Source organism: Theobroma cacao, chromosome 5 (assembly GCF_053813885.1).
Source record: "Theobroma cacao isolate CCN51 chromosome 5, ASM5381388v1, whole genome shotgun sequence".
Classification (NCBI taxonomy): domain Eukaryota; kingdom Viridiplantae; phylum Streptophyta; class Magnoliopsida; order Malvales; family Malvaceae; genus Theobroma; species Theobroma cacao.
In genome coordinates, this window is record NC_142643.1 from 26,333,849 (window position 1) to 26,405,937 (window position 72,089).

Here is a 72,089-nt window from a genome sequence, read left to right on the forward strand (position 1 = left end):
AATAAATTTATACATACTGTAATACAGTAAGCCAAAATATTTAATTTAATTTACAATAGCAAGAGGGCCCCCGAATAAACAAAAGTAAAGAGGACTGTGAACCTACAGTTTGGAAAATGCAAATTCAACGGTAGTCCTCAATGAGATCAGCTATCTATAGTCTATACTGAACCTGAAATGGATGGAAATGAGGGTGGTGAGATTATAAAATCTCAATGAGTAAACAGACATCATCATAAACATGTAGAGTTGAGTACATGGAGACAATAAAGTAAATCATCGTAACTGGGTCACAGCATTAGAACACATTTCATTCAATATACGTAAAGAGGCTTATGAATCTCATAAAAACTAGGCTTGTACCATAAATCCATTCTCGGAGACACCTTGGCCAAGGCATCCTACCGAGATCGCCAAGGCTGTTAAAAATTCACATACACGTAAAACATATTTTTAGTTTGAGAAAAATACAGCCATTCCTTGGCGTTGGCTGAGTTCCCCCTCACGTGGTGGTTTGGCGTGAATTGAACCCTCAGCTTTACCCTAGTAAATACCCTACGCACCTCTCCTTTCGAGGTAAGAATATAATGGGGTTTACTGTGCCCCTCTAAAAGGATGGTCCACAGAAACCCCCTACTGTAGTGATTAAATAATATATAATCCATCATATAATAAAATTTTGACAGCATGACAGGGCTAATGAAATACTACCCGGCCTGCAAGGGTAAAATAAAACAACTCATACAATTCATAAAACGCAGCCCAGCCAGTCATGCCAACACAATAACAATATAACATAAGCCATCAATTTAAACAATCAAATTGCCACAATTAATAGTCTCCGTGTACTCTATTTTTCAAAATCATTATTAATTTCAAAACAATTTATAAATTAATTTCATTGGAGCACCTTTATTCATAAAACATGAAAATTTACCTTTTTAAATCCATTTTTCCATAAAATTCATGAAATCATCTAAAAATCACCCTAGATAATTAAAATGACAGTAAGTTTACTCACTATGTCTAGAGTGCAGATTCTTGAAATGCTCAGACTACTAGTCCTCAAGTGTAATTCCCTTACCTTTATTGGACAACTCACCACCTTGACATAGTACAAAATCGAGAAATTCACCACATTGGTACTAAATCAAAATTAAACTAACTTAGACTTCTAATGCATTATATGGAATGCAAAATGCACTAATAACCATCTAAATTTCGATACCAACCAAATTTGTCTTCTCACCCGATTAATTACTAACGCGTCCAATTTAATCCCAAATTACTCCATTTCTTTTCTAATACCTCAATTCACCAAACATTATTCAAATAACATCAATTTTCAGCATCAAAACCCTCTCATTTCTTCATGAAAAAATTCAGTCATTACAGTGCACTAACACCATGGATTTTCCTACTTAATTTTTTCACCATTATTCATCATTTTCTAAGCCATTTCTCTTGAAATAATAACAATCCATCACCCACACACATCAAGGAAGATTCGGCCAATGAAGATTCATGGGGAAAATGGATTCTTTTCTTGTTGTTTTGTCTCTAAATATGCTAAACTAACTAAAAACACTAACATATCTTAAAATTAAATCAATCCAACATCTTTCTCTCTCCTAACCCATTTTGACCAGCCATGAATTCATCATGAAAACATGTAATTTAAGCATGGAAAATAAGGAGAAATGCTTAAGGAAAATAGATTTCAAGCTTAAGTTGAAAAATCCTACCTTTTTCACTTGTTTCTCTTGATTTTCCACACTTTTTCTCTTGAAATTCTTCACCTAGGGTTTGTTCTTCCTTTCTTTCCCTCTCTTCCTTTCTTGGCCGAATATTTGGAGAGTAATGGGCTGATTTATGCTGATTTTTAAGTTAAATAATAAAATATCCTAAGCTTGACACTTATCATTTTCTTATTGGTCCATTTTTAAAACTTTAAAAATTTTAAACCTTTTTATCTCCACCACATGATTCGTCAAAGGTCAAAATGAGGATAAGGGAAGACCATGTGCTGGAAAAATGTCCTAGTGGTGGAAAATTACTGTTTTGCCCTTAGGGTGATAAAATTACCATTTTACCCCTATGCTCCGAAAAATACCGTGATTACAATTTTTTTTTTTCATTTCTCAACCTCAAATCATACTCCAATACTCAAATCATACTCCAATAAGTCAAATGGGGCCAAAAAAATCTTTTTTAAAAATTCTCATTTTATCCCCAAGTGGCAAATGACCATTTTGCCCCTGGATAGCGAAAATTTTGGTTTGACTCCAAATTGATCCTCAAACTCCGAATTACCATTTTGAGTCATTCCTGAACTGTGAGGCTCTTAATTTCACCTTAAACTTCCTATTTGATCTAGTTCGAGGCTTAAATCAACTTTGTTGTACCTCTAGGTACAATACCGACTTTTGTAAATTTTTCAGAACTCTCCTAGCATGCAAACATGCTATCCATCACATGTATGTCATGACAAATATTTTATAAGGTCGGGCTTTACAAAACTCTTGTCTTAATTAAGACAAAATGTAAAGTTACCATTTTGAACATAAATTTAAATAATTAAATATAACATGCATTCCAACTTTAAACAAGTTGAATTCTATGGGGAATCTATTTAGACGTAGATGTTCCATACTCCAATAAACTCTGAATCACTCTTAATCTCATTAAGATAATTCAAGTTTATTAACCATAAAACCACTCCACCATATATTCATAGTTACACTCCTAGATTAACTACAATTACAAGAAATGATCCAATATTCAATATTCAATATCGGTTGTCCAAATTGCTAACCTTATGTTGTGAACTTTCATAAGCATCTAATGAAAAAAAGTGAAATTACTCTTTTACCCCTTATGTTAATTTATCCCCTATTATTAAATTTCATCCAATAGGCGATCCATTACTTTAGATTTAATCTTTTGAGTATTAAGATATGATGAGTAGCTAATTCATCAATCCACTAAGTTAAGATTAATTACCAATCTTCCTAAAATCACTAGAAGTGATGTTAATGCTATAAACTCCATTTTTTGGATGTATGTTTCTAGATGTTCACCTCAGTTATAATCCCAACATACCGAGTCTAGATCAACGCCATAAGATGATCATGCTCATGGTATATCAAATATTATAAGAAGATAAAACACAAGTCCACTATCCATCAGGATTTCAATTTTACCATAAGCGAATACATAAGTATAAGATCAAATAGACCCTGTAACCAATTGGATTGATCAAAGCTTAGATCCAATCATGCAATCATATCATTCATGTTGAATGATTAAAGGTTTTCCTTCATCAATAAGACTATGCTTCTAAGTCTACTAGATGAAGTACATGAGATTAGCATGCCTTGCAAGAGAATTGTAAAATGTTACAATAATGAGATCCCTATGCATCAAAGCATAATCTCTAAATCGTTCCTAGTCGATGTATCAATGAGACTAGACATCAATTATGCTTAAAGACTAATACATTCTATGTTCCTTACTTCGAAAGTAAGTAACTGATCTCATAGGTTGAAGTATAAAGATATATGAAACTATAATGTAGGTGCTTGTTCTAGGAACAAGTTCACTGAATATGACCCAACATGATGATTCCATTTGGTATTTCACTTTAGTGTCAATGGAGTATATCCTCATGTGACAGTCATACAAGTGATCCTAAGACTTGAGATACCAAGTTGTTTTATGTGTGAAGTGTTATGCTTTGACTTCATCTCTCCGGGTCTTAACCAAGGATGCCTAAAAAAGATTAACGTTGGGTATAGCATGAAACACATGAAGGAAAATGAGTGGTCAAGATATGCTTCATTACTCCGAGTGATTAAGGAGATGTATCTTGATTGTTCATATCCTAAGTTAGCTTATGTGAAGACTCTATCCAAAGCACAATGGATTTTAGGAAATGAGTTTCCTATAATCCATGATAGCTAATCAGTGTTATGATTAAAATGGAAAGTTTGGGAGTTGACACTGCACCATGCTCTTAAGCTTTCTAAGGTACATGATGAAAGGATTCAATTGCACTGAGAGACTGATCACTGAAAGGTTGAGTCAAACTATCTTGACTCTTCTAACATTTGGGTGGCCATGATGGATTTATAGATCTTGCTCATGGTTTATGATCATAAAATGGTTAATGTGATCAATGATAAATTCAAAGTAGTTTGAATTTATTCAATCCTAAATTTAATTTAAGGATTACATTTTTAGGTTATTGCCAATATGTTGGAAGCCCAATGGGTCACACACAAAAGGTGAATAGTGAGATTAAATTGGGAAAGGTGATTAAGTTGGACCTAATCAAAATTAAAAGTTACGAACTTTTATTGAACTTAATTAAAAGGTTTAATTAAGTGCAAGGACCAATTAGCAATTACATGGAAAAGTAATTGGGGCTGAAATTGGTCCATGATATCAATACCTCGCTTAAGCTACTCATACAAGTAACCTAGCCTCCACTCAACACTAGTGAGTAGTGTAGCCACCACTTGTGAGTGTGTAAAGAGAAAAAATTTCTTTTTCTCTTATTCTTTTTGCTAAGGTGAAAGGAAAGGAATGGTGTTTTAGAACACATCCTTGCTAGCACATTGAAAGCTTGGCAATCTCACCCTATTGTAGGGATTTATCCATTCACTGTTGTTGGTCCCAATTAAATGTGTTAGAAGGGGGATGAATAGCACAATTTGGCTCTTTCAAAAATTAACTCTAAGTGGGAACAAATGCAAGATAAAAGAAAGAATGAAAATAAAACAAAAACAGAGTAAATAAGACAACAAAATTTAGAGTGGTTTGGTCCAAAATCTACATCCACTACCTTGATTATCCAACCAAGGATTTTTCAACCAATCCACTAAGAACTGGTGAAATTCACAAGCTTTCACCAAGCTTAACAATGGCTTTTACCAGCTTAGCCAAAACCTTTCACAATAGTTTTTCTCGAGCTCAACTATAACCCAACACCTAACTTTTCAAGGCTAAGTTAGAACCTTAATACAAACAAGCAATCCTAGCTTGATTGAACCCCTTAGAGTGACCCTTTCACTCTAAGAACATAAAGAGAAATGAAAAAGAAGTGTACCTATGATCACAATGTTGATCTAAGTGGTACAAGTTGAAGTGCAAAATACAATTACAAGGATGGGCGTTGAGTGCAGTGAAGTGCAGAGGATGTTTTCTAGTTTTTCAGCTCTTTTGTCTGTTCTTGGAAGCCTTCAATACACTTCTAGCCATTGGAACCCTCTTTTATACTTGGAGAAACAACTCTGATGGCAGTTTGACAGTTTTCTGGCCGTTGGAAATAGTTGGGAGTTGGTTCTAGCCATTAATCTGTCTTTTAGTGTAGAATTCAAACTTGCAGGCAAAATGCTCTTAGTTGACTACCAGATATCTTAGTCGACTAAGTCGTCTCTGTCTTCTGTTCCTAGTTTCTGGTAGTTTTGGCAGTGTACACTTAGTCGACTAACTCATTTCTTGGTCGACTAAGTTGGTTTTGTTTCTCAACACTCTTCAGCCCGTCAACTTTTGATTTAAATCTTAGCTGACTAACTCTTCATTAATCGACTAAGGAGCTTCTGTCTTGTTAATCAATTGTGGCTTCCTTATTTCTATGCTCTTTGATATGTGCATTTTAATGATTGATTATTTATTTGCATATAAATTTTTTCCTGCACACTCAAGTAAAAATATTAGACACAAATGAAATGGGAATGTTTTATTATCATCAAAAACTAATGGAGCCAACAACTGTGTGGACTTTCTTTAGAGGCTGCACAAGAATTTCTTTGGCAGCTTTGGTTTGCAACAACTAGAATTAGTATGAGGTCTCTTGGAGGGGCTATTTTGGTGGAGTTTAGATAAGGAATCAAACTTTCCTTTGTCCCTAAATAATGACCAAATCACACATGTGTGTTTTTTCATTATATATCATCTAAAGATCTTTTGAAAATGACTTTGGGTGGAAAGGTCAATATTTATTGATATTCTGCTACGTTTGTTTTATTTATTTTGGGTTTTATGCATTGTGATGCATGGCTAGCCCATTCCCATCATATTTAAGTAACAATTAAACTTATACTTGATTCTCACGTGATTCTAGTTCAAATTATAGTGTCATTACTCGAACTCAACTACTTCGATGATTTGAGACTCATCATTCCCTTGAAGTGAATCACATTCTTTACATTGGAAGTAATTTGAACACTATAGCCTTAAAATAATAAAGTGACCAACTTTATTAAATGGCTATGAACAATTCATAGACTCAATTAAAATATATGTCTCTTATGTATGACTCTTCACACAAATGTATTTTAATATCTCAATAGAATCATGGTACATTTATAACTAGAAAATTAATGCTTGCTTAAAACAAACTCTTCGTCTTATTATCAAAATGTACTTTCATTACAAATAAATGAATGGAAATAAACGTGAAAATATACTTGTTTTCCAAAGCACCATCTTCACAAATTCCTAACAGCCTCACCTTCCCAGACTCATCAAATGCGTAAGAATGCTTCTCATTGACCTATCAATAGTTCTACCCTCCCTATCAGAGCCAGAGCTTGCTTTGTTTCCCTCATCCCCATCACTACCAATATTAGATAGCCTATCAACATCATTATCTTCTTCAACATTGTCCTCAAAATTGCCTTGAGAATTACCTTGAAACTGATTTATATCTTCTTGCGTACTCTCACTCTCAAACATTCAATCTATATCGTCATTGGAAATATCCACTTCTTCTGCCACATTTGTGTCCCTCGAATCATTACTTGCATCACTACTAACACAAACAATCAACTAAACTTCCTTTCTCAACTCTACCACTGCTTCTCCCACTATCAATATCAATAGACCCTCTACCACTAGAACTTCTTTCCCCAACTCTAAGTCTGCATGTCCCTAAACCAGAACCTACCATTCTATCAGCATTCAGATTTACATCAACATTAACTTTTACTTTAGCAACAACATTTACACCAACATTTACATCTATAGTATCATCAACAGTTACAGTATCATCAACAACATGCACATTTCCAATCTACCAATTCACATAGTCAAAATACTTACCTGGGTTAAGATTAATTTCTATAGCGGATTGCAAGTACAAGGTCCAACTATAGATGGATCTCCTTGGCACCTTCATACATTTCTAATAGCTTGAGAACATCTTCATCAAACATTAACTCAAATACCTCATTTGATTTAGGATGTTGTACATTAATTAAGACACTCATTCCTATTCCAAAAGTTGAATCATCAACCATACCTTCAAATATGTCATTCACCAACTCTATGTACAAGTATCTATCGAGATCAACATTCCGTATTGTTAGAACCTCACACTTATGGTGCACCACCAAGTCATAGAAATTGTCAACCATGTCTAGACCTTAAAAACAAATTACAATAGCTTAACTGACCTAAAATGCTTAACCAAAACCCCATTCCCTAACCATAACCAAAATACAACCAATTTCACATATAGGTTGAAACCTCAAATTATAATCGATTAAGATTCCCAAAGGAGTAGTGTTGCCACAAGGGGTAACTTCCACAACTCTAGTTTTATTACCAAAAAAATCGAATGCAATGCAATTCAGGGATTTCCTTCTAATTATCTTGTGCATTGTCCTCAACAAAATAGTCACTAAGCTCCTAGCAAACCGTTTATCTACATTTTTGCCTTTCTTGATAATTGAAAACCAGAATGGCTTTGTGAGTGGTAGACTAATCAGTGACAATATACTTTTGACCCATGAGCTGATTGGTAAACTAGACCATGAATCAAAAAGAGGTAATGTTGTTTTTAAACTAGATATGATGAAAGCCTATGACTGATTACACTGAGATTTTTTATATTTGATGATGGAGAAATTTGGTTTTAATGCTCAGTGAATAGATATGATTAAACATTGCATTTCGAATTGTTGGTTCTCTTTATTGATTAACGAACATTCGATTGGGTATTTCAAATCAGAGAGAGGCCTACGATAAGGGGATGCAATCTCATCGTTATTATTCATTCTAGTTGCTGAATATTTATCGAGTGGCTTAAATAATTTATTCTCTCAATCCTGCTCATTGCACTATCAATCAGGATGTTCTATAAATATCAATCATTTTACTTTTACAGATGATGTCATGATTTTCACTAATGGAAGCAAAGCCGTTTTGTAGAAAGTGCTAATGTTTTTGCAAGAATATGAACAAAATTTAGGGCAGAAGTTTAATCCTAGCAAAAGTTGCTTCATTACAGCAAATAATATGGCCTACTCGAGATGTCAGATTATAACTTAAGCCACGGGATTTCAACAGCAAACGTTACCTATCACGTATCTGAGGGCTCCCCTATACAAAAGACCAAAAAAGGTATTGCTCTTTGATTCCCTTATTAATAAGATCTAAGATCGCATTACCGATTGGGAAAACAAGATCTTGTCTCCAGGAGGGCACATTACTCTATTAAGGAGTGTACTATCACCCTAGCAGATTTATTTGCTTTAAGTGCTAAAGCTGCCAATGATAGTAATTAAGAGAATTAAGAGACTTTTTAATGCCTTTATTTGGGAAGGATCGCTTGACAGCTAAAAGATGCATTGGACGGCATGGGGAAAAATAGCTTTACCAAGTTCTAAATGCGGTTTGAACATTCGTAGTTTGTCTAATTTTTGAGGCTTTCACTGCAAAACTTTGCTGGCGATTTCAAACTTGTAGTAACTTGTGGACTTAGTATATGAGAGCTAAATATTGTACTGGCCAAATTCCTCACACAATCATTTCCTAAAACACATGATTCACCTACATGGAAGCGAATGATTATTGGGAGAGACAAAATTAGGCAACAGATAAGATGGCAGATTGGTAAGGGTGAATTGCTTTCTGGCATGATGTTTGGTTGGGTGATGAGCCACTGGTAAACTCTTTCCCTACATTTTCTCATTCCATGATTAAAGTTAATTATGTTTTCCATTATAATGAGTGGGATGTGGATAAGCTTAGAGCTGTATTACCAGCTACTATAATTAATGAGATATTGAAAGTTCCTATTAGTTGTACACAAGAGGATTTGGCATACTAGGCCCTCACCCTAAATGGAGAATTCACAACCAACAGTGCATGGGAACTGCTTCGCCAAAGACAATTTATACACCCATTGGGTAAGATTATTTGGCATACGAGCATCACACTTACTATTTCCTTTTTCTTATGGTGCCTGGTGCATAATTGGATTCTTATGCAGTTACAGATGAAATCAAAAGGCCTCAAGTTAGCATCAAAGTGTCCATGTTGCCGGTCGAAGGAAACGGTTATCCATGTACTATGGGAAGGTCCGGTTCCATAACAGGTTTGGAATTATTTTTCAAAATTCTTTCAAATCTATGTTCACACTCCCATAAATGTAATACAAATTATTCACTCTTGGTATTATTCTGGGGATTATACTAAACCTAGTCATATTCGAATATTATTGCCTTTGCTGATTTCTTAGCTTCTTTTGGTTGAAAAAAATGATGCAAAGCATAGGGGACTCGGAATCTATCCTAAGAGAGTTATTTGGTGGACTATGAAAATGTTACGACAACTTTTTCAAGGTAATTTGTTATGTAAATGGCAATGGAGATGAGATCTTGATATTACTACTCATTAGGGTTATCGGTTTGAATGGAAGAGCCATGATCTGCCAAAAATTATTTATTAGTATCGTCCATTGATAGGTGAGTTTAAATTGAATGTCGATGGTAGTTCCAAAGATGCCTTTCAAAATGCCACTAGTAGAGGACTTCTTCGGGACCACACAAGTACTATGATTTTTGGCTTTTCTGAAAACTTTGGACCTTTTAATTCATTACAGGCAAAGTTAATGGCATTACATCGAGGTTTGCTTTTATGTATTGAGTACAATGTATCTAGAGTTTGGATTGAAATGGATGCAAATGTGGTTGTACAAATTATACATGAGGGACATAAAGGTTCCTCTCAGACTCGATATTTGCTGGCCTCCATCCGAAAATGCTTGAGTTGTATTTCTTTCCAAATTTCACACATACATAGAGAAGGAAACCAAGTAGTAGATCATCTCTTCAATCAGGGGTATACACACCAAAACCTGCATGTATTTTCACAAGTCGAAGGTGAGCTCAAATGAATTCTTAGATTAGACAAATTAAATTTACCGTATGTTTGCTTTAAATAAAGGTAAAGAAGTAGTACTCCTAATTTACAGTTTCAATGTTTTCATAGAATCTTGTACTAAAGTAATATTACTTTCCATATGCATTCTAAATAACTATGCTTGGGAAGTACTATCTTTACTAGGTGCAATTTTTATTTTCGATCATGGTTTTCATGTAACTTTGAAGGTACGGTTTAGGCCCCCCTCCTTTTGTACCTTTATTTTGAATTAATAAAATTTAACAGGGTAACTGGGCCCTGCGAGAACTTTCAGAATTAAAAACAACCCAAATTCGAATCGATTAAGGTGAAGGTTTGGGTTTGGGTTCTAGGTTACAACCTAAACTCAAACTCTAACCCAAATACCACCCATAGAACCCATTTTTCACAAAGGGTGAAACCCCCAAAAAAACCTTGACCCTAACCTTAACCATACACCCAAAATCCAACTCAAAATAAAAACAAATGCTTACCACAAAAGCACAACACCAGAATCAATGCATAACAATACTTAATCAATGAACAAACCTCGAGTTTTCACTCTCAATCTTTAATCCAATTTAAGGGTTTTAGAAAACCAAACAAATTTAAGGTAATCGATGAACAAATTTGTTGAAGGCATTTTGGCTTTCAGACAAAAATTTTAATCGGTTAACTAATTTGAAAACCGTAAAAAACCCTTACATTAATCGATTGTTGGCTAGAAAGGATGAATAGATGCAAAGTGGTGTATAATGGGTAGTGAGAAGTAATTCTGCTTCCAACAGACGCAATTACGGCATACTTACACAATAGGCATTTAGTCATTTCACATTATCCGTTAATAGCGTTTACACTTTTGAGGCGGACTATGTATTTCTCATACTAATGGATCCGCACTAAATTGTGGTCAAAACCTAAAAGACAAGGGTAATTTACCCTTTTAATAAACATATAACATCAATAACTTGAATTCAACATATATTTTTATTTCATAACATAATTATGGATGGATGTGGATATGGATAATTATGTACTTTAAATGTGGACGATGTATGGTTTTATTTTTCATGATATTTTTGAAATAGGAATTGCAAGCCTTGCCTTTCTCTATATATTTCTCTAGGGTTCTCTTTTATTTATTGTCAAGTTAACTTGTACTTAAATCTTATATATATTTCTTAAATTATTGTTTTCGCATTTATATTTATTTAATTTTTATTTTGAAAAAGATTTGGAAACAATCTAATGCATTCCCCTTTTAGATTATTTTCTACTTTTAAGCTAACAAATAATAATCAAAGTAGTAATTTACCTAATACATAAATAAATTATTGATTTTTGAGGACATATGTAGAGGTTCTTTTTTCTTTTTCAGAATAGCAACATATGTAGAGTTGAAATACTTGATTCGAACTCGAGAAACTCATCTGACCTGAATTGATTTGACAAGCAAAATTCAACCCAAACACGCCAACTTGAAAAAAAACAATTTGAATTCGAACTATTCTAAATTATTAGAATTCAAATAACTCGTACAAATTTTAAAAAATCAATAACTTGGACTCGACATGATTGGAATTCTAAATACTCGAGTGCTAAACTTGAATAACTCAAATCTAAAAGGATCCAAATTTCTTTTGATCCAAAATCACACAATTCAAACCCGACCTGACCCATCAAATTGCCAATTGCATAAGTCTAATAGATGCCACGATTAATAAACGATTTGTGCCAATGAAGCTGTCAATTCCAAATGAAAAAAAAAAAAATTAGAATTCACTTATGAAATTGGATCCAACCTTTAACCATGGATCAGTCTTGGATAAGGGGAAGTAGCCATGTTATGTTGGTTTTTGACAGAATATATCAACTAGCTAATTCTTTTCAAAATTGGAAGAAAAAAATTGTTTTGAATCTGGCTCTTTTGAGTATAAGAATACATGCAACTACCTTTTGACCAAGCCAACTGTTTGATCCTTGAAAACCCATGCTTTGATTTAAAAAAAGGCATATTCTTACCATAGATCAAAAGATCTAAGGTGACTGCTTGCATTTAATTTGATTTACATGGATATTTAAATTTGAGTAATAGTTGTTACCATTAAAATAAATACTTTATACAGATATATGACTGGTCCGTACAGGAAAAACAAATGGAACTGCCATTCACAGCTTCTGGAAACATGATGATTGTACCTAACTTTGCATTTGCAATAAGTAAGTACATGAAACATGATGAGTGTGAATGCAATACTTTATCTTCAAAGGAGACTTCCGATGTTAATATTAGAAATTCTATCTTAAAAGTTGTAGCTTCTAATTTTGGAAAGAAAGGGTAGAAGAAAGTTATGAGGTACAAGGCTCAAGAATGGTACATTTCTAAGAATGCTGAGCTCCATTTAAATATGATGTCAAAAGTAGTAGTAGACGATCCAAGTCTAACTGAAGATGCTTCCAGCTGCACCTTTCGCAGTAAAATTTTTTTCTATGTTAGGGCCTTGACAAATTTTCCAGAAAGTTATGGATATATGAATGAAGTTTAAAGCAGTAAACCAACCTCTGCCATTATAATCCATGGGATTCCTTCCCTGCCTAATTGGTATTGACCCCATATGCAGCTGAAAGAGGAATCAAATAGTTGAACTTTATATATTAATAAGCCAAATACAAGTCACTAGTTAAAAAATTAAAGAAAAATGTCCAACATATCAAGCAGAGAGGAAAAAACAAAGCATCAGAAATTCTGAGTCTTGAGTTTGCCATTTGGCGTACATTGATCAATGATTTTGGACTTCATATTAAAGGAGATGATATGTGATAAAACCCTTTTTTGGAACATAAGTGATTGGTGATAATTTGAAGACTACTTGTTTTACTGATCCAGTGCTTAAGTTGGTAGTTTTGGTTCTTGTTTCACTATATAATCCCTGGCATGCATGCATGGCTTACCTATTGTGTTGAAGTACAGATACATACTAATTAAACAAATGGATGCATACAAACTTGTTAGCTCTACAAAGTTACATGGTTTGAATTCATCTCCTCAAACGCAATGTAATTAGAACAACAAACCACCCGATATGCTAATGAGTGCCTAAGCATGAGCCCCCTCGTTCCACCAGTGACAGTCACGCATGCTTGTTGTAACAGAAGTTTTAGCAAATGGTTATATGCAAAAGAACTGCCAAGCAAAAGCAAATGTAGCTCAGAACTCTACAGCGTTTTGCACACATGTAAACTTAAAAACAGCATAGCGCCCTAGCAGCAACCAATGTACCATTTCGTAATTTTAGTTTCATTTAATATACCTTAGCCATTATAGGACCATAATTTACCTGCTGAGATAAAAGTAATACCTGAGTAATACCAAAGCCATAATAATCCAAATTTAACAATAAAAATGGAAAATTAACTACTAGTTTCAAACCTGAACTCGAACCCAACCTAAACTCAAAACGACCGAGTCCGAAGCGATATGAATTCAAAACAACCCAACCTGTTCTTATCCAAACCAAAAATGACCTGATCTGAATCTGATGTTTCCCACCTTTAACAATAATGCATAATTATCTGGAAATAATAGTTTCATTACATTTTAGAATGTTACAGGCTCAATGTCTAACAACAGAACCTAAGCCAATCCAAAGAGGAGTACTTTGCCTCCTCAATCGTTATAGGTGGATACTCACTGAAAACAGCTTTTCAAGGATCATAAAGCTCCCACTTTCCATATCTGCTGAACCCTAAACTATAAACTTGTTATTAGCAAGTACTATTTCTTCCAAAACAGAACAAAGCAGAAAGACCACTAGACCAGTAATACAAAAGAAGAAATCCGACAGAAGCTACACCTAACTATGTAGATTCTTTTTAAGCTGAAAATTAACCATGTAGAATTTAGTCTTAAGAAAGAATGCTAAAAGAGAACCAACTGATCAGGAGTCACATTTCAAAGCCACAGCATCAATGTGCTGTTTCAGACAAATTTCTGTTAAAACCAAGAACGTAATTCACAAAGCGAGAAACATGATCGGCTGTCAACAAAGCAGTTTAATCGCTAAATATACTTCGCAAAGTGTTACCTCTGGAGCAGAAAGACCCAAGCACTCCATGATTGCAGAGTAAATAGCTGATGACTATATCGCTGCAAAAAAATCATGACAAAATGGAACTAACATAGAAAACTGATATCAGTTAGTGACTTTGTTTTGCAGGGAAAACTTAGAAGTTGTGCTATACTGTTTCTATGGAAACAATAGCTATATCAGATGATGCAATGCCACAGAAAACTTGAAGCTGCAAACATGCAACATACCATTAGCACATCATTATCTACCTTCTGCCGGTGTCAAGGTGGTTAGTCTCACAGAATAATCATTGTCATTATCTCATTCAGAAAGAATTACACAGACAAGAAAACTGCTATAGTAGTTCTTTTCCACCATCATAATGTAAAGTAGCAATCAACAAATAGTCTACTCCTTTCCCAAGATTCAATTTTTCTTTTAATAGTATTGTCAGCAGCAAAGGTTTTTCTATAGCCTTTAGGGTATTCCATACATGGTAAAGCAACATACTATCTTTTATCAACTGAAAAGGCATACTGTTAGTCATGGCTAAAATATAGAAACCAGTGGTTATCTTCAAAGATTGTAATCAAGAAAGGGCAAGAACAGTGCATTCTGGACAGCAAAACCAAGATTAAAGAATTCTACGAGTAAAGAAAGCTTTGCACTAAAACTTTTTAACTGTGATTTCCTTTTAATGGAGAGAATAATGGCGTAGTAACATACACATCATAACAGCTGTCTAAAGTTGGAAAAGAAAAAGATGCCACTTTGGCAGGCATGTGGACGAAAGACGGTAGAATAAATAACAGCTAAGTGGAGTTAGCAGTGTTGATATCTTTATTGGAAGATGGAACAGTGGCCTCCTTGGGAGTTTCCTCTTCAGTCTTCTTGTCATCTTTTACAGCTAGCATGACTAGAAGCACCAGCAGTGGATAACTCACAGTGGTGAGCGACCAATTTACAATCAACTGGGAAAGCAATGGAACCTTGTGCGTATCAACTTGCCAAGCAACCGCTGCTCCTGCGCTTTGCACTCCCTTATAAAATCCACTATATCTGAAACATTATTATAGACATAAATATTGGTCAATTGATCCCAAAAAAAACCAAAACAAAGAAGAGGATGATGATCTTTAAAGAAGAAAGAACAAGAAGAAGAATGCATTACCTGCTAAGGGTCTGTGAATCATCAGCCAAGGCTCCTATGATCCAATAAACCATGCTTTGAAACATGGCATCCAGCAATCCGTAGCTGAAGTACAAAACAAAGGGACCGGCAAAAGCAGATTCCTTGAAATCCAACCTCGTAGGTGGATGATCATGGGAGTAAGGGAGTTGATTGGCAAGACCACCACCCCAGATTGCACTGCCAAGCAAAGCGACAACACCAATCCCAACAAAACCCCTCATCCTCCTACTCTGGAAACTAAAATCCAATATGTAACCAATCCCAATAGAGCCCAACATCTGGGCCCCCCAATAGAACACGTTGTTTAACCCTCTGGTTCTCAGATTAAAAAGAAGGCCATTGACATTATTGAACTGATAGCTGTAAAAAAAATTGCTGGCCCAAGCAGCAGGGACAATAAGGAGCATTTTCCAATTGAAAAACAATTTGAGAATCTCGACTGCCTCTGTGGAGACACTGGAGTACTTAACATTGGTGCAACGTGTACCATCATCGCGAACAACTTTGTTGGGTGGCAAAATGGCAAAAGAAAGAAGAGTTCCAGCCGACATGAAGCACATGAAGCCAATATAAGTGGCATCATTTACAGAAGTCGCCTCGTTTCTGTGGTAATTCAGAATAAAAGGAATAAGGCCACCAATAACTCCACCCATGTTGAAAATGCTCCAAAACAGGGAGATGTAAGTGCCCTTTCGATTCGGTGGAGGATAAGAAGTCATAATAGCGCCTTCACCGGCCCAAAGAAGGCCAGCGCCAACGCCAAGAAGGCCACCTGCCGCAATTGCAAAAGCCTGGTGTTTATGATGATTGTAGTAGAGGAAAGAGCCGGCGTAAAGGACATAAGTGCTGCAGCCAGCGGCAAGGGTGAGATGGGGTCCGAGGACGTTGTAAATGCCGCCGCCCAGGATGCCAAAAACAGCGAAACTGGTGTAAAGGGCAGTGTTGGCGTTGTTGGCAGCGGTCGGATCGACTTGCCCTCCTCCTCCCATCCCGGAAAGGGCGTTGAACATTCCGGGGCAGCAGAAACATACCAGGCCTATGAGGGAGACTTGGACGAGTGGCGAGTTGTATCTGAATTTCGATTTTGTGGACAATTCGGTGCCTGATTCTTCATCTGCAACGCCGCCTTGGAAACCCATTTTTGTTGTTTCTGATCAAAGGATTTGGAAAGGCCAAAAGGGAAAGAATGGAATGGAATGCTGAGAAAATTCTGGGATCTGGAATCAGGACAGTATGATCCACTTTTATACTTGCTACCTTAACGGGGGAGCTACCAGGGAAGTATTTTACTGAGAGTTAAACACAGCACTAGCCCAACCAGTACTCTGCCTCATACTGGCTAATATTTATATATATACACTAAACTGACAAAATCCTGTCCAATTGTTTAAGAAAATGGTTTTTCTTTCCCTTTTCTTTTTCCCGAATATTACAATATGAATCTAACCTCACACCTTAGTCTTTGTGGTTTAACGACGTTAACATACGAACAAAGTTAAAATAATAATTGGAGTGTTCATATCCTTATGAATATTATTCCAACCTCATGGATGATAACATCTTGATAGGCACAGCGGACGACGACTGGTGGTGCAAATAAATAATTCAGATTCTGAATGATTCCGAAGATTAATTTCACATGTTACCGTAGCTCATCAGCCAAAATTCTCGATAAGGATGCCAAGCCAAATGTCCCACCCATTTGACTAATAACTACGCGTCTGTACTTCAAATCATAAAAATATGGAGTAATGGATTATTATTAATATTGTATATATGAAAAGAAATTGTTTAAGATTATTATTTAATTTGTGAAACGCAATATGGAAAGCAATTGATAAAGGTGTCTTGGAAGTAAAGGACAAAACTTTTGACGTTTCATGTCCCAAATTTTGGTCTTTTCCAGCACTCGTCCAATTACCAGGAAGCCGGCTGCCGGCTTCTACCCGAGTTTAGGTAGATGGTCATCTTTTGATCCTCGGAATTAATTAAAAGTCCGGCGAGGCGACTCTACAAATTAATAGCAGAGATGTATATAAGTCAACGGTTGCCCATCCAAGTTTTAACAATTCTGCTTGCCCATTACCGGCTTTCTTTCTATGGCAGAAACCAAGATAAAGACATAAATAGCTCCTTTGTTTTGGGAACTACGGAAAAGGGTTGCTAAGATAAGACAAGAAGCCATGAGAGCACAAGGAGAGACAAACATATGTCGTGATCTGAAACCCGGGTGTACAATAAAAAAAACTTTCCCAGGTCAAGCTGCCCTACCCTTGCTTTGACTGCAACCAACCGCGCTGGATTTAGTAAGCTGAGCTCATTTTCTGCCTTAATAGCTCAACTTACATCTGGCGCTCCTTGCCAATGCTGGATAAGGCACCGGCAGGCCATATCCGACCACTCTGGTTAGGGCGGATCGACATAGAGTGAAGTCGTGTAAGATGATACTACTGAAGTCTTAAAAACTTTTACAATTTTATATAGTCAATAAGACTAATGAATTTACTAAATTTTTATAATTTTGTAAAGAGTGAGTTTAAAAACTTCCAATCGAATTAGATTTATTTATGACATCACTCAAAAAAATTATTAAGTCACCTCTAACCTTAGCTCGGATCACGTCCCAAAAACATCGTAGCAAGAAAGAAGAGAAGAGAGGAAGAAAGAAAGGAAATAAAGGAATTTTCCTTGATTTTCCAAGTCATTTTCCACTCCTGCAAACAAACAAAAAAAAACCATTAATTTCAATGTTGGCAGTTCTTAGTATTATTTGGCTTATTAATTTGTCTAACTAAATTATTGAAACGAATATTCTTTATTCTCTAAGGGTCATTAATTAAATTGAGATTGAAGTCAAATAACTTGATTACTTGCAAAAAAAAAAAAGTGAAAGCTATTTCAAGATGTGAAATTTTAATTTTTAATTCAATAATAATAATTGTTATTCAAAATATAATCTAAGGATCTATTACAGCAAAATTGAAAATCAAAGATAAAAAGTACATCACAGGTGACCCAAGTGCCTCACTTTTAAAAGAATTTACGTTTCTTATTTTTCTCAGTTTTTAAAACTTGTTGTTAAACAATTCTGATAACTAATTTTATTTTTGAAAATTCTAATCACCAATTAAGTAGCTACTCTTGCCTATTTATATAAGACATATACAAATCCTATTAGGAACAGGATTCTAACTCAACTTAATTAGAAGTTAGTAAAGACCTATGTAGATACCTCAATGGATTTGGGTCCACTTAAATTGATTCATATTCCAACAAACATATTGAAAACCCAAAAGAAAAATGTGACATCCCTTGGATCTCTCTACATGCAGTGGGGGTTCAAATACATATCATTTCATACTAGATATTTTATTTGGAATTTTTAATCTTATTTTAATATTTTTGTTTCGTAAATTAACTAAGAAACCTTATTTACCCACTAATTATAATAATGTTCAACTAATCTTTGTCAAGAAAAAAACTTTCAATGAGATCTCTTTCATTATAATATTTACTAATTAGTTCTTTCAGCACAACATATTTCTCATAGGTTTTATGGATAAATAATTTTCATTGTTACATCTAACCCATATAATCCTAATTCTTAATTTTCATTCTTCCTAAACTTTTAAAAATAGTTTTCTTCAAAAATATTTATATAATATAATATTAATATAAATAATATAATCTTAAAAAGGTAACTTGTTACAACTAAATCTTCTCCATCAAACACTAACAATAAGCGTTAGTTCAATTTACATATTTTGGTATGTGTTCCACTACTGACTAATGTTCACTATCCCGTGTCGAGACTTGAGCTCAACTTCGTGCAATCTTGAACTCTGAAATATGTCACTTATTGAGATCAAATCAACCAACAAAACCAATCAAGAACTCAAAGTTTCTTGAAGTAACACAAAGGCAACGAAATAAGAGAAAAACAAATAGAAAAGAGCTTGAGAGGAAAGAGTATTTATTCTCAAACTTGGTGTGTTTTAAAAATGAAGAGAATAGGGTATTTGTAGGCTTGCTAGCCCCTTATCTAGTTATCTACAATTTGAATTCAAATTAAATGATAAGACTAAGAAATTCATGTTGGCTCCATTAGTTTTTGATGATAATAAAACTTTTCCATTTATTTGTGTCTAATTCCTTTACTTAAGTGTGCAAGAAATTAATACATGAAATTAATTTCTTAAATCCTTAAAAAGTATTTTTGAAAGAAAAAGAAGGATAAATTCAACAAGATGTAACTGAATAACAAGGAGGAAGCTTGTTGGTTAAACAAGGAAGAACATTGGTTCACCAAATTTCAAATTGGAGAAATGGCGAGCTGAAGAGTTTGAGAAACAGAACCAACTTAGTCAACCAAGTCAGTCGACTAAGTGTCCTCTGCCAAAATCTACAAACCAGAAACAGAATCAACTTAGTCAACCAAATTAGTCGACTAAGACCTTTCTGTCTGCAACTTGAACCAGAGCACTACAAGACAGATTAACAGCTAGAACTCATCTTCAACTGTTTCCAACGGGCATAAACTATCCAACTGCCATCAGAGTTGCATCTCCAAGTATAAAAGGGTCTTCCAACAACGAGAAATAAGTTTTTTGAAGCTTTGAATGAGATTTGAGCTATAGAAAGTTGAAAAACCAGAAAAGCTTCACTGCACTTGTCTGCACCTCAACACCTACTCTTTGCATTTGTGATTAGCACTCAATCCTGTACCAATCAGATCATCCAATGATCATAAGTACTTGTTTTTACCACTTCTTCTTGTATACTTAGAGTGAGGGAGTCACTCTAAGGGGTTGTTCAAGCTTGGGAAAGCTTGAATGTTATAGGTTGTGGTTGAGCCTTGGAAAACCACTTTGGGTTTTAGTTTAGCCCGGGAAAAACTAGTGTAAAGGTTGTGGCTGAGCCTGTGAAAAGCCATTGTAAAAGCTTGATGGAAGCTTGTGAATTTCACCAGATTCTTAGTGAATTGTTGGAAAAATCCTTGGTTAGATAATCAAGATAGTGGATGTAGGTCTTGGATCGAACCACTATAAATTGTTGTCCATTGTCTACTCTGTTTTTACTTTTCTTGTTTTGAAAATTAGTTCGTCATCTTGTCAAGAGCCAAATTGTGCTATGCACCCCCCTCTACACATATTAACGGGACCAACAATTCAAATTTGAATGGCTATCTTATTTACAACATTCAAATTTGAATGTTAATCATATCTACATTCAAATACGTCAAGACTCTTTTAAGAGTACATGAATACTTTTACCCCTAGTATGCACATTAAGCTTCTTGTTTAGACTACTTGCATATCTAACCTACTTGGTGGGCCTAGGTTGGTCTGAAATTTTGTACACTGACATCTTCCCCCACTCAATCTAATAATGCCCTCATTGTTAAAAGATGGACGTCTTTGTCTAGTGCACTGTTGCATCATGGTTGTCCTCTCGCTCGTCTTTGCCTCAAACAACCTTGCTCTGTGCACTCTTGGCTTGGGCTTCTTTGCCTCGCACATTACTTTTGCATGCTACTACCTTAGACACCCTTACCTTGCACATTATTCTATCATGTGAAGACCCCTCAAGCATTTACTAACTTGGCATTCTTGCCTTGCTTACATTTCTTTGGAATGCATTGTCTCCTGGAGCACTTGTTATGAACCAATTTGTATTGCATTGGCTCTTGGGTCTCACGAGTGCTTGGCTAGTCTCAACAGTTCCTCAATTATGTCTTAGCATTTTGGCCTTTCTAGCTCTCATTTATAACAGTCCTGTCACTATTGATCTTGGTCTTTCTCTAACCATACGATATTTTGCTACCACTTATTGCTTCCCTTAGGGCAACACAATATTACTTAATCTCAATACACTCCTAAGCTCCTTTGGCCACGAATGGTGGCACTACTTGCCATTGCATCAACCCTTTTGTTGGACTATATAGATAGTTTGTTGGGTCTCTTTTTCATTATGCAACACTAGGCTTCCCAAATGTTATCGTTCACCATGCCCCTTTACTCATTTGTTGCCACTCTCATTACTTAGATCCTTCTTTTCTAGTAAGATAACCATGAGCCTATTGCATGTGAGGCAATCCTCATCCAATGTGATTTGTCTTGTTTCCCACCATTACCTTTCTCATCAAGTTAAAATGAGCAAAACTTGAGCAAACTCTCAACCAGCGCTATGACTTACATGAAGTTTTACACGCCTCTATGCTAAAGCTTTTGCTTCACTTATAGCTTCAAGTCATCCATAAATGCAAATAACGCCTCTTTTTCATTGAGATCGCTAATTTGCAATGACAATTCAGAAAATTTTTTCTCATATTCCCACTCCTCACCATGTTGGGTAAGCCTCTTAAGTTTCACTCAAGCCTTGTCCTCAACATACTTAAGATAAAATTGTTTCCATAGCTCCTTTTAGAACTTCACCCGTATGCTAATGGTTGTTCCCTTAAGCTTCACATTGCACCTTTGCCTCCATCACAATAAGACTATGTCCACCAAGTACATAGCAGCTAAATTAATTCATAAAGCATCCTCTTTGATGCCCATGACTCGAAAATATTGCTTCAAAGTCCATAAGAAATTGTTGACATCCTTAGCCTCCCTCTAACCTCGAAATTTAGGCTTAAGCACCTTCAGTTTAGCCTTCATCTAAAAAGTAAGCACAACACCCCAATGGTTGCCTTGAATGCAACAAGTTCGCCCTTGAGCCCTTATCGAAGGGCCTCAACTAGCTCTTCTAATGTTGCATCTAACCGATTCAACATATCCATAAACTCATTAAAAGTCATCTACAACTCCCCATGAAGCTTGTCATCTCGAAACCACAACTCCTTGATACTAGTTTCAACTTCCTTAAATTTATCCCTTATGTTACCCACAGCCAATTCCATTTTGGATACTTAGCCTTCAAGATCAAACGTATATTTCAAACTTGACTTACTTCGTTTGGCTACACAGTTGGTCTTCCTTATTTCCTAACTGGGTGTGCACTAATCAACAATGGAAGTCTTGGCGTTAATACCAACTATCACATGTTAAGACTTTAGCTCAACTCTGTGTGGCTTTGAACTTTGAAATACACCACTTACTAAGCTTAAGTTAACCAATAAAACTAGTCAAGAACTCAAAAGGTGTTGAAACAACACAAAACGTCAAGAACTCAAAGGTTGTTGAAACAACACAAAAGCAACGAAATAAAAGAAAAATGGAGAAAAGAGAGCTTAAGAGTAAAGTGTATTAATCTCAAACTTGGTGTGTTTTACAATTGAAGAGATATGGTATTTATAGGCTTGTTAGCCCTCTTATCTAGCTATCTACAATTTGAATTTGAAATAAATGATTAGGCTAAGGTATTCAAACTTGAATGGTCATCCTATCTACATCATTCAAATTCGAATTCTAATCATATCTACATTCAAATACGTCAATCAACGAAAAGTTCATATCTGTCGAGACTCTTTTAAGCATGCGCAGATACTTTTACCCTTAGTATGCGAGATGGGCTTGTTGTCTAGGCTACTAACATATCTGGCCTACTAGTGTGCTTGAGCTACTAGACTACTTGGTAGGCCTAGGCTAGTCTGAACTCTTGGGCCATTATAGATACTTGATTTTGATTAATACCTATTATCTAAAGAATTATTTTATAACATAATATTGTATAGAGAATAATAAGAACAATCATTGCAAGTGAAGTACTACTCATGTTGAACAATTAAAAGAAGTGAATTACTACTTCACATGGAATAACTAGAATAAGTGGAGCACTACTCCATGTGGAACAATGATAACTCTATGATATAGAGTTATTTGAGCTTAATTTTGATAGTAATTTAGCTTAGTTCTTGTAGTAATGTATAGAAATTAGTAGATTTTATTTAATTATTTTAAATTAATTATTTTAGGTGAGTCAATCTAATCTTAGTTAATTTTATACTTTATTTGGTGTTAATGTGGTTAAGATAGGTTGTTATTGATTTATTTGTGCTTTTTTATGTATTTGATGAAAGAAGAATTTTAGTGAAAGAAGGAGAGCAATTTTGAGGTGCAGACTTGCATTGCATATATTTCTGTATTTCAACTATAACTTTCTCTAAAGAACTCCAAATGAAGCAATTCTTAAACCATTGAAAAGAGAAGAGAAAAACCTACAACTTTTATGTTTTCCACTTTACCCAGTTCGGCCTGTAAAATGGTCAAAAATCTTATTGAAGTTGACATACTGTAGTAGTTCTATAGCAATTACGATTTTTGTTAATTAATTGGGAAAAGCTACAACTCACATAGCCTGATGAGGACATCCTAGTTCGAATTGAATTCTTTCTTCATCCAACTTAACCTCACTTCAAAGCCTATAAAAACAACCTTTCAGAGGACTTAAAAAAGGTGAAAAAAACACCAGATTAACATCTGAGAGTCAAGCCACAAAGTCATTGAAGGAATTTGAAGGATTAAAGGAGATTTGGAGATCAAGAATACAATCCTTGGTTTTTTTATCTTTTTGTTATTCTCTTATTCTCTTGGTTTTAATGTTTAAATTTTATTCAATGATAATGTGTGACTTGATGGAGAATTAAATTGTTAATCTAAGATTATGATTGAATTCAATACATAGTCTGAATTATTTCTCTCTTTTATTTATGTTTGATAGATTTAAGTTGTTTATTTTATTCTGTTCTTAATGCTTCTAGTTGACTGGTCACCAATTAGATTGAATTGGAAACCTAGGTCAAACCTTGACGAAGGAGATTTAGGTAGACCATGAATAAAATAGCGTATGATCAAATATACTTAGTTGATTAGATGATTTGATTTGCATATAGGGTAGACATACACCTATAAGCCATACATAGCCAAAATTAGAGCACAAACTTAATGAATCTTTCTTCAATATAATTTGCATAGATATAAAGTAAATTAATTAGGAGAGATATATTTATGAGAAACTCGACAGAGACTTGTAAATAATTTAGGACTCTAGGTTAGTAACTTAATCCAATAAACTAAGTTAAAAGAGAGAGAGAGAGAGAGACAATATTCAGATGAAGTATTGACAAATATCATAATCTTATATCTGTTAATCACTAGAAGTAAAATTTACTGATATATTAGTTTTAATTATTAGTTTATTAATTTAAATTTTCCTTTTTAATTTTAATTGTTTAGATAAAATTAAGGTGTGTTAATTTTAGTAATTAACAATAAGGATTAATTCAATTCTCTGTGGGATCGACACTTTACTCATCTCTATATTATCTTTGCGATATGTGCACTTGTGTGAGTAGAAATTTGAACAACAAACAACTAATATAAGTAAAACAACTACTTTGCACAGAATAACCACTTCACATAGATGACAGTGAAAGTAACTCGAAATAAGTGGTAGGGTTCATGGGTTACTTTCATCTTGAGATATTCTGAAGAGTTTGGCTTGGTGGCTTAGATGTAGAGATAGTTAAGAGGCCTACTTCTTAACCTTTTCTTGAAGTGCAAGTGTTTCTCCCTCTTACCTATTTCTCTTGTACTTGTTTATGTACACCTTCTTCTCTTAACTTGTTCTCATGTAGTTTTTCATGTATAACTCTTCTTTATTACTTGAAAACAAATCTTATTACACCCAATTACTTCAACGGTCACATGTTAAGTTTCTAATTGATACTCATTATATGCAATAAGATCATTATTTTAATATCCACATAATAGATTACAGTAATGGTTACTCATATTAAAACTCTTCATAATAATGTTATTCATTTTACACATTAAAACTTATTATTAAGTAACCGTCACTTCTAGCACTATATTTAGAACTTTCACAATTCATTTAAAGGTTTTTCACTTTTCAGAACTACCTTACTCTCACTCCGAGCTTCTCTTTCTAGCCATCTTATTCATTGTCAACCTATTCTCTTCTTGTTCTCTTCCACCTACCATGACATTCAGTACTTCAGCAATTACTTCGATCTCCCTTTCTGCTAGACTTGGTAATTTTGGACACAACACGTTAACACGACACAAGAAGACACTTGGTTAAACAAGTTTGGATTTAGCCTTAACGTGTTTCGTGTCTAATCGTGTCTAACACATTTAAGACAAGAAAATTTTCATGTCTTAACGTGTCAGACACGATAAACACATTTAAAACACATTTAAACACGTTTACTTAATCGTATTATCGTGTCAAAACGTGTATACGTGACAAGTTTATTAACCTATTAAAAATTAATAAATAAAGACTATTTTAACCTTATATAAACAATTTTAAATAATTATTTTAATAAATTTTTTAATTTTATAAAAGTAATAATGTAATTATACATGCCTAAACCCTAATTTTTAACTTTTGGTTATCATTTTGGATAACCTCACGCACGGCGCACCAGATCTGTCTTCACTCCTTCAATCAGCAAGCTTTTTTCTCTTATTCAATTATTTGTCTTCTTTCCCCTTTCACTTCAGCCGTTTTAGAGTGGGAGTGCTAAGCAGTTTCCTCTTCTTCAATTCTTTATTGGAGATTCAAGAAATCTCTGTAGATTAGGAAGATTCAAGAAATCTCTTTAAATTGGGTGATTCCAAATCGACAAATCCTCTTGTCCTCCTTGCATCTGTGATTGTGCTCTTTCTCTTTCCCATATCAACATTGCCCATTTGTTGAAACAAAGGTGAGCAATTTTTTTTAAAAAAAAGTGTTTTTTTATTCATCCATTATCAGATGTGCCATAACAAGTCTTTAGCTTTAGTGGCAGAAGACTTCAAGCGGCATTAATTCTGGTATGGGCAAGTGAACAGTACATTAACAAAAATTTCCATTGCACAAAAGCCATTAAGAATGAGTACACTCTTTCTACCTCTATATAGCATAACAAAAACATATTAGTAAACTAATTGACAAGAAGAGCTCTCATTAGGCCCTCGTAAACAAGGTACCTCTAGCTTTACACCTTGCAAAACAAAGCTAGATACTTGCTACAAAACAAAAATCAGAACCCAACAAAAAATTGAAGCAAAACCAACATAACAACTCAATTGTTCTTTGAATGCAGCAGTCATAAACCGTTAACGTGCCCCTCATTCGCCCCTACCCATCAACCTTAATTATAGTGTCAACTCAAACTAGCGACTCATTGCTTCTTTTCCACTTTGCACCCAACTACTCACGTTTCTTGGATCGACTCAAATGTCGTCCTCTGGCTACTCCAACTCCCAACCTCTATTCTAGAGCAATATTCCTTTGAATCACCTCATCCTTCCTTTCCTTGAAATTCAATCCCAACTTTTTAGTTAATTCCCAAATTTCCTCTGCTTCCTTTCTAATTGCCAAATATCTTAACCTTAAGTCTGAATCAAAGATTGTATCTTGCCCGTGCTTATCTTTATCTAAATTTGTGTACCCCATATCGTGCTCTATCTGATGCATTGCCTGACTGCAATCATGAATCTCATATTCTCTCCCTAAACCTCTCTTACATGGTTTGAGCACCACTTGTTTGCTTTCATTTACAAACTCTGGGCCTACTCCTTTATTCCCATGAGGTGTCTCTTTTGACAACTTTGGCCTCTTATATGTAATTCCTACACTAACCATGAGGTAAGTAGTTTAGTTATTAACTGAAGAAAAAGAGAAATTTTGAACAAAAAAATATGATATATTTTCCCTAAATGAAAACATATGTGTACATTTATATTGGATTTTTATATCTTACACCTGGGCTGGTGAGGACTTGATGATGAGCTTTCAGCTCATGACACCCTCTCGCACTGGTCAATGAATGCATTTCCTTAATCAAATACATAGCATGAAAGTCATATGATTTATTTCTTGAAAATTTAGAGCATATTTCCTTTTTTCTCCAATTCATTTTTGTTCAAAAGTAGTTGTAAATTTAGCTTGTAAGGCAAGCTGTATATGTGGTTCATGCAAGCTATTCTTTTCATAAGTTCATTATGTTCTTTCTTTAACCTGTGATATGTATGTTTTTTTCCTACGGCCCATTGATGTCCATCTATTGTAATTGGTTTCCAACTCCATTATAGTTACCTCTTTAAGGACTCTTGAGGTTATTGATTTACTTGGATGGGAATGTCGAGCCTTCTGCATCATTTAATACCTTAACTAACCCTTAGATAAAAGAAAAAGAATGGGAAAAGTGGGTTGTTTCTTTGTGGGGAGAAGTATCCAAACTTTGCTTTTTAACATCAAAGAGAATTTTAAAATGGTCCATGAAGATACTCTTGTAAATCTAGTAAAAGTTACTTTAGTCTATACAAGCAACAGATCGTGCTTTGACAAATGGAAACCTTCATGTTTAAAATTAATTTTGACAGATCATGTTTTGAATGGAAAAGAGTGGAATCTTTATCCAATATAAAAATATGGTAAGTATTTATTAGTTGAAGCAAAAATATGGGTTCCATGAATCTTTTCCCTGACTTTTCTCTTTAAGTGAATAAATTCTTACAAAATATGAAAAAGGAAAAAGAAATAGTGTACATTTAGCTGCTCTTTCTCTTAATTTGATCTTCTTGTTAATTTTTCATTTTAAGGTTTGGAAATGTTATATTTCTTTGGTGTTTTTTTTTTTTTGGTAATTTTTGTTTATAGCCTTAAGGTGTTGAAAAGTAATGGACTCTATTAGTTCTAATGAAAAATGATTTGACTCATTTTTATGACATTTAATATGTAATCTGACAATATTAATATTTTTGATGTTTTTATGTTGCTGATGTTTGCAGATGGAATCTGACAATATCGATGTTTCTTTTTAATCAAATGTTCATTTTCCGGAGGAATCTGATGATTGTGTACAGATTGATCAAACAGGAGCAATAGTTGAAAAGAAACCATGCCAACCCAAAAAACAAAAATTAACTTCAAAGATTTGGACATTCTTTGAACGTTTGCCAGAAAAGAACTCAAGTGATAGAAAACCAAAAGCAAAGTGCAAGCTCTGTGGGTATATTTTGAATTATGAAAGCAAGTATGGGACAGGTAATTTGAAACGTCATAATGATAATGTCACGACCCAAATTTCAGGCCATGACCGGTGCATGGGCCCAATGGGCGTAGCCCACTAAGCCCAAGCAAGCCTATTTATATGACCTGTTCATCATTCCATCAAAAGTTCCTAAATTCACATTTCATAATTCCAATTCAAAATAATGCTAACCATTGCCAACTCATAGTGGCATTACCAATCAAAATATACATATATTGTCTAAAACATACATCTTAATATTTTACATCAGGTTTGTCTATACACAACCAAAGGGACACTCGACTTCCAGTGGAGAGATCCGGGCAAAAGTACAGCTATTAAATGTCGAGATACCTACCACGGAGACAAATCTACGAGGACACCTCGACCTAGTTACCAACTGCCTCCTGATCTGAAAACAGTGAGTATAAACCCAGTGAGTGAACAAAGGAAGGGAACAAGCAAACGATAAGAAAAGTTTAAAGAAATCATGATGCACTTATTTTCAAAAACAATGCAATTTAGTTTAGTTCTTATTAAAACCCCTCATTAAACCCTTAATTGGTTAATAACTTGATGATGAAGGATCCATGCACAACAAAGAATTTGAAGAGTGAAAACTTTAGTAGCATTCAAGCAAGTCAAGCGAAATAACTGATCCTCGCTGTAGCGAAAAGGCATTCTCGCTATAGCGAAATTTAGGCTCAAATCATTAGCTGGTCGAGGGTTTCTCACTAAAACCCTTCATTTCAAACTTAATTAATTAATCCCTTGATGTTGGAAGTTCATGATCAACTATGATGTTAAAGAAGTGAAAAATATGGCAGAAACCAAACAAGGTAGCAAGCACGACAGAAGGTTTCTCGCTACAGCAAAACCACCTGTAGACATCTCGCTGTAGCAAGAATGTATTATCACTACAGCGAGTTACAGGACTGCAGCCAGGCTCCCAACCAAAGAGTTTCTCGCTGCAACGAGAAACTGAACACCAAGAAGAAAGTTCTCATTATATCAAGAAAAGGTCATCCTGCTGCAATGACAAAGTCAACTTGAAAATACTTAGCAATTTCCAAGGTTCAACATGCAAGATTTCACATACACTACAACCATATACCATATTCATGAACTTTCTATTACATAAATAAATAAATATATATATATATATATATATATATATATATATATATATACACACACATATAAACACCAATACCACCACTTCACCCAGCTCATGTGCATCCCTCACATCGTGCACAGCTAATACCGTCGTGTGCATCCCCTACATCGCGCACAAGCAACATCATCATCCACACTCCCGCACCCGTCATCACCGGCATGCGCATCCCCCACATCGCACACATTCACGGTTATATTTATTACACAATATTAACTATTGATACACAACATATATATATATATATATATATATATATATATATATCAGCATCCTATAGGAGCACAAGGATTCATCATATTGCACACTCACCACATAAAATGTTTTAATAAAGGCTTGTTCCCATGCATAATCTTTAAGGAAAAATCAAATAAAAATCATTCACATGCTTCATCTAAATACCAATACATTTCCCAAAATATTTTAAATGCAAGTTAACTCACCTTGGTGGATTTGTAATTGAATTTCTTTTCAAAATTCTTCCAAGCTAAGAAGGGAAATCACTCCCTCTCTCTCTACACGTCCAACTAGTGAGTGAATGTACTTAAGAAAGACTTTTGAGGGCTATTAAGGTGTAAAAGTGGAAGAGCATGAAAAACCCTATGAAAGAGTGTAGAAAAACATGAGAAATAAAGCTAATTTGGGAAAGTTTTAAAGGTTTCAAAGGATACTTCCATGAAAGGTGCAAAGAAACATGGAATGGAGAGGAGGATAGGAGGAAGAAGAAGAAGAAGAGAAGCTGTTAAAAAACTAAAAAAAAGCTGCTGGAGATTAGATATTTATAGTTAAAGGTTATCCAATTTTCATAGAATTTACAACAATGCCCTTAACAAGGCCATTTGTCTTCCTCCTTTCCTTTATGCACTCTTTTTACTCCTTTAACATTGAGACAAAGTCCATAATAGTCTAAAAGTACTCGAGTTTACGAAAACTTAAAAATTTATGCTCGAGGTGCAAAATAACCATTTTAACCCTACCATGGAAATTATCAATATTTATATCTACTTCATGTATTTTACCCTCATTCATTTATTCCTTAAGCCTACTTAAACCTTAATAATGTCTGAAAGTCTACTTTTAGGGACTCACCATGAGAAATGATGAAATTACCCCTAGCCTATGTTATCGCGTCTACACCTAGTTACGGGGCCTGTAAAGGTCGAGGTCTCACAGATAATTGTGTTAGGAAAGACACACGTGATATAGGTCAAATGATTTTTTCTAAGGAACATAATTCAATGTTAATGAGGTCTTCAAAGTTTGATCCTGAAAAGTTTCGTGAATTAGTGGTAGCTGCAATTGTGATGCATAATTTACCTTTATCATTTATGGAGTATACTGGCATTAGGTCTATGTTGTCTTATTTGCGTGAAGATGTTGTTCTGCTCTCTAGGAACATTGTTAAAGCTGATATAATTAAGATGCATAAAAGAGAAAAAAGTAAGATACAATACCTGCTTCAAGAATCACCTTATAAGATTTGTTTAACTTCTGATTTGTGGACTTCTGTTGTTATTGATGGGTAAATTTGTCTTACTGCTCATTTTGTTGACAAAAATTGGATTTTACAGAAAAAAATCTTGAATTTTTCCTTTATGCCACCTCCAGACAATGGTGTTGCTTTGAGTGAAAAGATTTATGCATTGTTAGTTGAATGAGGAATTGAAAGTAAATTGTTTTCAATAACATTGGATAATGCTTCTGCAAATAATACTTTTCTTGATTTGTTGAAAGTGCAATTGAATATGAGAAAGCAACTTTTAGGAGGAGGCAAGTTTTTTCATATAAGATGTTGTGCTCATATACTTAAGTTGATTGTGCAAGATGGTTTGAAAGAAGTTGATAATGCAATGCAAAATGTGAGGGAAAGTATTAAGTATGTGAAAGGTTCTTTGTCACAACCCGGTACTCCCCTCGAGCCCATGACAACTCCCGCGGTGTCCCGATCGATACTCATTACCCGAAATGTCAACCGGAACCCCGCAAGGCTTTAATATCAGTTTCTCATTTCTGTTGTGAGTAACCGTTGCCAAATATTATGTTCTAAAAGATTTTAAGCTATTTCCAACTTAAATCAATAAAAAAATGATTTATGTCTCACATGGGCATTTTAGTCATTTTTCCTCAAAAATCTCGAAACTAGCTAAAAATGTAGTATGCAAGTGGAAAACACATATTTCATAATCAAAAATAAGTTTAGATATCTAAAACATTTATTTAAAGTGAAATTATAACTATTTGAATATAATAAAAATATTCAATAAAATATTATATTTTCTTATAAAACAATATTTATAGATTTACCTGTAAATAATTTTTATAGCGTAAAAGCTAAATAAATTCATACATACTGTAATACAGATAACCAAAGTATAAAATTTAATTTACAGTGACACGTGGGCCCACGAACGACTAAAAGTATCAAAAGCAATAAACCTATAGTTTTTTAGGATGCAAGTCCAATTGTAGCCCTCAACGAAATGAGCTATCTACCGACTATCCTGAGCCTAAAATGGGTAAAAAGGAGGGTGGTGAGATTATATAATCCCAATGAGTAAACAAATATCATCTAAAATATCTAAAACTGAATAAATGGAGACAGATAAAATAGTTTAACATACTGTAATTCATCACCTTTTAACTCATTTCAACCAAATAAAATCAATTCATATAAATCGAGTAATCAACATGGCTTATGAATTTCTTAAAACTTTGGCTAGTGTCAAAATCATTCTCATACTCAGTTATCAGGGATACCTTGGCCGAGGGCTATCCCAACCGAGTCCGCCAAGGTTGTTAAAAAGTTATGTACGCATAAATCATGTTTTTATTTTGGAAACATAGTCGTTCCTTGACGTTGGCTGAGTTCGCCCTCACATGGTGGTTTGGCGTGAAGTGAACTCTAAAGTTTTAACCTCATGAGTTATCCAACCATGCCCCTCATAATGAGGTATGAATATAATAGGGTTACCGTGCCCCTCTAATAGGCTGGTCTACGGAACCCGTCCACTGCAGCGACTAATCAATAACCCTCCAATTCAATAAAATTCAATAGCATGACATGGCAATTTTATCATTATCCAGCCTATCAAGGCAAACAATAGTTTATGCATTTTCAACACAAATACCAATTCAACCATTCCTGCCAATATTATCATAAGTCATTCAATTCAAACCATGATTTATAAAACAACAATTAGTCTCCAAGTACTCCATTTTCAAAACCATCATTCAATTTCAAGACAATTTTATAAAATCATTTCATTTAATCACATTTTGTTTATAAAACATAAAGATTTACTATTTAAACTCATTTTCCATAAAATCACAAAATCGGATAAAAACCACTTTAGATAATTAAGACGATAGTAAGGTTACTCACTGTTTCAGGAGTCGAATTTTGAGTACTCCGATTCTTGATCCTCGAGTACTATCTCTTTACTTTTGCCAAAATGCTCACCACCTAGACATAATGCACAATAAGCCATTTAATACATTTGTGCTAAATTGTTATAAAACCAATTCAGGCTTTATACTAATGCATGAAATGGGATGTGAAATACTCGGTTAACTATCTAAATATGGTGTTCAATATAAATTCAATTATGTACCTAAATAAAACGGTATTGCCTAATTCGATCTATCACCCGATTAATTGGCCAATACGTCCAATTCAACTCTGAATAATTTCATTTTTCTCCCAATACTCCAAATCATCAAACACAAGTTAAATAACTTGAATTATGGCAAAATCATCCTCACATTTTCTCTTGGAAAAATCGACCACGGTGGGTGCATCAACACTATAATTTTTCAAGCTTGATTCTCACACCATAAATCACTAATTCCTAACCAAATCACTTGAAATAAAATCAAAATCATCATCAATACTCTACAAGGAAGATTCAGCCAATGGAGGTTCTTAAGAGGTATACGGTTTTTCATGCTAAATATTACCATTTTCAGTTTTCACCACCACAATTCATTAAATTCTAACTAAATAACATAAGACATCACAAGATTCATCTTCAATATTGTCTTTATGAAATTCAGCCGATGAAGAATCCATGAAGAACATGTGATTTTTCTTACTTGTTTTCCTTCCAAACATGATAAATCAACTATAAACACTAAAATATCTCAAAATCTAACCAAATAAATCATCAAATCTTCTCTCTCTAAATTCGGTCAGCCATGAATCCTTCATGATATCTTGTGATTCATCCATGGAAAATGCAAAATAATGCATGGAAAAGGTAGATCACAAGTCAAAATCAAGAAAGTTTACCTTTGATTGCTTGATTATTTGAAATCCATCAATTTTCTCTTGAATTTTCACTCTAGGGTTTTTGTTCTTCTTTTCTTCCTTTGTTCTTGCTATGGCCGGCCATGAGAAATGAGTTGGGAGAGTTTATGTGCTGATTTTTAAAGTCAAATATAAATGGATAAAAATTTGACACATGTCACCATTCCATTGGCCCATGTGTCATACTTACCCATTAAGCAATCTCTCTCCACCACTTAAATTTTCTCAATTATCCATGATAATATTGGATAAAATCCATGTGCTGGACAAGTGTTGGGTGATGTAAAATTACAATTTTACCCTTGGGTGACAAAATGATTATTTTACCCTATATGCTCAAAAAAATGTCAAAACTAAAATTTTTCACTTCTTAAACTCAAATTACGTTCTAAATAGTCAATCTTGATCAAAAACTTCTTCCAACATTCCAATTTTAACCTCGGGTGGCAAAATGACCATTTTACCCCTAGATCATGAAAATTCCAATTTAACTCCAAATTGGTCCTCGAACTCTGAATCACCATTCTTAGTCATTTTGGGGTTTTAAAATTCTCAATTTCATCTTAAAATCTTTATTTGGACTAGTTCGAGGCTTAATTCAACTTAATTGTACCATTTGGTACAATATCGTCCTTTAACGATTTTCGAGGTACCCAAGTAAGCAAACATGCATTCTTATGTAGGAATGGTATAATAAACATATTGTAGAGCCGAGCTTGACATTCTCAAAGGAGAAAACAAAAGTTTTTAGAGTGTGTGAGCCTAGTGAATTTGAATACAAAAAGTGGTTTAAAACAAGATGTTCCAACTAGGTGGAACTCCACATTTCTCGTGCTTGAAAGTGCACTTTATTTTCGCTTGGCCTTTTCTCATTTGGAAATTAGTGAATTAAATTTTAAGCATTCTCCATCTATAGATGAGTGGGATAGAATTGAGAAACTTAGCAAATTCTTAAGTGTATTTTATGAGATTACTTGTGTGTTTTCTGAAACAAAGTATCCCACAGCCGACTTGTACTTTCCTTCGATATTCATGGCAAGCATGACCTTGCAAGAACATATGAATGGAGATGATGTGTATTTGAAAAATATGGCTACTCAAATGTTTGTTAAGTTTGAGAACTATTGGTCTAACTTTAGTTTGATTTTAGCTATAGTTATGATATTTGATCCTCGGTACAAGATTCAATTTGAGGAATGGAGTTACACAAAGCTTTATGGGAGTAATTCAACTGAATTTAAAAAGGTTAAAGATCATTTATTTGCTCTTTATGATGATTATGCTATCAAGGTTTCTAATACTCCATCTTCTTTAAATGACACACCTTTTGATGGGAAAAAACAAGTTCTTGAAGGTAATTTTTTTATTTTTGAAGTTTATTTGTTATTAAATTTAATTTTCTTTTGTTTTTTTTAATTTTAATATTTTTTAATTGTTTTGTCTTTATTAATTAGGAGTTTGACAATTTTCAACGTGATTTTGGGACTGCCAATAACAAATCTCAACTAAAAGAATATTTGGATGAACAAAAGATTGAAATGACAATTGAATTGGATATTTTACAATTTTGGAAGACAAATCAGTTTCGTTATCGTAAGGTTTCTGCCATGGCTCAAGATATCTTGGCGATTCCTGTATCAACAGTGGCTCCTGAGTCTGCTTTTAGTGTTGGCAATAAAGTTCTTGATCAATATCAGAGCTCACTTAAACTAGATGTTGTGGAGGTAATTTTATGTTGTAGGGATTGGCTATTTGGGGAAATTGGTAATACATTCTTTCATTTATTTTTGGCTATGTTTCTTATGTTTAAATGCATGATTAGAGTAAGTTTGATTTATTTAATTGTTTTTAATAAATATTTTTTTATATTGTAGCATATGTAGAAACAGATATGAACAATCTTACCACATATGTCATGAATTTAGAAATTAGTAAGGAAGAAATGTCATCAACCGACTGCTCTAATACAGTTGATGTCGATTAATCATCAATGAAAGTAATGCTTTAAACTAAATTTTACATTTTATTTAACTTTTTCTATTTTGATTTAATTTTATTAATATATTGTTGCCATTTCATTATTAGGTTTTGTGATGCCGGAATGATGTGACATTGGCAAACGAATTTTCGATTTTGATTTGTTCATGGTTGATGATGTGGTTAATGATATGCATTTTATTACGATTGAAAATTATGAATGATTTTTTATATTATTAGTATTTGAAGGTTAGATGTTAATGATGTATTTTATCATATTATATGATAATGAATTTTATGTATGTTATTTATGTTAAATTTCATTAAAGTTGATGTTATTATTATTATTTTTGTTTTGTTATAATTATTTTTATAATTATAGATTTTAAATTTAAATAACAAAATTATATTTAATTGTAAATATTTTTATTTAATCGTATTAAACGTGCTATTAATCATGTCATATCGTATATTGACACGTTTAATAAATGTGTTAATCATGTCGTGTCGTGTTACACAGTTATTAAACATATTCGTATTCATATTATTAATCGTATATGTTTTAAATTTAAGACACGAATAATAATTGTGTCGTATTCATATTTAACCTTAACGTATTTCATGTCTAATCGTATCTGGCATGTTTAAAACACGAAAACATGATTTGCTAGGTCTACTCTCTGCATTGGAAGTGCTAAAAGAAAGAAGAGATAGAGAAAAGAAAAACTTATCAATCTATCAAAGGAAGTTGAGTAGATCTTATGATAAGTTAGTAAAAAGGAGGAATTTTGAAAAGGGTGATGTAGTACTACGTGCAACTGAGCATATTAGAAGAGGAACCTTAGCTTCTAAATTCAGCCCAAAATTAGAAAGACCATATATTGTTCATGAGGTGAATGAGAGCGGATATTACAAATTGATAAATTCAAAGAACAACGCCATCACTGCTCCAATTTATTTTCAATATATATAGAAATATTATTTATGAGATTCCCACTCAATCCTTGTTATATGCAAAACACATTATTTGATTCTTCATCATCTTAAGTATCTAAATGAAAAGCATTCAAGCCGCAACTTCCCCTCTTTTATATTGGTTGTGTTTCACTATTAATATTTTAGCCGCTAGCTTCATTCCTTATACCTTGGCTGCAATTTATTATATTATTGGTCGCAAGCTTTATCATTCATTCTTTGACCATAATTTATTATAAATGTTTCAGCTTGTAGTACCCCGTATTTTAATACGGTGGCTAATAGAGTTTACGGATGCCAATTGATGTTGATTATTGAGTTAAAAAGGGTAATTCATAAGTGAACCTATGCAATCTCGATCTTCATAGGCACATAACGAGAAGTAGACGCGATAATGCTGAACAGGGATAATTTCGTAATTTCTCTTGGTAGGCTCCTACGAGTGGGTTTTTTTATGCCATTAAGGTCTAAATAGGCCTAAGGAATGAATGAATGATGTTTATGATGGTAAATAAATGAGGAAGATAAAAACAATGATAATTTCCATGTTAGGGGTAAAATGTTCATTTTGCACTCGAGTCTAAATTTTTAAGTTTTGTGAATTCGAGTACCTTTAGACTATTATGGATTTTGTTTCAATGTCAAAAAAGCAAAAAGGTTGCACAAAGGATGAAAGGAAGACAAAGCCACCACGTTAAGGGCATTTTGGTAATTTCGGTGGAAATTTGGATTAACTTAATGTCACGACCCGGAACCTCCCTCGGGTCCATGACAACCGTCACGATGTCCCAATTGATACTCATTACCCAAAATACCAATCGGAACCCCGCAAGGCTTACATATCAGTTTTAAATAATTTTCAGTCGTTTCCGGCTCAAGTAAATCAAAAGACAAAAATATAGCATTTTTATATAAAACAATATTTATAAAAACACATGTAAGTAATCTTTTGTAACTTAGAAGTAAAATAAATTCATACATACAATAATTTACAAAATTATAATGTACAATAATAATTACAATGACAAGTGGCCCATAAATACACTAAGTGTTGGTGATAATAACCTACTGTCTGTGTGATAGAGGGGTCAACTGGAATCCTCGACCAAATCGGGTATATACAAGCTACCACAGGCCTGAAATATTTGGAAATGAGGTAGGTGAGATTTGCAATTCCTATGAGTAAACAGACATTATCATAAATATCTAAAGGCGAGTAACATGGAGGCAAGTTTAAACAACAAATTACAAACCATTTAATAAGGTTTTCACTTTATTTCTTAAACCATAAAATATTTGTAATTTACCAAAACAGTTGTTAAGGCTTATAACTTTTATTAAAAACAAGGCTCAAGCCAAAACTAGTCCTCGGGGATACCTTGGCCGAGGCATTTAACCGAGTCCATCAAGGTTGTTAAGATATTTACATGTTAAACACAAGTTAGTTTTGAAAACAAGTCGTTCTTTGGTCTTGATCGAGTTACACATTCACATGGGGGTTCGACGTGGAGTGAGCTCTAACACTACCCCGGGAGTTACCTTCATCGTCTCTACAATCGGAGTAACTATGCAACCGGGTTTACCGTACCCCTCTAATAGGCAATCCACGAAAACCCGTCACTGCAGCGACTAAACCCACCAATTTTAATAAAATTTCAACAGTATAACATGGCTTTTATTTATTTATCTAGCCTGCATAGTAAAAGACAGCTTACATAAATTCCCAATGCAATTAGAAAATATAGCCACATATACTCATATATCATAAGCCATTCATAGGAAAATATATTTTTCAAGACAATTGGCAGCCTCCAATTACTCAATTTTATAATCAAAAGTTTCTTATTTCAGAAAATCAAGACAATATATTTATTTGTCACATTTATTTCTAAAACATTAAAAATCTCATTTTAATCTCATTGTCGTTTCATAAAATCCATAAACAGCAATTAAAAATAAACTCTAGATAATTTACAATAATAATAGGTTTACACACCATTTGTACAAATTAAATGCTTTCTAGGTGCCCCGATCACTGTTCGTCACGTACGACTTCCTTGCCTTTACTGGAAGGCTCTCCTCCTAGACACATTGAAAAAATTTCACAATTTACCACATCGATGCTAAATCACTATATAATTGACTTAAATCCTATACTAATGCATGGTATGAAATGCAATAGCCTAAAACGGCTTAAACGCGGTATTAACCTATTTTTGGCACTTTACCCGATAAATTGCTAACGCGCTCTATTTTAGCTCTAAATTGTCCCATTTTCTCTCCAACATTTCTAACCATTAAATATCAGCCAATAATCCTCTAAAATCACCAAAATCAGCTCACTTTTCTCCTTGAAAAATTCGGCCAAAAATGGGACATTAACTAGGTAAATTTTCTACTTTGTTTTTCTATCACATTTAACCATTTTTCATCATTTTCTCTTCATTTCTCTTAGAATAAAAATCAGTTCTTCATCATTGTACATCATTGAAGATTCGGCCAAGGGTGGGTATTGTGAAAATTTCATTCTTTCTTGCCCAATTTGATTTCTATACACATTTAACTAACTAAAACTATCAATTTAACTAAAAATCAAAACATAAGAATTTCAAATTCCTCTCCCTTGAAATTCGGCCAGCCCTTGGTATCACTTTTTGATCTCTCTTCTCAAGCATGCTAAATGGAAACAAAGGCATAAGAAAGGTAGAAATCAAGCTAAAGTCGAAAAATCTTACCGTTAGACGTGTAAACGGACAAAAAACGCGATTTCTACTTTGAATTTTCTAGTTTTCCTTTGGTTTTTCTCTTTTCTTCCTTTCCTCTCTATTTTCTCTCTTGTTCTCTCCTTATGGCTGGCCATCACTTGATGTGGGGTTTAAATGGGTTGACTTTCCTTTACAAAAAATATTAAATCATTAAAAAGTGCCATGTGTTACTTTCCCATTGGCCCGTTTTTAAAATTTCATCCTTTAAACTTCAATTTTTCACCACTTAGAATACCATAGTTATTCATACCAAAAATAAATAAATCCTATAATTTTGACAAGTTTTGGGTGGTGAAAATTACTATTTTTACCCCGGGGTGACAAAATTACCGTTTTGGCCCTATGTTTCGAAAATTGCCGGAATTGAAATTTTTCACTTCCTATCATTAAATTATACTCCAAATAGTTAATCTTGGTCAAAATTTTCACTCCATGATCAAATTATTATCTTAGGTGGCAAAATGACGATTTTACCCCTAAACATCAAAATTTTAAATTTTTCCCTAAATGAACCTTCGAACTCCGAACAATCATTTTTAGTCATTCCTGGACTGTAAAATATTAAATTTCATCCTACGATTCCTATTTGAACTAGTTCGAGGTTAAATCAACTCAAGTGTACTATTAGGTACAATACTGGGTTTTGTCTATTCTTAGAAACTTTCCTAACTTAATAACATGTTACTCAGTGCATGTATGTCATGACATGTGTTTATAGGGTCGGGTTTTACACTTAAAGCTTAAATATCTGAGCTCCAGCAGCTTCTAGCAACTTTTTCTTCTTCTTCTTCCTCCCATTTCATGTTTCTTCATCCTTCATGGAAGCCTTCCTTAAAGCTTCCATAACTTTCTCTCTTGAGCTTCAATTTTCATGCTTTTGAGCACTTTTTTATAGAACTTTTTATGCTCTTTCACTCTCACACCTTAAAACCCCCAAAAGTCTTTGTTCAACACTTTCTCTCACTAGTTGAAAGTTTTAGAGAGAGAAAGAGAAACTTGCCATAATAGCTTGGAAGCTTTTGAAAAAGGAATTAAACTACAAAAAACCACCAAGGTGAGCAATGAATTAGGTTGAATTTTCAAGTTGTTGATAATGGTTGATGATTAGAGTGGTGAGTTAATCTATTGTTGAGATTGTTATTCCTTTTTAAGGTGACTAGAGTAGTGAAACAAATAGCCACCTAATGGTGATTGAAAGCTAGTTAGGAATAACTAGCTGAACTTAAGTTAAGAAATAGCTTTTAGAATTTTATTAATGCCAATTTGGGTTGGTTGTGATGTTGTGTGTGTATAGGTTCCAACAAGGCTTCACCTGCCCATTTGAACCATTAGTGGAGGTTAGAGTTGATTAGAGGTTCAACAATATCGATGAGTGAACTTGCATCAAAGTGTTTTTGGGAAATACATATGTGTTGGGATGAAGCATTTAAATGATTTTACTTGGCTTTTCATTAAATTATGCCTGGGAACAAGCCCTTGATAAATTGTCTCTATGTTGTGACATGTGGCTATTATGGATTCATGTGCCACTATATTATGTTGATATATACATATATATATACGAATATATGTTGTGCATTGATGAATAATGTTGTGTGATGATATTGACCCGGTTATGTGCGAGTAGGGAGTGCGCATAAGCCGATGATGATGGTGACTCGGCCATGTACGAGTAGGGAGTGCGCATAAGCAGATGATGATGATGACTCGGCTATGACGATGAATGAAGTGGGGTGGTGTACTTGTTGATATATGTTTATATATGTATATGTGATAGCAAGTTTATGATTATAATATGTGATTGTTTTGAATTTTGATAACCTGATTACTGTCAATGTGTTCACTTTGATGTGCAATATGGTAGGGATGGATTTTGTGGCATGTGAAAACCCCTTATTTGTCATTTTCCCTGAATCTCGCTACAGCGAGAATGCGAGAAACTCTCGGGTGGTGGGGGCATAAACCAGCCCTGTTTCTCGCTGCAGCGAGAAACTCGCAGGTTCTAATGCAGTGCTTTCACTTTGATGAAGATTTTGACCATCTTTCCATCTAAACAAAGAAAAGTGGTAAACATAAAAGTTGTAGTCCTGCCTCTTAGATTTCTAATGGTCCAAAAATAAGGTCAATTGGACTTCTGTAACGGGAGATATGGTAAAAAAACTAAAACACATGCAAACTAACACTATTTCTTCCTGCAACGAGAAACTTTCTGTTTTGGCCCCCCGAATCTCACTGCAGCTACAAACTTGCTGCCATACTTGCTACTTTGCTTGATTTTGACCTACTTTTCACCCATTTAACTTCATGGATTGACCATGGGTTTATGAAACACTATGAGCGTATTAATCAAGGTTTGAAATGAGGGGTTTTTAGTAAGAAATTAAATCAAGTGCATCATGATTTCCAAATTCTTCCTATCGATTGCTTGTTCCCTTCTTATGTTCACTCACTAAGTTTTATACTCACGTTTTTAAACTTCATGTTTTTAGATTTGAAGGCAATTGGGACCTAGATTGAGTCGCACACATATGCTGGCCTTATTGGTAGGTACTATGGCATCTCAGTAGCGGTACCTTCACTTAAAGTCACTCCGCTAATGGTTGAGAGTCTTTTATCTGTGTACATGTATATGGAATGTAAACTACTAAGAGTCATGTTATAAATGAAGTATGTATATGTTGGATTGATGATAATGCCTTATAAGATGGTAATGAATGAAAATACTTTAAGATAATACAAATATGAATATTCGATTGCTATAAATTATTACTGAAATATTCATCATTGAGAACTAAAATATGTGGTTTTAGAAATGATGGTTGGGATTAATGATCGGGATTGCATAAATAGGCTTACTTGGGCTTAGTGGGCTATGCCCATTGGGCCCATGCGTAGGTCATAGCTCAAAATTTGGGCTGTGACAAAGGTGGTATCAAAGCTCTAGGTTTAGTTGAGTCCTAGGGATTCTTGTGTCAGTCAGCGGAGTTGTCGGAGTTAATGTAGGGTCTTGTTTATGGTTTGTGACGCAGCACAATTCATAGATAGGAGGCTATATAAACTCCTATTCCTAGTAACCTATCGTCTTGCTAACCTTATGCAAAGGTCATAAGTGGTGCCGTTGTCCGGATTTAAGATGCCACCCGAGACACAAGCTGTTGTTGGAAAGATTTTAAGCAAATGCTCCTAATGAAAGGCTAATGTAATAACAAATTCCTCCGATTAAAGATGAAGGAAATTGGAGCTGGACTAATAAGTCCGTAATAACTTATTCATTCAGTGGAGTTATAACTTGAGCCTATAATTGTCAATGAGAAGAAATTGGATGATATTGGATCATTATTGCGATCAATATAAAGAAACGTATACAGTAATGGTACAAGGGGCGTACTTTGATTGGAATGAATAATGATGATTGTGATTCACTTGGAGTTTATAAATTTAAGCATTAAGGTAAGTGTAAGCCAATACTTATGTGCACGAAGGTAAGTGCACTTGGTTAATCGAGCTTGTTATGCCATATATAAATGGTGTTGGGCTTCCGAAATATTTATATGAGAATATGTGTTGAAAATGGGTACAACAGGTTAGAGGGAGCTGGTTTTGATTCCAATTAAGTGACTATGAGATCCCAAGGGTTAATTTGAACTATTATGGTTTAAAATTAAAGGTATATGACTTAGCTCAATGGTGAAAATCACTTATTATTATAATTGATGTATGGTCAATGTGTAAAAGGCTAGCAAATGATCTACTCTAAGGATGAGCTTAAACTTTGCTATGCTTAGTGTGGGGCCAAAAGATTAAAGGACTAGATGTAGATTTAGCAGTTTGAAATTAAATGACATGGAAATGACAAATTTAGTATAAGTGCCATATGGAGTTCTATATGAAGATCGATATATGAATTGCTTTAAAGGTCAATTTAAAAATATGTTTGGTTTAATATGCAACCTATGATGTAAATGATTAGTCTTGAATGTGACTTCTCCAAAGGTAAGGGACTTAAAACATGTGGATTTTCATATATGCTTTAAGAGGAAGCTTTGCATCCTAAGCTTAAGAAATTTTGATCTTATGACTGCAAAAACAAGATACAAAAATTAAGTGAATTGTTTATCTTATGGATGTAATTGGTTAAGAATTGATGAGTAAAGTCAAGATCTCAACACTAAGTGGTGTACAATTTGATATATGTGTATCTAAAAGTAAATTTAGAGATCATTGCTTAATCAATTTGCACTGAATGTTGTGGTAAAGGTATATGAATGTTGGTAGTGAAGTATGTCCAAAGTGAGATATGTGGAGACTAATGTTCTGATCACAAACTTGTGATAGAAAGCTAGTTTTGCAAATTGTGGTTTTTATGACCATGAAATATATGGAGGTTACCAACATGTAAGCATACACTCGAAGTTGTATATCTTGCGAGTCGCATGCATTGTATGGAAGGAGATATTCCATAGAAGGATTTGGCCTAATTGGTGAGTACATGACTATAGGCTTGGTATGAGATTAAGAATGCCTTAACATGTATGAGAAGTGTGTTGCGAATGGCTGAAAGTCATTAAGACGAATGATGGGTGAAACATAGGTGTTGTTAGGATGAGCATAAAAAGCTCAAGGATAATCAATGCAATTATATTAAGTTAGTTTGGTTCGGTCCGAAATAAAAGTAAAGACGTCTTGAAAGATCTTAAAATAATGTTCAATGGGGTTAATGAGCTAAATGTTATCGAATATATATTAAATTGTTAAAGTTATGCGTGGCTTTAAAGATAAGCCTTTGATTATCTGAGTCCTCAACAGAATTCTATTAAAGGATGTGTTTAATCATTTTACAAGTATATTGGAAAACATAAGAATAATATATTAGTTTGACTTGCTATAAGAGGTCGAATTTGGATGGCCATGAGTGGCTGGTGAACAATCAAGCAGTGTAAAGTATGTACTCATAAAAGGAGCTATGATTGGTAGATAAAGGTGGAACTTTAGAATTTCATTGTCATAGTTACTAGATTATTTTTCGTATTATATGATATAGCGTAGAACATCAATGATAAGGTTGTGTTCAATGCTTTAGGCTTTGAACTATAAGTTATGGACATGTATCCACCTTGTGAATACCCTGATGAGATAAATTTGAAAGATTTTTCATAGTGAGACAACATTAAAGCTCAAAGAGCAAATGGCTATATAGTCAAGTTGGGCTCGTGACTGATATGTCACATAAGGATGAAGATATGATACAAGCATAAGTATAATTGGAAATGCCGGTTTGAGGCAATGATTATCCTACTGTTTTGTGGACCTGATGAGGTTCTGGTCTTGACATAATTGTAGACGCAAGGCATAAATTGTGAAATGTGTTTCCCCTACAAGTTCCAATTTATTTTGAGTAATTATCAAGGTAAAGTGCTTGGTAAGTGTAGGCAAAGGTTGAATTGTGTTTCAAATGTTTAGAGAATGAGGGTGACATGGTTTGATTAAATGATGCTACCCTTGGTAAGGGAATAGAAATACGCTACGAAAATTGTAGAAATCTACTTAGAAAAGAGATGATGATTCGAGTATTTGTATATGAGTCAAGACTTTGGTAATGAGTTACGACCTATAAGCATGATATTAGAATATGAATTTTGGCTAAGAAAAATCTATTTTAAGACACGTGGTGCTTTGGGGATGGTGCCAATTAGTGGTCAATTCTAGTATGAGAATAGAATATTAGGATTAACTTTGTGTATTCACCACAAATGATGAGCATGATTTAACCAACTATAAGAAGAATTGATTCTAAACTTGATTGTTGGTTATTTTGGTTTTACAGATGGCTTATTGAGCTTGATATGCCTAAGGCTATTCGAAGTTAAAATTTTTGGAAATATATATATGTTACATATTGGTATAAAAGTTTATGCAGAGTTAGTTATAATTTGATTCGATGATGATATTCTATCAATGGTTATAGTGCTAGACAATGATTAAGATAATTTATCACTGATTTTGGCAGTGAACAAGTGGATTATAATGCTATTAGCTTAAAAGTAAGTGTTTATACTTTTGGTATGAGAGGCTTGGCATATAAACTAGCTAAACTGTGAGTTAGAAATTGTTAGGTTATTATCCTTAGGGGCAATGGAAAATGATGTATTAGTTTTGGTATAGCTTCAATATATGTAGTTTTGATATATAAAGATGTGGGGAAAAGTTTATAGCTTATGCATAAAGGTGTGCATTTGAATTCGTATAATTAAAAGTGTAAAATTTGCCTGGATTGGTGTAAAGCTCATGATTCAAAATGAATGATTATGGATTTAATTTTCTAAGGTAAAAAGGACTAAAAGAAGTTAATATCAAAAAGGTCTTAATAGATGATTCTCAAATGTTAAAGTGCACTTAAGGAAAGATAAATGTTTAATTTGATCTTCAGATTGATAAACTAATGAGGCCATGAGATCTTATGTTTGGAGTAAATTTGAAGAATTTCAAGTTAGATATGTTGTATGTGATTGATGATGAACAAATTAGCTACGATATAGAAATGATTAGTAATCAAGATGAGACTTGGGAAAGGAACTTTAAAGGGAAAATTTTAAGCAACTTTAATCTTGAGAGGTTGAGTTATTGATTAAAGAGATTGGTTAAGATCATAAGGAGGCATGTGGGATGTCATGGTTTATTGATATGCCTGGTGGTATAAGTTGAGATTTATCTAGTGAGCACTCGATCTGAAAGTATTGGAGTTTTGTTTTTGAGAAAATGGTTACTAATGGTTATCATATTTGAATCATCCGTAACGTTAAACATATATGAATAAATAAAGAGCATTTGATCCTTATGTATTGTGAAATGCTTAAATGGAATTTATATGGGAGAATGAAAAATGAAATAAAGATTGGTTGACAAATTAGACCCATAGTCAATGGTGGAATAGATGCTTGAATATTGGAAGGTTTGATAAAGGTGCAAGGTAGAGGAGTTGCGGATGGTTAAGTAAACATGCATAATTGATGATTTAAGGATGATCTGATTGAGGTGTGACCAGAATTAATAGCTTCTTTGAATTTTTTTCATAAGATGAAGGATGATATTGTTTTGATCCAACAAGAGTAGTACACATAACTATATATTATGACATTGTCGAGTTTTTTATAGGATTGGAAGTCAATATGATGCATAAACCAAGATTCTATGTTAAGAATTCTCGATGAAAGTGATGTGGCGGAACTTTAGAACGTTGATTATTCACCCTACACCGATTTGAATTCGAGGATGAATTCGTTTTAAGTGAAAGAGACTATAGTACCCCGTATTTTAATACGATGGCTAATAGAGTTTACGGATGCCAATTGAGGTTGATTACTGAGTTAAAAAGGGTAATTTAGATGTGAACCTATGAAATCTCTGTCTCCATAGGCACATAACTAGAAGTAGACGCGATAATGCGGACCAGGGGTAATTTCATAATTTCTCTTGATAAGCTCCTACGAGTGGGTTTTTTGATGCCATTAAGATCTAAATAGGCCTAAGGAATGACTGAATGATGTTTATGATGGTAAATAAATGAGGAAGATATAAATAATGATAATTTCCACGTTATGGGTAAAATGGTCATTTTGCACTTAGGTCTAAATTTTTAAGTTTCGTGAATCCGAGTACCTTTAGACTATTATGGACTTTGTTTCGGTGTCAAAAGAGCAAAAAAGTTGCACAAAGGATGAGAGGAAGACAAAGCCATCATGTTAAGGGCATTTTGGTAATTTTGGTGGAAATTTGGATTAACTTGAAGCTCAAATATCTGAGCTCTAACAGCTTCCAGCAACTTCTTCTTCTTCTTCTTCCTTCCATTTCATGTTTCTTCATCCTCCATGGAAGCCTTCCTTAAAGCTTCCATAACTTTCTCTCTCTAGCTTCAATTTTCATGCTTTTCAGCACTTTTTTATAGAACTTTTTATGCTCTTTCACTCTCCCACCTTAAAACCCCCAAAAGTCTTTGTTCAGTACTTTTTCTCACTAGTTGAAAGTTTTAGAGAGAGAAAGAGAAACTTGCCATAGTAGCTTGGAAGCTTTTGAAAAATGAATTCAACTACAAAAAACCACCAAAATGAGCAATGAATTAGGTTAAATTTTCAAGTTGTTGATAATGGTTGATGATTAGAGTGGTGAGTTAATCTATTGTTGAGATTGTTGTTCATTTTTAAGGTGACTAGAGTAGTGAAACAAATAGCCACCTATTGGTGATTGAAAGCTAGTTAGGAATAACTAGTTGAACTTGAGTTAAGAAATAGCTTTTAGAATTTTATTAATGCCAATTTGGGTTGGTTGTGATGTTGTGTGTGTATAGGTTCCAACAAGGCCTCACCTGCCCATTTGAACCATTAGTGGAGGTTAGAGTCGATTAGAGGTTCAACAAAACCGGTGAGTGAACTTGCATCAAAGTGTTTTTGAAAAATACATATGTGTTGAGATGAAGCATTTAAATGATTTTACTTGGCTTTTCATTAAATTATGCATGGGAACAAGCCCTTGATATTTTGTCTCTATGTTGTGACATGTGGCTATTATGGATTCATGTACCACTATATTATGTCTTCTAACGCATTTTCCAAGGAAGACTTGTTGTGAAAAACTTTGGCTTTAGATCTACAATTACTGAGGCACTCAAGCTGTAGCTTATTGAGGCAGTCAAGTTGTATCATACATTCTTTGACCATAATTTATTATAAATGTTTCAGCTGCTAGCTTTATCGCTCATAATTTGACTGTAATGATATTATGTTATTGGTCGCAAGCATCATCTTTAGCTGTAGCTTATTACTCATAAACTAGCCGTAAACTGTACGCTTATTTAAAAGGATGAATGAATCTCCTTCACGTCAAGTTAGAGTTAATCTCCCTGATGAAAAGTTAAGAGTTACCCTTTGGCCGCATATAATAATATGAAAGGTGAATAAGTACGCAACATGCATATAGTATTATTATTTTTGTAAAAGAAAAAGAAATATGATATGCCAATAGCAAAGTACTAGCTAAAAACAAAAACCTAGCCAATTACATATTCCATAGAGAAGAGTTATTATTAGTAGATACATCTAATTGTTCTCGTACTTCAGCTTCACACTTTTTCAATGAAGCTATCTTCTTTTAACGCATTTTCCAAGGAAGACTTGTTGTGAAAAACTTTGACTTTAGATCAACAATTATTGAGGCACTCAAGCTTGAGTCCAATGTTACAAGCATCATCAAAATCTTGTAACATCTATTGCAATTCCTCTGGTGAAGCACTCATTAATGGAGCATGGGAAATGGTTAAAGCTTTACCCAACACTTCCATCATTAAGCAAATGACATCTATGTTCTTTACAAATGAGGTACTTCAAAACACTCTCTCTATATTAAAAATATGCTCCAAGTATTCCACATACTTCGAAAAAACTTGAAAACCATGGAAGTTGTTAGATTAATAAGCTCAATATGAATGAATCCAAAAGGAGGTTAAATTGGACTGTATTGAAATTTTTTAAGAACCTTTTAATTTTTAAGAAGATAAAATCCCCTCTCTGATTCAAATGCTCAATTTGAAGATAAACAAGTTAATTGACCTCTTGATCAATGAAAGAAATTTGAATTTCAAGTAAAGAGATGAGTAGAAAAATTGACACAAGTATTTTATAGAGGTTCGGCCTTTTTGCTTACTTCCTCTCTGTTAGATTCACTTTTAATAGATTACAATAACGGTTACTCACATTAAAACTCTTCATAATAATGCCATTCATTATGCACATTAAAACCTATTCTTGAGTAACCGTGTCACGACCCGGTACTCCCCTTGAGCTCGTAACAACCTCCTCGAAGTCCCGATAGACATTTATTGCTCGGAATGCCAACCCGAACCTCGCAAGGCTTTAATATCAGTTTTTACATCTCCCCTGTAAGCAACAGTTGTTAAGTATCATGTTTTGAGAGATTATAAACTATTTCCAAATCAAAACAAAAGAAAAATAATTTTTATCTCACATGGGCATTTTGATCATTTTTCCTCAAAAATCTCGAAACCAGCTAAAAATGTAGTATGCGAGTCGAAAACACATATTTCATAATCAAAAATAAGTTTAGATGTCTAAAACATTCATTTAAAGTGAAACTATAACTATTTGAATATAATAAAAATATTCAATAAAATATTCTATTTTCTTATAAAACAATATTTATAGAGTTACCGGTAAATAATTTTTGTAACGAAAAAGCTAAATAAATTCATACATACTGTAATACAGAGAACCAAAGTATAAAATTTAATTTACAGTGGCACGTGGGCCCACGAACGACCAAAAGTATCAAAAACGGTAAACCTATAGTTTTTGAGGATGCAAGTCCAACTGTAACCCTTAACAAAATGAGCTATATACCGACTATCCTAAGCCTAAAATGGGTGGAAAGGAAGGTGATGAGATTATATAATCCTAGTGAGTAAACAAATACCATCTAAAATATCTAAAGCTGAGTCAATGGAGACAGATAAAATAGATTAGCATAAAAATGATCCACAGCATTTCGAACTCATTTTAATAAGATAAAATAGATTCATTTCACCCAAATAAACAATGAGGCTTATGATTTCCTGAAAAGCTTGGCTCGTGCCAAAATCATTCTCATACTCAGTTATCAGGGACACCTTGGCCTGGGGCTATCCCAACCGAGTCCGCCAAGGCTGTTAAAAAAGTCATGTACGCATAAATCATGTTTTTATTTGAAAACATAGTCATTCCTTGGCGTTGGCTGAGTTCACCCTCACGTGGTGGTTTGGCGTGAAGTGAACTCTAAAATTGTACCTCGAGAGTTACCCTATACGCCTCTCCGATCGAGGTAAGAATATGACGGGATTCCATGCCCCTCAAAAAGGCTGGTCCACAGAACCAACCCACTGCAGCAAGCTAAACCTACCATACAATAAAATTTACAATAGCATGACATGGCAATTATTTTATTTTACAGCCTCTCAAGGCAAATCAACAGTTCATACATTTTCAGCACATTTACCAATTCAACCATTCATGCCAATATTATCATAAGTCATTCAATTCAAACCATGATTTATAACACAGCAATTAGTCTCCAATTACTCCATTTTCAAAACCATCTTTCAATTTCAAGATAATTTTATAAAATCATTTCATTTAATCACATTTTGCTTATAAAACATAAAGATTTACCATTTAAACTCATTTTTCTATCAAATCACAAAAACGAATAAAAACTACTTTCGATAATTAAGATGATAATAAGGTTACTCACTATTTCGGGAGTCAAATTTCGAGTACTCCGATTCTTGATCCTCGGGTACTATCTCTTTACTTTTGCTAGAAAGCTCACTACTTAGACATAATGCACAATAAGCCATTTACTACATTTGTGCTAAACCATTGTAAAACCAATTCAGGTTTTATACTAATGCATGAAATTGGATGTGAAATAGTCGGGTAACAATCTAAATACGATGTTCAATCTAAGTTCAATTGTATACCTAAATAAAATGGTATTGGCCCTAATTCGATCTATCACCCAATTGATTGGCCAATATGTCCAATTTAACTCCAAATAATTCCATTTTTCTTTCAATTCTCCAAACCATCAAACACAAGTCAAATAGCATAAAATTTAGCAAAATCATCTTCACATTTTCTTTTGGGAATTTCGACCATGGTGGGTGCATAAATACTATAATTTTTCCTACTTGATTTTCTCATTGTAATTCATCATTTCCTAACCAATTCACTTGAAATAAAATCAAATCCAGCATCCACACTCTACATGGAAGATTCGGCCAATGATGGGTGATGGGAGGAAGTGAATTTTTCTTGTTGGCTTTTCATGTTACACATCACTAACTAAATAAAAACACTAAAATACATTGAAATCTAACCAAATCAAGCATCAAAACCTCCCTCTAAGTGTTCGGCCAGCAAGGGATTCATCATGATTTCATGTGATTCAACTATGGAAAATAAGAAAAAATGCTTAAGAAAGAGAGATCTCAAGTTTAATTGAAAAAATCTTACCTTTTTTTCACTTGTTTCCTTGAATTTTCACACTTTTCCCTTGAATTTTTCCACCTAGGGTTTTTTTCTTCCTTTTTTTTTTGCTTCTCCTTGGTGAGACCGACCATAATGAAGAGAAATGGGCTAGTTTTGTGCTAATTTATGAGGAAAATAATAAAGAAATAAAAGCTTGACACTTGTCACCTTACCATTGGTCTATTTTTAAATTCTTAACTATTAAGCTTTCTTTCTCCACCACATAAAATCCTTCAATTATCCATGATAATAATGGGTGAAATTCATGTGCTAGACAAGTGTTTGGTGATGTAAAATTACAATTTTACCCCTGAGGTGGCAAAATGATTATTTTGCCCTCTATGCTTGAAAAATGCCGGAATTAAAATTCTTCACTTCTCAAATTCAAATTATACTCCAAATGATCAATCTTAGTCAAAAAATTTTATCCAACACTCACATCTTAACCTCGAGTAGCAAAATGATCATTTTGCCCCTAGGTCATGAAAATTTCAATTTGACTCTAAATCGGTTCTCGAACTCCGAATCACCATTTTAAGTCATTCTAGGGTTTTAAAATTCTCAATTTCATCTTAAAATCTCTATTTGGACTAGTTTGAGGCTTAATTCAACTTAATTGTACCATTTGGTACAATACCATCATTAACGATTTTTAAGGTACCCAAGTAAGCAAACATGCATTCTTATATAGGAATGGCATAATAAACATATTGTAGAGCTGGACTTGACAAACTGCCACTTCTAACATTATATATAGAACTTTCACAATTCATTTAAGGGACTCACTTTTCGAAATTACCTTACTCTCACTCAAAGCTTCTCTCTCTAGGCCTCTTATACATTGTCTACTTATTCTCTTTTTATTCTCTTCCACTTACCATGACACTCAGTACTTAAGAACTGTTTTGATCTTTCCTTCTGTCGCTTCCAGTACATCCCTTACTTGTTTGCAACACTTTCTCTTCTTATCACAAAAACTCCTTTACAACCATGACACAAGGACTAGATTAGACCTTAAATATAATATAAATAACAGCTTCGTCTAGAGCTGTCTAGCCACAAATAAAATCGCAACCCCACCTACAAGAGATTAAAACCCAAAACAAGAACAGAAAAAAGATAAAAAAAAATACAAAATATTTATATTTATTATTTACATTTAAGGATTTTTAAAACTTAAATACTATCTCTCATTTACCGAGAATGTATAGAATCATTATACGACAATCCATCAAATATAAACTTGAAAAATTTAAAATATATCATTGCATTATCCAATACCCCAATATAATTACCAAGCATAGAAAAATCTATGGAAGAGTGTTCCCTGTCATTGCATAATATAGTCCAAAACCCAATAGACCTCTGTATTGAAGAAGAAAAAAAGAGTACTCTGAATGGTTTTTGAAAGTGCAATACGCTTCGATTTATGCAAATTTTAAGAAGTAAAATTTCTTATGTAGGGAGTTAGATTTGCTAATCCCAACAGGCAACAGTGCCCAAAAATGCTTCAAAAGCAAATGCTCTAGCATGAACTCGGAAGACAATTCAAAAACTACACAAGACAACAGATTCATAAGGCTGTACAACCCATGCGATTTAATTATGTTGAAGCTTGAGCCCGATGTAATCAGTTAAAAAGTCTAATCCGCAGGGCCATCTCATGCATGGAGAACCCGACCTTACCTTCTGGGTAGAGCCACCACAAATTGAGAAATTTGATAGAATATTACATGACTAACAATCATACATAAAAACCAAAAAGGAAACATGTCCAGAATACATAGAGGTACCACATCACTATTTTCAAACATATAACCAACTTCCCACTCATCCTATCCATCATACTGATTTTCAGGGAGAAACATTTTCTTTTCACCCATAACAAACACAAACTCCGGAAAGGGAAAGACTCTTAATTACATACAAAGCAAACACAAGCTTGAATCTTATACCATAGTCGTACATTATTACCAAACGCTTTTTATAGATTTTGCCTCCTCACATGTGCACCTCTACTCCTCCTCCTCCTCCTCCTCCTCCTCATACTCACCTTCCTCATCAGCAGTGGCATCCTGGTATTGTTGATACTCGGACACAAGGTCATTCATGTTGCTCTCCGCCTCTGTGAACTCCATCTCATCCATACCTTCACCAGTATACCAATGCAAGAAAGCCTTCCTCCTGAACATAGCAGTGAATTGTTCACTAACTCTCCTGAACATTTCCTGAATAGAGGTCGAGTTTCCAATAAAGGTTGATGCCATGGAGAGCCCTCTAGGTGGAATGTCACACACACTGGATTTCACATTGTTTGGGATCCACTCCACAAAGTAGGAAGAATTCTTGTTTTGCACATTGATCATTTGCTCATCCACTTCCTTGGTGCTCATCTTGCCTCTGAACATGGCCGATGCAGTGAGGTAGCGGCCGTGCCTTGGGTCAGCAGCACACATCATGTTCTTTGCATCCCACATTTGTTGGGTCAACTCAGGGACAGTCAGAGCACGATACTGCTGGGATCCGCGGGAGGTCAGAGGAGCAAACCCAACCATAAAAAAGTGAAGACGAGGGAAGGGAATGAGGTTCACTGCAAGCTTTCGGAGGTCAGAGTTGAGTTGACCAGGGAACCTGAGACAGCAAGTGACTCCACTCATGGTTGCCGAGATCAAGTGGTTCAAATCACCAACTGCAACATGTGTTAATACAAATAAGTACATGATTAGAGCACTAGCAAAATAGCAAAGCTGATCAAAACATTCAACTATTTCCCTCCATATGTCGCAAAAAAAAATAAGAAAAGTTTGTGTTCAAGGAATCTGTAACCCCTTCAAGAAAGTTATTGATATAGCGAAAAAAAAGATTAACTTTTAGCTACTGTATTCTTTTAGCAGAACTTAATGTGGGAACATGAGTGCAAGCATGCATGAGTGTGTTTGTGCTGTTTTTTGGAAAGGATACTTGAATTTCATTAGGTCTTTAGCTACACAAAAAGGATAACTAGCTCCACCCCTATTTGAACACACTGTATCTCAATTAAAATCTCCAAATAAATCATTGGATTGCGACTTGAAATTACATTTACGGCCCACACACTTTTGGGGCCCTAAAATATTACTCAGATTTTATTTGAAACGCTAAGCCAACTGTGCGTGTGTGTGTGTGTGTGTGTGTGTGTGTGTGTGTGTGTGTGCACGTAAAAAATAAAACCTAAAGTCAAAAGATACTTCAGCAACAAAGATATAAATAAGACCAACGGTCGTTACGAGCAGTTAGTATAAAACATGAAAAAAAAAAAATTGCATGATAAAATTACTTTTCCATTTTACAGCTACCCATCCATTATTCATTATAGCACTCCTCATCTATAATAGTTGTTGGCCCAATTCAACCCCAAAATTTCAAGGCACCAAGCTCTTCAGCATGGGGGCAATGAACATTATGATCTAGCCACCGCTAGTCAAGAATTGGCATGTAAAAAACATCACACCAAACAGCAACTGAAAACACAGAAAACATATTTTTGTAGTCTCATATGTACTTACAGCTAGGAGTGGTCAATTTAAGAGTCCTGAAGCAGATATCGTACAAAGCCTCATTATCAAGAACCATGCACTCATCAGCATTCTCAACAAGCTGATGAACAGAAAGGGTAGCATTGTATGGCTCCACAACTGTATCTGAAACCTTTGGTGAGGGGAACACGGAGAATGTGAGCATCATCCTGTCAGGGTACTCCTCTCTAATCTTTGAGATCAGTAAGGTTCCCATGCCAGACCCAGTTCCTCCACCCAATGAGTGGCACACCTGGAAACCTGAAATGGCAGATTAGATAAGCTTCCACCAATAAAGATAGCAACAAATAACTCCAAGAAACATGTTTGGCAACTACAATTAAAAAGATATCAGCTTCTACCAGTCAGAACCTAAAAGAAACAACTTCCTTACCTTGCAGACAGTCACAGTTCTCAGCCTCCTTTCTCACAACATCAAGAACTGCATCAATAAGCTCAGCTCCCTCAGTGTAATGGCCCTTAGCCCAGTTGTTTCCAGCACCAGATTGTCCAAAAACAAAGTTATCCGGCCTGAAAATCTGGCCATAAGGACCAGTTCGGACACTGTCCATGGTACCAGGCTCCAAGTCCATGAGCACAGCACGCGGAACAAAGCGGCCACAGGAAGCCTCATTATAGTATACATTGACACGCTCCAACTGCAGATCTGAGGAACCAATGTACCTTCCAGTTGGATCTATGCCGTGCTCATCGCAAACAACCTCCCAAAACTTGGAACCAATCTGGTTCCCACATTGTCCACCTTGAACATGAAGGATCTCTCTCATTTTTCCCCTAATTTACAATAATTGAATTGAAATTAAATTCCAAATCATAAGACGAAATATTTTGATAAATCTATAACAATATATAACAGTATATATTTTGAAACAAGTACCTGTCATGACAGCAATTGCATATTTAAAGTTTATTTTACAAATTCTGTTCATGTCATTTACCCTGTTTGCTGTAACTGTGATTTATCATTGTTGTTACCTGATATTATATTGTTCTTTATGCAGTTGATTACTTCACCCTTCCCAGCATGATGGATAAACTTTTATCAGACTTTTTGTATTGATATGTGATTTTCAATAGTTCATTTCTCCTTATCCCAATTTATTTTCATGCTATTATTCTTAGTAACAAATGACACTTCAATTATGATTGTTAACGAATACAAAACTTAGTACATAATACACATGTTGCAACTTTAAATGATAACATCAAAAGATTCACTACATTTTTTCCCGAATGCAGTTTTATTTATGAACTTAACTTCCATTAACAATTACTTCAGGAGCCATTGGTTATCAGCAGCTCATTAAAAATGCTACCGTTACTCGATTACTAGATGCTGATCTGTTGAAAATTCAAGCAAGTAGGGAGAAAAAAAAATCCTTCTGTTTACAGTACATGATCATTGATGATTACGAATTATTCACAGCTTTTACTGTTTTTGCTTACTTATTAATGCTGTTTTATAGTTTAAATAACATTTTTATCAATTAATATGAACCACAATATATTCAACTGTACCTTCTCTCTTAGTAGCTTACATTTAAGCCATTATAGTTCTGTTTGCATAAAAAAAAAAAATTAGCTTTCTCCTTTCCATTAACACTTCTTTTTAATATTTACAAAATGCTGAATATTCACTTCTGACTTTGCTCATTTATGCTAAGCTGTTCTTCGTGTCTTCATTGTTCATTTTGCTGTATTCTCCACTTCTATCAAAACTGTTCTCATTACCCTTGCATGACAAAGTTAAGCTTTCTCTTCACTTTACATGATTCTTGAATCTTTATATTATATTAACCTATTATATTTTGTTAACTTATCGTTAAAACTTGCTTACTCATTCGGTCTGTCCATTCCTTTTCAATGCTGATTTCCATTATCTGTTTGATCTTCTGAAAATACAGAATACTGTTCATTCATTACTTTCGTACACTAATTTATAAGCTTTTCCTGTTTTGATTCTGTTTCATGCGGGCAAAATCCTAGTTATGACAAAATGAATGCATATCTTAAGATGTAAAAACTGAACATATCAAAGAGATTCAAGATGTAATATCCAAGGCATCAAAATACATACAGGCAATGCAGACTCGAACAAAAAAATTAGTTTTCGAATAGAAAACGATAATAATTTGAGCACAGTTTCAGTGAAAACGAGTAGAAAAGCTTGCGCAAATCCAGATCTAAGCAAATGCCAGAACAAGTCTATCCACCACAAACGAAATGCAGAGACAAGAACGAGAAGCGAAAGCTTTAAACCGAAAATGCCATAAAAACTGTGAAGAAACTTCAGATCTACTTAATTGAATTCAACAAAAAGTAAGAGAACAAGCATTACCTGTGTTGGAATTACGGAATTTGGGAGACTTTGCAGAAATTTTTGAGAGAATAATGAGGAGAGGAAAGGAAAGGATGAGAGTGTTATATATAGGAAGTGAAGAGGGAGCAGTGAGATCGTAGGGTGAGCGGTTGTTCCCTCTTTTTTTAGTGATAGCCGTTGAATGCCGTTCGATGGAGATAACGGATGGTCCAGATTGCAGAAGTTTGTTTGTTTTAAAAATTTGTAAAATGTTTTGCGACAAATATACCCTTTGGGGAAGTGACTGGATCGTCCTCTGAGTCCACCCCAGATTAAAATATCTGAGACCTATTTGACTCTTGTACTATTTTACCAATTTCAAATCACCGCACATTCGCCACGTGGCATTCAAACGTTCGGTTTAACTGAGTTGTCTTAAAATTAACATCACGACCCACTCATATTGAGTCAATGTTATAAGTAAGTTTTGAACCGTGGATTAGCCCCGTGCCTTTTTATTTATTTTTTTTTATTGTATTATTATATTAGTTAGTTTGTTAGTGAATAAATCATATATTGAAAATAAAAAGAAATGAGAGACTTGTTGGTATATGCCTTTGAGCTAATTGAATTGATCAAGAAATATATATTATCATTTAATGCATACTTAATTACATAATTATATGTGATAAAGGTTTTACTTCATGTTAGTACAATAATAAGGAGTTATTAAGTACTAATTGAATAAAGCCCATGAAACATAAAGGCCTTGCAAAAAAATTGTAAAGTTGTTACAATTATGAGATCACTATGCATCAAAACCATGTTCATAAAATTGTTCCTAGTCATTATATTGTCAAGACAAGACATTGACAATGCTCAAAGACTAGTACATGTTAAGCCTCTTTATTTGAAAAGTAAACAATCGATCTCATAGATTGAAGTGTATGGGATATTTGAGGATAACATGTAGGTGCTTGTTAAAGAACAAGTTCACTGAATATGACCCGCTATGAGAACTCCATTTGGTATTTCACTTAAGTATTTATGGAAAATATTCTCATGTGATAGTCGTGCAACTAGTCCTTGGACTTGAGACACCAAGTCATCTTATATGGGAAATGACATACTTTGATTTCACCCCTACGGGTCTGGAAGCGACCAGATGCTTAAACAATGTGTTTTTGAGTATGTCATAAAGCATGCGAAGGCGAATGAGTGGTCAAGAGAGGATTCATCACCCCAAGTGATATGAGGGGATGTATCTCACTTGTTATCAATTTCTTGATTAATTTGAATAAAATCTTTGGCCAAAGCATGATGGATTTGAGGAAAATTAGTTTCCTAAATTCATAAGGTTAGTCATGAATTATGATAACTAATATGGAATGTCATAAGTAGACATCGAGCCATAGTTAATGACATATTCGAGATATTTGATGAAAAGACCGTATTGCACTACGAGGCTTATCACTGAAAAGTTTTGTCAAATTTTTTAATTGACTCTCTAACATTTGGGTAATCATGAGCATTGCTAGATGTCATTCATGATCTATAAATATAAATCAATTATCCAATTGATATTTGACTATGATTTATATTTATTACCAACACGTTAAAAGCCTAATAGGTCACACACATTAAGTGACATGATTAAGATTAAATAAAGATAATTAATTAAATTAGACTTAATTAAAATAGACCAAAATAAAGTGAAAAATTAATTGAGTTCTTAGAGACTTAATTAAATTAAAATACAACTATTATATTTAGGGTTACAAATTAATTTGGCTATATAAATATGTTATGTTAGCAAACTAAAACTCTAAGCCTCAAACCACTTCTCAGCCGTTTCATAAAATAAGAAAAGAAAAATAGTTTTCTTTGTCTGACAAAATAATATTTGGCATAAATTTTTGGTCATTTTGTTTTGAAAACAAAACTTGCTAGCACTGTGTGAATTACTGTTAAAGGCCAAACACTTGGGTGACTGAAGATTTGACGAATCCTAAAGGTGAAAAAGCAAAAATTTGGATTTAATTGGCTTTTAATTACAGTATCTAGAGCAAGGTATGTAACTCTTAAACTTATTAGTGTTCATAATTAATTTAAAAGTTACATGAAAAACACAAATATTGATTCTATAGGATTCTCTAATTTAATACTAGTTTATTATTTCGCTGTGTTATAATTTTAATTTATTGATTATTTTCATGTTTGAACATGAGGTCGAATCCCAACAAGACTTCCATGAGTAAAAATTTTAATTACTATTTTATATAATTTTTTTTCATTAATTGATCTTAATTAACAATTATAAGTGACATAATCTATATGAAATAATTGAATAAAAATAGTCAATGATATTAACCAGATATTTTTACATTCTCACTTTACCTTTTAATAATGCATAAAATTGTATTTGGTCCAATTTTTTCGATTGATTTTTTTTTTTAATTTTAGTTAACAAAAATATTTCTTTTTTATTTATTGTTACTTAAAAACTTATAATTTCGTATCTAAAGAAAGTTAAGTTTTTTATTTTTTATTCATTAAAATTAACATAAATATATTAAATAGTTTTTCATATTATACAACACTTTTACATTAAATTTATCAAGAGCCATCTTAACTTCTCATTACCATTCTTTTTAAATAATTCTATTGAATGATATTTCCTATAAAAGCTTCATCCAAATCAAACAAGCTATAAATTATAATATAAGATAATTCATTTAAATTATGTGGCATAATCGCCTATAACAAGTTGTAATATACAACTAATAAATTTTTTGATTATCTTATTCAAATTTATGATTTTTTAATTTTAAATTTAATATATTTTTAATTGTAAATAGTTATAAGAGTAACAATTTTAGTGCATCAACTACATCGACTTGATTACTAGTATTAAAAGTGATATTTTGTTTATATTTTTCAAATAACATTAACAATTATTTTAAATTGAAATTTTTTTATCTATTTATTAAGTCTAAAAATTCTATCGTTAATATATAATGATAATTTATAAATACTAAATTGACAAAACTATAATAACCATTTATGTCAAGCCCAGCTCTACAATATGTTTATTATGTCATTCTTACATAAGAATGCATGTTTGCTCACTTAGGTACTTTAAAAATCGTTAAAAGACGGTATTGTACCAAATGGTACAATTAAATTGAATTAAGCCTCGAACTAGTCCAAATAGAGATTTTAAGATGAAATTGAAAATTTTAAAACCCCAGAATGACTTAAAATGGTGATTCAGAGTTCGATGACCAATTTGGAGTCAAATTGGAATTTTCATAACGTAAGGGCAAAATAGTCATTTTGCCATCCGATGTTAAAATTAGAATGTTGGAAGAGGTTTTTGATTAAGATTGACTATTTAGAACATAATTTGAGTTTGAGAAGTGAAAAATTTTAATTCTGACATTTTTTCGAGCATAGGGGTAAAATAGTCATTTTGCCACCCAAGGGCAAATTTGTAATTTTACATCACCCAACACTTGTCCAGCACATGGATTTTACCCAATATTATCATGGATAATTGAGAAAATTTATATGGTGGAGAGAGATTGTTTGATGGGTAAGTATGACACATGGACCAATGAAATTGTGACACATGGTAAAATTTTGTCCATTTAATATTTTCCTTTATAAAGCCAATTTGAACTCTTCTACATTCATTTTTATGGCCGGTCATAGCAAGAACAAAGGAATAAAAGAAGAACAAAAACCCTAGAGTGAAAATTCAAGAGAAAATTAGTGGATTTCAAGTAATCAAGCTATCAAAGGTGAAATTTCTTAACTTTAGCTTGTGATCTATCTTTCCTATGCATTATTTTACATTTTCCATGGTTGAATCACAAGATGTCATGAAGGATAGTGTGCTGATCAAACCCTAGGAGAGAGAATTTGATAATGATTTAGATAGATTTTTAAGATATATAAATGTTTTTAGTTGTTTATGGTGTTAAGTGTAAGAATTAAGCTTGAAATTCACATATTCCTCATGAGTTCATCATTGGCCGAATCTTCCTTGTAGAGTGTTGATGGTGGATTTGATTTTATTTCAAGTGAATTGGTTAGGAAATGATGAATTATGGTGAGAAAATCAAGTAGGAAAAATTATAGTGTTGATGCACTCACCATGGTCAAAATTCTCAAGAAGAAATGTGAGGATGGTTTTGCTAAATTTTATGTTATTTGATATGTATTTGGTGATTTGAAGTATTGGAAGAGAAATGGAATTATTTTGAGTTGAATTGAACGTATTGGCCAATTAATCGAGTGATAGATCGAGTTAGGCCAACACTGCATGTAGACGATAATCCGAACAATTCGCGTTCCATATCAAGCATTCATATAGAGTTTAGATTAGTTTTATAACGGTTTAGCACCAATGTGGTAAATTGCTTGATTTTGCATTATGTCTAAGTGGTGAATCCTCCGAAAAAGGGCAAAGAAATTACACCCGATGATCAATAGTCGTAGTACTCCAAAATTCAAACTCTTGATATAGTAAGTAACCTTATCATCATCTTGATTATCTGAAGTGAATTTTAATTCGTTTTGTGATTTTATGGAAAATGAGTTTAAATGGTAAATCTTTATGTTTTAAAAGTAAAATGTGATTAAATGAAATGATTTTATAAAATTGTCTTGAAATTGAATGATGGTTTTGGAAAATGGAGTAATTGAAGATTAATTGCTATGTTGTAAATTATGGTTTGAATTGAATGGCTTATGATAATGTGGGAATGAGTGGCTGGATTTGGTAAATGTGCTGAAAATGTATGAACTGTTGATTTGCCTTGAGAGGCTATAAAATAAAATAATTGCCATGTCATGCTGTTGAATTTTATTGAATTGGTGGGTTATAAATTGGCCGCTGCAGTGGACGGGTTCCGTGGACCAGCCTATTAGAGGAGTACGGTAACCCTATTATATTCTTACCTCAGTATGAAAGGCACGGATGGATAACTCCTGAGGTTAACACTTGAGAGTTCACTTCACGCTAAACCACCACGTGAGGGTGATCTCAGCCAACGCCAAAGAACGGTTATGTTTTCAAAATAAAAACATGATTTATGCGTACATGACTTTTTAACAGCCTTCGCGGACTCGGTTGGGATAGCCCTCGGCCAAGGTATCCCTGATAACTGAGTATGATAATGATTTTGGCACGAGCCAAACTTTTCAGGAAATCATAAGCCTCGTTGTTTGTTTGGGTGAAATGAATCTATTTTATCTTATTAAAGTGAGTTCGAAATGCTGTGAATCATTTTTATGCTAATCTATTTTATCTGTCTCCATTTACTCAGCTTTAGATATTTTAGATGATATTTGTTTACTCACTGGGATTATATAATCTCACCACCCTCTTTTCCACCCATTTCAGGCTCAAGATAGTCGGTAGATAGCTCACTTTGTTGAGGACTACAATTAGACTTACATCCTCAAAAACTGTAGGTTTACCGCTTTTGATACTTTTGGTCGTTCGAGGACCCACGTGTTATTGTAAATTAAATTTTATACTTTGGTTATCTGTATTACAGTATGTATGAATTTATTTAGCTTTTATGCTACAAAAATTATTTATCGATAACTCTATAAATATTGTTTTATAAGAAAATAAAATATTTTATTGAATATTTTTATTATGTTTAAATAGTCATAATTTCATTTTAAATGAAGGTTTTAGACGTTTAAACTTATTTTTGATTACGAATTATGTGTTTTATACTCGCATACTACATTTTTAGCTGGTTTCGAAATTTTCGAGAAAAAATGACCAAAATGCCCATGTGAGACAAAAATTATTTTTTTATTGATTTAAGTTGGAAATAGCTTAAAATCTTTTAGAACATGATATTTGGCAACGGTTACTCACAGGAAAAATGAGAAATTGATATTAAAACCTTGCGGGGTTTCTGTTGACATTTCGAGTAATGAGTGTCGATCGGGACATCACGACAGTTGTCGTGAGCTCGAGGGGAGTACCGGGTCGTGACAATTTAAGTGTCGTTTGATACGGGATCATCATCTCAAAATCCAAGACGATTTGTACTTGATAATTAGACCACTGTGTTTGATTCAAATTCGATAATCCTACGAGGTGGTGATGGAAGATCATTAAGAATGATTAGATCACTACTTTCGAGGGTGATTTGATTCTCATCTTAGAAGGTTTAAATCCTTTTTTACACCGAGGTAAAGTGATTTGTAAAGTTAATTATGAACAATATTATCCTTTTAATATATGAATAAAAAGCTTGCTTTTATCACAAGATTGTAATTATTTTTATATAGTAAATATTTGCCTCCTTCAAAATGATATGTTTTGTACCAAACTCAAGCTTGCTTTTCTTTACTTTCCCTTTTTATGTTACATATAATTTTTGTTTTCTCAAAAAATTCATTATCATTTTAATAAATTTAGTTCCACTTTCTAATTTTGCAAAGATTTTTATGTAATTAATATTTTATAAGTTAATTTATAAATATATTTTTCATATTTTTTGATCAAATCATTTAATTATACGTTATGTAGAAGAAATAAATTGTTATCTTGATACCACATTCAATTCCTATTATTTTTTATTGTTGTCATTTTGATAATTTTAAACAAAATTGTATTGAATCTTATGTGAAACCAAATACGGTGATCTAATTCCTAATGATTAATAATCATTAATTAAAAAAGGGTTATTTTAATTCACTCGTGATAAGATTACTGTGATAATAAGATCACCATGATAATCTTGAAAATGATACCATATGCTACCATAAATTAAGTGCATGCTTTCAAATTCTATCCCATTTTTTTTCCAAATTAGAGCAATAATATAAGCACTAGAAACACATAATTAGTAAGTTCCAACCATTTTGATTTATGGCATGCGAAATCATTTTGATTTATAACCAATTGCCTTAACCATGGTGGCAATAAGACATAAATAGCTTCAAATTATAGTAAACACACCATATATTACGAGATCTTGCTTTTCACTTATGGTAATGAATAAATGATGTTTACAATAAATAAATTTGAAAAAAATTATTCAAAAATTATTTATTTTTATAACTTAGTTGAGACTTTTTTTTTCTTTTAAGGCAGGTATAAATAGTTTCTTAAGCCGATTTACATTTGGACATGTATTACTTCTTTTTTCTTGTTTTGTATTTAGTTAAATTAGAAGTGTTCAAGAACCGAGTTCTTTGTCATCGCTCATTGGCCAAGCTTGATTAAGGAGGCTTGTGTTAAAGATTTTAGACCCGAGCTTTAACTCATCTTAGCTCGGTTATATTATTTTATTAATGTATAATATATATTGTATGTAATTTTAATTTTATAAAATATAATATAAAAATGATTTAATATTTTAATAATAAAAATATTGTGATATGGGCGGGGGGATGCAGAACCGAGTTTGACTTTTCAGAATGGGCTGGAGTCAACTACATTTACACCCCTAATTAGAGTTTACGTGGTAACGAACGCATAAAATCCATTTTCTCATTTTTATTGTAAAAAGCATCTTACTTTTTACTCCGAGGACTCAAGCGTCTTTCCGTTGGAGGAGGCCACACACAGAAAAGGGTAAAATAGTCAAACAAAAAATGGATATGGTCCGTAAATTGAAGAAGATTTCGGGAGATATTTCGGGTGCACAGCCGAAGGCAGAGGAAACTCGAATAACCATCCAATGAGCAGAGCGTGCAAAACACCATTTTGCCAGGACAGGCGCGTGGGGAGCATGGCAGAGAGAAGAAGCGGGTGACATGAGATAAGGTAAGATGACATGTGAACCACCATTTTGCCAGCCAAACAGCCGACGCCCCCAGCAGCAACAGCGTTGGCCTTTTGCCTTCTTCTCTCTTATTTGATGCTTGCTTAAGCCAGAGTTTAAGAATCTCCCTACTTCCTTAACTAATTTATTGGTCCTCTCTCTCTCTCCAATAAATGAAATTAGCTTTACCTGTGCCTGGTAGTTACAAGGTCGTTACTAACATTTGCTGGAAGATGCACCATTTTTTTAAAAATTTTCAATTTTTTAATTATAAAAAAGATTCAAATTATCTTTTTTAAGCAGAAATTATACACTAATAAATGAATTAAATGTTCGGATACAATACTTGAACATATTTAAAATTCAATCAATACATGGACCTACAATAAAAAATAATTTCTCATTACTAATTTGATTCATAACTTCACTTTATGTCTAATTTGCCAACATCAACATCTAACTTAAAATCAACATTGATGGATAAATTACGATACTGAATTATAAAGTATATATGAAAATTTTTTTAAAAAGAATTACGTATTAATTTGAAAAAAACAATAAAAAATTAAATCTTAAAATGAAAAAGTCAACAAACGTCATATCCTAAGATAAATAAGTCACACCTTATTGTGTATTAACTCATATTAAGAAGTACCAATCACAACTATATGAACTTTAAAGTGTATTTTTAATTATCATGTGTGTGAAGGTGGATAGAGAAAATCTAATATTGCTTAGGTTTAAAGCTTCAAATTTGACCCACTTATTATGATTTCAAGAAAGGAGATCTGTCATTGTAGATGTTCATGTTTTTTAATAGGTTAAAAATTATCCATTTAATTTTTGTATTTTATCAACGTATGTTAATCTTTGTATAATAATTTATATCAATTGAATTTTTATATTTTTCCAATTTATTAATGTAACTCTAAATTTTAACACAATTAAAATTCCTTTAATAAGGATGATAATGTGACATTTGACTAAGTTGATGTGGCATTGATTAGATTAATGTGATATTTTCTTGTTGACATGATATTATCCATTTGTTGATGAGACAATGGTGACGTGGAAGTTGACACGTGCTAACGTGGCATTGATTATTACTAATGTGGTGATGACCGTTGCTGACATAACATTGACCAATTTTGAGGTATGAATTTTATATTTTGGATTAACATTAACAAATTTAAAAAGTAAATGAACTCGATTTATATAAATTATTATTTAAAAATTAAATCTAACATTTTAATAAAGTACAGAGATGAAACGCATAATTTGATCAAGAAACAATAAGTGTAGGAAGACGCAACAATTAGTTGTGGTCAACTATTTCCATTCTCTCCAACAAAAGAAAAGAAATCTACGAAAGGGGTAAGCAAAGGCAGGCCTACCTTAGAGGGAATGGTGTCACATGACACCATTCATTTACCAAAATTGTTTACTTATTATACTATTAATTTAGAATTTTGCATAGTTAAAATAATAATGAATCTATTAATTTTTCTATAATTTTGTAAGGAGTAGGGTCAAAGATTTCAAGTGAAAATAGATTTATATATTAATATATAAATGCTATATGGAAAGACAAAAATTTCCTTTTATAACTCTCTGTTCAAAAATTCAAGTTCTATTCTTCTAAACCCTTACTATATTTTTCACTCTCTTAAAGCAACTCATTTAGGTTTCAATTGTCAGTAATTTTCAATTTAAATTAAGTTTTTAAATACATCATTTCTAAATATTTTTTTGATTAACTTAACAATCTAAGTTCAAAATTATAATCTAGCTAATACACAATAGTTTTGCATGTCAAATAATATCTTGAAATTATAGTCTTTCTTTTTTTTTTTTAATTTATTTTGTGGATATATTGTTTGATTAGTTGATTTTGGTATTTAACTTTATATGGTATGTGGATGTTTATTCTTAGTTTGATCAATAAATAAAAATTTGTCAAATTGTTAGTTGTTGAACCTGATAATTTGTTATGCAAGATTTTATTTTATTTAATTCCAATAATTTAGTTTATGCTAATGACAAATGAATAGTAATTTTTAACAAGTTTTTAGATAAATTTTTAATGAAAAGATATTTTAAAATACAAGAAATTGTCTTACAAAATTTAAGTTTTGGCCAACAACAACATAATTTTACTAATGATGGTACTTAACAATCTTCTAAGTAAAATCGTATCGAATTTGATTTAGGTACTCTTTCAGTAAATCTTGAATTGAGAAAAAAATTTTTTAATTATTATTTATTATTTTAGTTATGACACTATTCAAAAGAATTTCTAGATCTGCCCCTGGAGTAAAGAAGAGGATGGTTCCACCATCTCCACATGGATTGCTTTGCACAAGAGGATATTAGAATACTAAGGATTGGCATGTAATACCAAATTCCTACCATCTAAGTTGCTTTTTAATTTTAAAAAAGTGCTCGACATTTCAACAAACAATTAAACTAGAAGGATTCCAGCTCAATGATAAATTTGCAAATACATACCACATCTTATGATCTCACTTTGATACCATATATAGTTTTCAAGTTTGAAATATTTCTATACCCAATTGATCTACATCACCAGAAGCTAATTTTAATTTCAGAGGTTTAAGTCAGGCACACCATTAGTCCGAAAACATTTTAAACAAATCAACTAGTCTTCAAAATGTTAAAACTCATGTTGTTAAAGTTTAATGACTTGAACCCTTATGTGGATCTCATTAATTACATTAATATTAAATGCATAAGATATGAGATACCATATTTTTTTTAATTTCTTAATTTTCATGTTAAAGTCACACATGGTAATCACAATCACAATGCCTATTTATTCCACAACCATAGGATATGAAGATCATAGCCATTTAATGTGACCATACATACTAAGTTTGCATATAGCATCAATTTTGATGCCAAAGTCTAAACATCATTTAATGTGATCAATGCCACATCAGCCTAGCAAAATGACACATCAACACCTTTAACATAAGAATTTTAAAGGTATTAAGCTTTGGATTGACATTAACAAATTTGAAAAATACAAAAACCCAATTTATATGAATTATTGTATAAAAATTAAATCCAACACTTTGATAAAATATATTGATTAAATGCATAATTTAACCTTCTTAATAATTGCATGACAATACAATATCGGGTAGTTAGATACACAAACTAAAATAATATTTTTAGATTGGTTCAAGGGGTAGGCTTTGATATTCCACTCAGATTTAATTTATAAAAAAAAGTGATTTCTTTTATTGTATAATCCAAAGATTATCTGGTTAAAAGAAAAAGACAATATTTTTAGACCGGTCTAACTTCTAAATACCATTTTATAAGATATGGGACATGTGTTTGGAATAAGAAATAGGCTTGATGAGATGTTGGGCTTTGCCTGGTATTAAGAATGAAGCATAAAGACGCCCATGCAACAAAAAAATGTAAACTTGTTTATAGAAAAGAAAAGTCTTTCGGATTAAATATTTGGGCTTCAAAGAATAGCTGGCCACTTCTTGGCTAAGGAAGGGAAAATACCATTAATATAGAGTGAAAACATGCTCAATGCTCTACGAGACTGATCATGCCTTCCAGGATTCCTTTAAACCCTTGCAATCCATAGAAACTTGATGGAACATTGCTAGGTTGAACTTTAATAAAAAGAATTAAAGTAACTAGTTTTAATTAAGTAATGTCAAGAAATATTGTATATTAAACTTGCATTTTAATACAGAACAATAATTTCAAAAATTGACATTACATTCTCAATAAAATATTTATAAATCAAATGCCACAATGTTGTTTTCTCTGTATTTTAATCATTTTTACTTATATACCAAACACTGCAATATTATCTTTCTTGCAAGCACATTACTTACTATCATATTGTATTATAAGGTATCAAATGTCATTATAGAGTGAGGTTGAAGATTTTGTTGATGAAGTCAGCTTAATTTTTGTAAGATATCAATAATGCTATTCACTTGGAAAAACAAACTGTTTGAAACTAAAGGGCAATATTTTGTATCTATTTGAATTCATGAAACTACTTACTAACTTCTCGAAGTACTGGTTATAGCATATTTTCCATGCGACGTATGGACCAAGCTAAAGCTTGACTTGCATATCCAAGTGATTTTCTGCTTTTGGTCGTTGATTTTGCATGTTGAGAAATTTCGGAGGCAGAAAGGGGTTGGTGGCAGCAAGGACAAGGGCAAGGGCAAGGGCATTGGCACTGGCCCATGCTAATTACGTTGCGACTAACATTCTAACACAATGAATAGTGGGATTTTGGACCCTACCATGTGCTTGTGTTGAACATTGCAAACACCTGCATGGCCGTTGGCTTTACGGCTTTTACCATTAGAAAAAGCAATCTCCTCTCAAGGACCGGAAGGAAAAGATTAGACCCTGACCCCAACTCACTTCCAACCTTCATAATTGCTTCCAAGAACGTGAAAAAGGTAAAAGAGAAAAACAAGATAATGACTTGTTGACCACCATGGGACTCCAAGACCTGGCTAAACACGCCCTTTTTTCTGGGGCTTCCGCTTTAATATGTGCGAGTTTTGAGCTCAAAACCCTAAGCCATCCATCTGTTGCCAATCTTTTTTGTTCCTTGCTTTTGCCGAAACATAAGATTGGAAATTTGGGGCCTCATTTCTGACCAAGTTTATAGGTTTAGCCCTTCTTCATCTTACTACATTAAGTTATCAAAATAATTATATATCAAAATTATCTAGTAATTTCAGGTTGTTCGATTATTTGATAAAAAGGGTATAAATAGGCTTGAAGGTTATCGTCAAAACACAATCACAATTAGCAAAAAAAAAAAAAAATGTTTACTGTGAAAAACAGAAACTCTCTTAACCCTAGAGAAACACCACTCTCCTTCCATTGCCAGATTGAGATTTTTTACACTATGAAAAGTTCGGTTCCTTTGTAGTACAATTCTTGTGTGATAAATATATTATTTGCTGAGAGAATTTAGATTGCATCATTTAGATTTGTATGTTAAGAGAATTTAGCAAATGATAGGGACTAATTTGCAAAGAAATGATATTTAGAGGTTGAAGATGAAGTGCAGACTTTCAATCAAGAGTGTGCAACTCTCGTCAAAGTCTGATTGGTATGCCAACCACCTTAATGGACTCTTCTCGTCGAGGCCAATCTACTGGCATCCAGAAAGCAACAAAACATCACCGGAGAGGTGGCGCTTCATCTGCTTTCATGGCCTTAGGGAATTTTAATTTTGAGCTAGAAACTATTTTCTAGTGGAAAAAAGGTAGCCACTAGCATCTACGTGATGCGTGGGAGCGCATGAGGATGGTCTGAAGGCATGTTTTCGACAGTGTCGCCACGAGAAATTCAGGAATAATTTTTTTTATTTTTTTTCAAAATTTTAGTATTTGTAAAAAATTTGTTTTAAAATGAAAATACATTGAAAAATAAAAAAAAATTAAAATTTTAGAACTCCTGCACATGGGAGCATATGCATTGTTTTTAAGGCCAATGGAAGTAGTGGCGGATTTAGGATTTTGAATAAGAAGTGGCTAAAGGGTAATGTCATGACCTGTTTTTTTGGAGATCCATGACCGGTGGAAGGACCTAGATAGATATAGCCCGTTAAACCCAATCAAGTTTCTTAAATTCATATATAAACTGAACAATCATACAAAACATTAAACATTCATATCATGAGCCATATAATTTGTCTGAATGCACCCTCGCATCGTTATGGAATGCTGCCTTATAACGTGTGAAAACGCTCACATGCATAAATCAAAGCATTTGAAAACATAGTTTGAAAATCATCTCTTTAAACATGAACTTGCATCTTGGTGCTCAACTAGGCCCTCGAGCCATAAAACATAAGTCAGTAGTGTATGCATAGTGCAATGAAGTTACAAATCCATAACATGTTTAACAACCATAATATAAGCAAGCGGCTACTAAATCACGTACTAAAAGAGGAATGGACCACGTCTCTATGACACAGGTTGCTAGAGAGCTAATCACTAATCTACAACAAAAATATGAAAAATTAACGTGTGAGTCATAAAGACTCGCTAAGTGAATTCGTGAAAGGGATAAGTCAAGGGATTAGAGGTTTGCATAAATAAAATCTTTAAATAAGCATGCATGTATGAATCTCAAATACTCATTCTTCAAATCGTTGAAAGTGGATGCAAACCAAGTTTTTGAGTATACCTTAAAACCATTCGAATTACACACTTAATCTTCAAATCATTGAGCATAGTGTAAAGTGAAACCTTTGATCACTTTTCAGAGCCAATATAAGTCTTATAAACCTTTGGAAATAAGTTTGAGTGTTAAACCATGTAGAACACATCAAAAAGGCTAAGAACCTCATTCTGCAACTGAGGTCTCGATGAAAAGAAAGGGATCATCAAAGTTAATTATTTACTATTATTTCATTGAGGAAAATATTCTCTAAAACTCATAACACTCAAGATTTTAAATCATCTCAAACTCATATATATGTTGCATATGGGTAGATACTTTCATCTTTAGAATGCTTTGGGGTTTGACAAAAATGGAATAAAAAATAGGATGAGAAGAAACATAAGAAAGGTCCAAAGTGTCAAGAACTTTATTGTTTGATGTAGAATATTATAGTCATTGTCATTTAGTAGGAGTAGAGTTCTATTCGAATAAGAATAAAGTAAGTATATCAACTA

At 33.4% G+C, this 72,089-nt stretch overlaps 3 protein-coding genes and 1 long non-coding RNA gene across 4 annotated transcripts; 1 reads left to right on the forward strand and 3 right to left on the reverse strand.

The window, feature by feature from the left end:
* Positions 1-14,922: 14,922 nt before the first annotated feature.
* LOC18598599 (UNC93-like protein 1) lies at positions 14,923-16,888 on the reverse strand. The gene is made up of 2 exons (XM_007028176.3): positions 15,433-16,888; positions 14,923-15,320 (listed from the first exon to the last, which is right to left on the reverse strand). Exons 1-2 carry the CDS (start codon positions 16,590-16,592, stop codon positions 15,074-15,076), a joined length of 1,407 nt encoding a protein of 468 aa, XP_007028238.3. The 5' UTR covers positions 16,593-16,888; the 3' UTR covers positions 14,923-15,073.
* Positions 16,889-28,730: 11,842 nt separating this feature from the next.
* On the reverse strand, positions 28,731-33,991 carry LOC148762513 (uncharacterized). The gene is made up of 3 exons (XR_016026256.1): positions 33,901-33,991; positions 32,995-33,075; positions 28,731-28,850 (listed from the first exon to the last, which is right to left on the reverse strand). It is a non-coding gene; the product is annotated as an uncharacterized LOC148762513 (long non-coding RNA).
* Positions 33,992-34,950: 959 nt separating this feature from the next.
* LOC148762514 (zinc finger BED domain-containing protein DAYSLEEPER-like) lies at positions 34,951-35,902 on the forward strand. The gene is made up of 3 exons (XM_088806619.1): positions 34,951-35,262; positions 35,373-35,682; positions 35,793-35,902. The coding sequence occupies exons 1-3, from the start codon at positions 34,951-34,953 to the stop codon at positions 35,900-35,902; spliced, it is 732 nt and encodes a 243-aa protein (XP_088662745.1).
* Positions 35,903-53,440: 17,538 nt separating this feature from the next.
* LOC18598602 (tubulin beta-4 chain) lies at positions 53,441-57,756 on the reverse strand. The gene is made up of 4 exons (XM_007028179.3): positions 57,620-57,756; positions 55,655-56,055; positions 55,252-55,521; positions 53,441-54,395 (listed from the first exon to the last, which is right to left on the reverse strand). Exons 2-4 carry the CDS (start codon positions 56,046-56,048, stop codon positions 53,722-53,724), a joined length of 1,338 nt encoding a protein of 445 aa, XP_007028241.3. The 5' UTR covers positions 56,049-56,055; positions 57,620-57,756; the 3' UTR covers positions 53,441-53,721.
* Positions 57,757-72,089: the final 14,333 nt, after the last annotated feature.

Coding starts and splice junctions, on each gene's coding strand:
- LOC18598599 (XM_007028176.3), bottom strand. CDS start 16,592: ATGGGTTTCCAAGGCGGCGTTGCAGATGAAGAATCAGGCACCGAATTG. Junction 15,321..15,432: donor GATTCACAGACCCTTAGCAG/GTAATGCATTCT, acceptor ATAATGTTTCAG/ATATAGTGGATTTTATAAGG.
- LOC148762514 (XM_088806619.1), top strand. CDS start 34,951: ATGGCAAGCATGACCTTGCAAGAACATATGAATGGAGATGATGTGTAT. Junction 35,263..35,372: donor CTTTTGATGGGAAAAAACAA/GTTCTTGAAGGT, acceptor TTTATTAATTAG/GAGTTTGACAATTTTCAACG. Junction 35,683..35,792: donor TTGGCTATTTGGGGAAATTG/GTAATACATTCT, acceptor TTTATATTGTAG/CATATGTAGAAACAGATATG.
- LOC18598602 (XM_007028179.3), bottom strand. CDS start 56,048: ATGAGAGAGATCCTTCATGTTCAAGGTGGACAATGTGGGAACCAGATT. Junction 55,522..55,654: donor GAACTGTGACTGTCTGCAAG/GTAAGGAAGTTG, acceptor CTGCCATTTCAG/GTTTCCAGGTGTGCCACTCA. Junction 54,396..55,251: donor TAAATTGACCACTCCTAGCT/GTAAGTACATAT, acceptor CACATGTTGCAG/TTGGTGATTTGAACCACTTG.